General features: G+C 48.0%; 5 protein-coding genes across 5 annotated transcripts; 2 read left to right on the forward strand and 3 right to left on the reverse strand.

Annotated features, from left to right (window-relative positions):
• Positions 1 to 1687: 1687 nt before the first annotated feature.
• Positions 1688 to 2649, forward strand: LOC102457055 (olfactory receptor 51G2-like). The gene has a single exon (XM_006132526.3). The coding sequence runs from the start codon at positions 1714 to 1716 to the stop codon at positions 2647 to 2649; it is 936 nt and encodes a 311-aa protein (XP_006132588.2). The 5' UTR covers positions 1688 to 1713.
• An 8309-nt stretch (positions 2650 to 10958) lies between these two features.
• Positions 10959 to 11915, forward strand: LOC102456814 (olfactory receptor 51G2-like). Its single transcript, XM_075921493.2, has one exon. The coding sequence runs from the start codon at positions 10977 to 10979 to the stop codon at positions 11913 to 11915; it is 939 nt and encodes a 312-aa protein (XP_075777608.2). The 5' UTR covers positions 10959 to 10976.
• A 9632-nt stretch (positions 11916 to 21547) lies between these two features.
• On the reverse strand, positions 21548 to 22504 carry LOC102456566 (olfactory receptor 51G2-like). Its single transcript, XM_006132524.3, has one exon. It carries the CDS (start codon positions 22502 to 22504, stop codon positions 21548 to 21550), a length of 957 nt encoding a protein of 318 aa, XP_006132586.3.
• Positions 22505 to 29561: 7057 nt separating this feature from the next.
• LOC102456513 (olfactory receptor 51G2-like) lies at positions 29562 to 30515 on the reverse strand. Its single transcript, XM_006113353.3, has one exon. The coding sequence runs from the start codon at positions 30513 to 30515 to the stop codon at positions 29562 to 29564; it is 954 nt and encodes a 317-aa protein (XP_006113415.3).
• Positions 30516 to 68441: 37926 nt separating this feature from the next.
• Positions 68442 to 69413, reverse strand: LOC102447449 (olfactory receptor 52D1-like). Its single transcript, XM_075923410.2, has one exon. It carries the CDS (start codon positions 69411 to 69413, stop codon positions 68442 to 68444), a length of 972 nt encoding a protein of 323 aa, XP_075779525.2.
• Positions 69414 to 71347: the final 1934 nt, after the last annotated feature.

A 71347-nucleotide genomic window follows, 5' to 3' on the forward strand; every position in this document is an offset into this window, starting at 1 on the left:
GTGCCAAATTTCAAAATAAGCTATTTCGAAATAGATTCGAAATAAGATACCTAATTTGCATAGCGCAAATTGCGTATCTTATTTTGAGTTTAGGATGCTGCATAGACACACCCTAGCCTTCATATAAATACCCCCGATATTAACCCAATCTAGCTATATAGCAAAACATCCCATGAACTGGGTTTAATACGGGCATTTATAAAGGCAGCTCAGCTCCATGTCTGACACAGTGCCATTCCTGGGTGGGATGGATTGTAAGAATAGTATTGTATATCGATAGTTGGAGAGAGAGAACAGTAGGAAATGAAGTTCCATTTCCATGAGTTTGTGCAATTCACTCTTTGTTCAGTGCACAGTGGCATGACACCTGGTAACTTACGAGAAGCAGTTTCTAACACATTCAGAATCAGGAACACCAATGGGCTGCATTACTCATGCAAGACTGTCCAAAAAGTCAGGAGAGAACAGAATTACTGGTCTTTGCTTCAGGAGAGCGGTGGGGAGGTACAGGAAAGGGGAGTGTAAAAGTGGCTGTATGCAATAATTGCTCATCACCCATTGCATGAACAAGGCAGAAGTAATTTCCACATTCAAGTGGAGCATAGTGAAAACCTGGTATCTGCACGATTCACCTGTTTGTGACATCAAGACCTTCCCCACTTGGATATGTAACTATGTTAGCTTGCAACTTGCCAGATATCTATAGACCCTTGCATGGGCAGAGGAAGCAGGTCCTATGAAGATGAAGACAAGCCTGTAGGATGATCCACATCGCTAGATTCTGACATCATGAGCCAGGCAAAACATTTCAGCTTCCCCTGAAGAGATTCTTAGGGATCAGAGTGTATGATTGGGAGCATTTGGTAAAGGAAAGTGAATCAAGTGCAGTTCTGATTGAATTTACACATGCAAATCTGGAATGTTGCCATAGAAGTCAGTGGTATTGAATCAAGAACCTATCCCTAAGAATGTATCCCAGACACTGCAGAAAGACAGGAGCATAATTTTGATTCTCAGAAGTGAGAACATAGAAAAACCCATATCATAAGGCAAAGAAACATGCTTAGAAATAGCTTCAGTGCAGAGCAGATAAAAACGATGTGCATTTTCCCCATACAGCTGCTCTGTGTGTCCACACGTCATGCAGAAGTGAAGAGCTAGGAAGGTGTCTGTGGGAAGGACACAACTGTAACAACGCACAGTGCTCACATAAGCTGCAAAACTCCAGCCGTACGATATCCATGGGACCAGCTGTTTAGCAGGATTCAAAGAGGACCTGGATGTTTAAAAGGGTAACCAGTAAATGCAATGACAGAGGATTTAAAAAAAAATGTGTTGGAAAAAGCTCTCATCTTTCCTTATTTACGCCACAAAATATGACTGCTTATTTGGTGTTGGGGGAATCTTTCCTGTGTCCCGGTTGTCTCATATCTGCCTAATGCAGGGCTTCCTCCTCCTTCCTCTCCAATATCTGATACTAGCCCCTGGAAAGTGAGCTGGATGGGCTACAGGTCTGATCCAGACCGGCAGCACCTATGTTCCTTTCGGTGGGGTAAAGCCTAGACTATATTTTTGTTGATCTTCATTGAGCACCTGGGAATCTCTAGAATTGCACGAAAGGCAGAATGCTATCGACTTATGTATCATTAATCTACTCTTCTTTTTTGTCTTAGGAAGGAAAGTTCTGAACTCCTTAGATCTGCCCAGTACAATATGTCAGCTGGCAATGACACCAAATTCACACATGCAGTGTTTCTCCTCACTGGGATACTTGGCCATGAAGACACCCATCTCTGGATCTCTATTCCCTTCTGTTTAATGTATTTTATTTCAGTGTCAGGAAATTCCTTCATTCTGTTCATTATAAAAACAGACCCCAGCCTCCATGAGCCCATGTACATTTTCCTTTCCATGTTGGCTGTTGCAGACATTGGCTTATCGATAGCCACCGTGCCAACCACACTGGGCATATTCTTATTTAACTCCAGGGAGATCAGTCTCAATGCCTGTTTTGCCCAATTGTTCTTCATCCACTCCCTTCAATGCACTGAATCTTCTGTGCTCTTGTTGATGGCCTTTGACCGCTTCATTGCGATCTGTGATCCGCTGAGATACACTTCCATCTTAACGCTGATGAGAGTAGCCCAGATGGGACTGGTGTGTGTGGTAAGAGGGGTGGTTGTAATACTCCCACTCCCCCTTCTCCTGAAACGGTACCAATACTGTCGAGCCAACGTCCTCTCCCATTCCTACTGTATGCACCAGGACGTCATGAAAATGGCCTGTTCGGACATCAGTGTCAACAGCATCTATGGCTTGTTTACTACTCTCTTAACAGTCGGTTTGGACTCACTGCTCATCTGCCTCTCTTATGTGATGATTCTCAAAACAGCGCTGAGCGTCGCATCCCGCACGGAGACCCTCCGGGCCCTGAACACCTGCGTCTCCCACCTCTGCGCCGTCCTGCTCTTCTATACACCAATGCTCAGCCTGTCTGTGATACACAGATTTGGGAAGGGCTCTTCTCCCTTGCTCCAGATTCTCATGGCCTACGTCTACCTGCTGGTCCCACCTCTGATGAACCCGATCGTGTACAGCGTGAAAAGCAAACACCTTCGTGCGAGGATCATCAGGATGTTCACCAAGTGAAGGGTCTGTTCATCACCCAGATCCAGCGTGGGTGACACATGAAATAAAAATACATTCCATGGCCCCCTATTCCATACTCGATCTTTATATTTAGCACAACATGTGCTACCAATCTCCACTCAGTAGAGAGAAGTTCCCGAGTGCTCTAAGGTCTGCAGGAATGGAGGGTGGGGGGAAACTGATGAGAAAAAACAGTTCACTGGGGGAAGAAGACCAAGGCAGGGAGTAGGATTTACCAAGTGACTGTATTTGGGGTGAGCCATAGGACTACTCCATACAGAGCTATATCAGTGCCCGCACCAACCTCAGAATTCCTGTTGATCCAGAACATAACGAAGGGATGCGCCTGTTATTTCTCCTTCTCCATGTCCTGTCACTGTCCTGTCGTTGGTTAAATACCCATGGGCCATGAAAAAAACTGCTGTCACGTTACTGGAATTTGAGGGAAGCAGCCGGATCGTGGCTGCACCCATAGGTGGGGGTGCTGGCCCCAACAATGATATAGAAGGGGGCCATGTGGGGTATTGAATGGGAGCTTGTTGTGTGCTGATCCTGTGTACGCTATTTATGTGAGTGTATAATGTCTGTGTGAGTAAATAGGAATCTGTAATCTGTGTGGAAGCTGAATATTTCTCGGAATGTGATTGAGCATTGCTATGGACAGGCTGAGTAGTGAAGCCCTGTGGAACAATGGCCCTTGATGGGCCAGGGACACACCTAAAGCATGAGGGCGGAAACTCAAGAGCTGCCAGCAGAGAGAGGCTGAGGACCAGGTGACCAGCTGAGACCAGAAGAGGCCAGGAAGGGGGTATAAAGAGGCCATGTGGTCGATGCCATTTTGTTCTCAGCTCAGCACTTCATCCCAGAGGCAGCATTGCAGGGATCGAAGAGCCCAGAAGACCTGTGAACCCATCCTGACCCTAGGATGTGCAACAAGAACTTTTAAACCAGCAGCTGCAACATCTCTGCTAGAGCCTGCATCGAGGACTGGGAGATTCGGTGCATGTAACGTACTGTACTTTAATAACCTTACTCTCATGCTTTTCTTTATTGTAATAATAAACCTTTAGATATAGATGCTAAAGGATTGGCCCAGCGTGATTTGTGGGTAGGATCCAGAGGGTAAATTGACCAGGGATCTGAGGCTGGTTTCTTGGAACCGGACAGAACTTGTTCGGGGTAGGTGGGATTGGGTGCTAGGACCCCCCACCTGTGTATGAGGCCCGGGGCCATCTGAGCACGGATATTGCTGGGGTGTCAGAGGGGTTTTGCTCAGGAGGCTTCAGGCAGGCAGCTGAAGCGCTCTGTGGGACTGGTTTGTGGCCTGTTTGGAGAGGTCACCAGTCTGGGGGCTGTAAGGAGCCCCAGATTTGAGCAATTCACCCTGAGCGGACGCCCTCAGTTGTGCCCAGACACGGCCCGGCCTGTCACAACTGCCACGCTCCAACGCAGTCACACTGGGGGTCCTGACTGAGCATGCTGGGTGCTGTGTGGTCCGAATTGCACCAGGTATGAACAGGGGCTGTTTGAGGGGCACAGACTCATACTCTTCCCCTACACCCTCAGCCAGGGCCGTGTGAGGAGGTTCTGTCAGAGACAGGAGTACCAGAGGAGAGCCAGGGGGAGCCAGTCAGGCATTCCCTCCCCCCGCACTGAGGCAGGTCAGCGCTGTGTGTACGAGCAAGGCTCTGGCACCCTGGAGTCCTGGGAAGAGACTCGCATCCTTATTCCCCCACCCTACTCTCCTCTTGTGCTGCCCCAGCAACGCCAAGGGGTGGAAATGGGCCTCAACTCCCCCACAGAGGCACGTCTAGCTCCTCTCCCAGCCCAGCCCGGTCAGTGTTGGGTGGCTCCCTTCTCCCAAAAGGAAAAGAGGGATCCATGCTGGAGCCCTGCCCCCTTTGTGGCCCCTCCCCTTCTCTTCCCGCTGGAGTCCCTACCCTCTGCTCCTCTTCTTCCTCCAACGCTTCTCTCCCCCCCCTCCTTCACCGAGCCCTCCCCCCTCTGCAGCCCAGGAGCTAGAGCCAGGCTGTGGTTAGAATTCTCCAGGGACCCATAGCCACAGAGAAGCACCCCAGAGCCTCCACATGCCCTTGCAAGGACACTGGGAGGGAGGGGCATGAAAAAAGCTCCCACCCTGTGTCCCTGCCCCTGAGGATGCATCTCTCAGGGAAGGTGGCGAGTTCAGGGCCACAGCAGCCTGAGTTCTCAGGGCAGCTCTTACCACAACCCAGCTCTGCCCTGGCCTGGGTCAGAACCTCAGGAGAAGTGGAGGAGCTGAGGGAAGGCCTAGTGGGAAGAGATGAGGCAAGTGTGAACCATTGCTGCAAAACACACACACCCCGGCAAGGAGATTGGTGGAGGGGTAGAGCAGAAGGGTGGAAGAGCCTCTGTTTTAGAGGAACCTGACAATATAGCCCCAGAAAGAGGGTTCATGTTTTATATATCGTCCACAGTCTACACTGTGGAGCTGTTTTGGGGTACGGAAGTATCCCAAAATAGCTACTCCGCGTCTATTGAAGCAGCCTGTTATTTCGAAATAGATGTTGAAATAATGGGTGCCTTATTCCGACATCCCGGTAAGCCACCCGGAATTTCAGAATATTCAATTATTTTGAAATTTGGTGCTGTCTAGACATTACCACATTATGAAATAAGGTATTTGGAAATAGCATCGAAATAAGCTACGCAAGTCACATAGCGCAAATTGCGTAGCTTATTTCGAGCTAAGGGTGCTGTGTAAATGCACCCTAACAGAATTAGATTTGTTTATATTTACAGGAGATAATGCTGCCTCTTTCACTTCAAAATAAGACCAGGAGTTTGCATGGCACTTTTGTAGCTCACATTTCAAGGCGTTTACGTGTCAGAAACGCTAAATATTTGCATGCCCTTTGTGCTTTGGCCAGCTGACGATGTTAATTAAAAATGTAATGCATTAATTCAATTTATTTCCAAACTCCTTGCAGCAGAATTGTATGTTTCCTGCGGTTTTACCCACATTCGGCCATATATTTCATGTCAGAACAGTCTCAGCTGATGACCCAGAACATGCTGTTTGTTTTAAGAATACTTTCACTGCACACTTGACAAAATGTAAGGAATGTACCAATATGAGACATCTAACGATAAGTATAGCATTCTATCCAACAGTTAGGAATCTGCTATTGACACCTGACTCAGATAAGGAAAATGAACATGCCTTGGTCTATGCTGTTTTGAATTGTTATCTAACAGAACCCACAATCAGCATGGATGCATGCCCATTGGAAAAGTGGTTGAATCCTGAGAGGACAAACAAATCATTTGCATATTTGGCATGTAAATATATTTTGTGATGCCAGTTATAAAAGTGTCACACCAATACCTGTTCTCACTTTCAGGTCACATTGTAATCAAGAAGCTGGCAGCATTATCTCCTACAAGTGTAAACAACCTAGTTTGTCTGAGCAATTGGCTACACAAGAAGTAGGACTGAGTGGACTTTGTAGGCACCAAACCTTTACACTGTTTTATTTTGGAATGGATATTAATATGTATATAATTTCCGTTTATTAATTTCCTTTTCCTGATAAAGAGATTGAACTATATTATTTGTACTAGGCAAATTGAAAAATGCTATTTCTTCTGTGATTTAAATTGCAAAACGTTTAAAATAAAAATAAATATGAAATGAACACTGCACAGTCCATATTCTGTGTTGTAAATGAAATCAATAGTTTTGGAAAATATTGAAAAAAATCCCTCAAATATGTAAATGAATCATTTTCTTTCATTCTTTAATAGCCTGATTCATCACAACAAATGATAAATCATAATTATAATCACTTGACAGACTCGTTTTTGTCCTTTCTCTGCAGTGAATTTTTAAAGCAAATGGACCATTTTTCTCTGAAAACTTAGTGGCCATGCTGCTGCCCAGCTTCAGCTGCCTGGATCTACAAAATTAATGGGAGGCTTTGCATCTGCCTCTTCCTTGTATCATAAATGAAGGTGGCTCGGATAATCTCTGGCTTCACTCTGGGTATGGAAAGGTCCAAATCTCCCTGACCAGTGTCTGGCTGGGGAATGGGACCCACCAAATACTCTCACCAGCCTTCCCATCTCTCTGCAGCCCCCTCTACTCTGTACAACCCCCTTTTGGAAGGTCCTATGGGCAGAGGTTGCTGGGACAGGGCCTGGTAGCACAGCTCTGATCAGCCTGTGCTAGCAGGGAGCGGGAGAGGGTGGCTGGGCCGAGCTACCAATGTATCACTGAGATCTGTGCCTAACTTTGGGGGTCCCTGGATCCTGGGTCCCCCTTTCCATTCCTCAGGGAGAAGGGAAAGGACCTTTCCTCCTGGTATAATCTGAGGGAGTTTTCCATGTAGGGAGCCTTGTAGAATCTCCCGTCTCTCTCTTGCACCCTGAGGTTGTAATGCAGGAAAGAAGGCTGCAGGGGAGAAATCCCTACAAGCTGCATGGAAACTTTGTAAAGACACCATAATAGAATCCCAACTTAAATGTATACCCCAAATTAAAAAATATAGCATGAGACCTTAAAAAGAGTCACCGTGGCTTAACCACCATGTAAAAGAAGCAGCAAGGGACAAAAAGTCATCTTGTAAGAAGTGGAAGTCCAATCCTAGTGAAATAAATAGAAAGGAACATAAACACTGTCCAATCGCTTGATCATTGTCTTCGGTCCACCCTCTCTGGGGCACCTGGTGCTGGCCAATGTCGGCAGACAGGATTCTGGGCTAGATGGACCTTTGGTCTGACCCAGTACGGCCGTTCTTATGTTCTAAATCTGGTCCTATCTCCTGTCATGTCATGTCAACACGATGACAGCAGTGACAGCATCATTGTTAACACTCAGCAGCCCCCAGTTGGAAACCATACAAGCAATGGTGACAAGCCCAGATTACAGCCCAGAGCCTGCAGCAGGGCTGACAAGGCAGCCCAATTAGCCAGGATCACGGTGCAGCCTCTGTGATTTGGCCTCCTGCACTGTGCCACTGTCTGCGACAGGAGTTCAGTTTATTGCACATGAAGCCAAGCAGCTGAGGTTCCCTGATGGCCAAGTGGCCCCAAGGGAAGGTACAAACATGCTGCATAAAGGCAGCTGCCTCCCTGTCTGAACACACACTGCCTGCTGCCCGAGCAACCTCTCCGATGACTCCTTGTGCTTCAGGGTGAAGACCTCTGGTGCCAGCAACTCCCTTCTAGCAGGAACTGGGTACGTTGGCAGGTTTCACTGTCTGTAACATGCCAAGTGCAGGGCAAAGGCTGCAGGCTGTTTGCATTGGCAGCTGTGCTGTGCAGCGGCAGAGGACTCAGCTGGGCTGTTGGGGTGACTCAGCGACAGGGTTTGAGGGCAGTGCTGGGTAGCTTGGGAACCCTCCTGCTCCACGTGGCCATGTGGCGCGATGGGTTATTCAAGCTACACAGAACTCTGAGATTGTCATGAGCTTGGAGTGGGACTTCTCCAGGGGTCGCATTTCAAGATGACCCCGTGCTCAGCGCCTGACCCTGCCAGACAGTGAGTGAGAGGAGACCACCCAGAATATCGGTGCCTGGCTCCCAGATCGTCTCAGTGTTATTTGCTCCTGGAAATGTCTTGATCATTTTCATCCTCCAGGGCTGTATTCTCTGGCTGCATTGTGAAGGCAGGAATTCGGAGCGGCCTTTCTCTGTGGTTACAAGTCTGATAGGACAGGCCCGTCCTTACCTAGATGCTGAATACGCTGCTGTGCAGGGCACCCCCAAATTGGGGTCTTAATGTTCACCCACCTGCCGCTTCTTATCCCTGGTCTGTGGCTCTGTTTCCTCTGGAGAGGACCTAGGTAACCTGAAAGAGAAAAAGCCACCAGAGCTACTAACAGGACCACTGACCATGGGAAAGAGCCATTCAGGTGGTAGCGAAGCCATTTTGCAGTCATTGGTCGACCCCAGGTATATGCTATCAGTTTCTGAACTTACTTTGTCAGTCCACAGGACCTTAGTTTAAAATGGGCTTTAAAAATATTTCCTTAGTGTGTTGCTGAAGATTGCAAAAATCGCATTTCTAAAAAAATTATTATCCCCCCCAGCTGCCCTCGGGAATAGGGACACCAGTTTAATAATAGGGTTCCTAAAATCCTAAGGACAGCCCTGCAATAAGACATATTTTGGGTTTCCTTGTAGTCTGAAAGTACCAGAACTTCTGTCCTGTAGATACCCCTCAGCACTACAGGGCTACTGGCATCTCTGCCCGCTCTCTGGTCTTTAAGGGTATGCCTAGATTACACCTTTTTTTCCGGGATACAAGAGGTATCCTGGAAGAACTGTTCCATGTCCAGGGAATGTGTTTGCTCTTCTGCTTTTTTTGCGCAAGAGCAAACATGCTCTTTCAGAAACCCCTGTATGCTTCGTTCCATGAGGAATAAGGGGGCTTCTGAAAGATGGTTTTTTCCAACATTTGGCCCAGTCTAGATGGGCCAAATGTTGGAAAAGTCTCTTCCGACAAAAGAATCGGAAAAAGCTATGCAAAATGTGCTCCACACTACACTCCAGAGGAAGATCAAAGCTGCTGCTGTCGATCTTCCAGGGTTCGAATTAGCGGATCTAGTTAAGACAATTCAGACTGAGAGGTGCACTCCAGTCGATGCTGGTAGCCCTGCTTTCACGAGGAGTAAGGCAAGTCGAAGGGAGCGGGTGCCCCTTGGACTTCCTGCAGTGTGCAATGCTGTTACGCTGATTATTTTCAGGAATAACGGCATGGCGCAAGAGGGTTTTTCTTGCGCAAGAAGGGGCAGTGTAGATAGCTCCTTCTGGTGCAAGAGCATCTTCTGCAAAAATGACGGCTCATTAGGTATGCAAATGAGGCTCAGCAATATTCTGCGCTTAGCCTCATTTGCATACTTCTGGCGCAAGATCGCACCAGTGTAGACATAGCCCTAGTGCGGTTACCATGCAGTGGCACTTAGACCACAGCAACAATTAAGACCAAGAGACCTCTACAGCATGAGTTGGGAGCCAGTTGGCTTTTAGCTCAGAGGATGGAGGCTCCTATACTCTGCTTCAGAGGTTCTAGGTTCAAATCTGCCCAGTGGCGGTTACACTTGCAAAGGGTTTGTGGAACAGCAGGATAATATTGTCTCCTGGTCACTGACCAGAGGCTATGTGTGATGCATTCAGGGGTATGACAAAATACTTCTGCTGTACTGGAGCTAGACGTTCAGAAAGTCCTAAAACACAGGACCATTGTTCTGTCCTGCAGCAAAGAGTAGAGCTGAGGTGCAGGAAAGGGAAGTGTAATAGTGGCTGTGTATAATGTATGAGCATTGCCTCTTAAATAAGCATGGCTGAAGTATCTTACATACTTGACTTAATATTAGTGCAGATCTAGCGTTTGTACTATTCATCTATGCCTGAAACCAACCCTTCCCTGCCCAGAAGTGTTCAGTATAGGCTGAGCGCTTGAGTGGCCACCCAGGAAAGAGTCAAATGCTACCCAGTAGATTAGCAGAATGCCCAGAGTGGGCAGCATGTGTTTCTACTGGTGGTGCACTTTCATACATGAACTGGTGCATATAACAACATTTATTCCACATGTGGATGATCATCCAAATGAACTAACTCTTTTTTCCTTGTAACTTCTCAGATGTCTACAGACCCTTAAGGGGGAGAGGATGCAGGTCCTGTGAGGCTGAAGAGAAGCCTGTAGGATGATCGAACTCTCTGGAGCCAGTCAGCGCTGGCCAGGCAAAGCCCTTCAGCCTGTCTTGGAGGGATTCGCTGGGGTCAGAGTGTGTCACCGGGAGCATCTGGTAAGGAAAAATGGATAGAGCTTTGTTCTGATGCACCAGGTAAATCTGGTGTCACACAACTGAAATTATTATAATTAAATTGGGCTGTGGAACTCCTAGCCACAAGATATCAATGGGGCCAAAAGTTTAGTAGGATTCCAAGAAGGACTGGATATTTATAAGGGTAACCAGGAAATCCAACTGCAGTAGGGAAGATTGTTCTAAAAAGTCCTTAAGTCCTCAAAGGGCTAAAAGCCTTCCTGAATTACACCACAAACTATGCTTAACCGGTGGGCTGCAGGACAAAACCTTCCATGGGAGGAGATTATTTCAATCTGTGGCATTTGGAACTGGATGCTGGGTGAGATGGACTGCAGGTTTGATCCAGTCTAGCAGTGCCAATCTTCCTATCAGTGATATAAATCCAAGACTATGTTTTGCTGAGTTTTCTAGTTTTGCACTGAGAGGAAGAAGATGTCTCATTAAATATCATCTATTTTCTGCTATGTTTTTTCTTTCAGGAAGTAAAGTTCATTAATCCTCAGACCTGCCCTGTACATGATGTCAGCTGTCAATGACACCAAACTCAACTCAGCAGTGTTTTGTCTCACTGGGATACCTGGACATGAACACGTCCATCTCTGGGTCTCCATCCCCTTTTGCTTAATGTATGTTATTTCAATAATAGGCAATTCAGTCATTCTATTCATTATAAAAACAGACCCAAGCCTGCACGAGCCCATGTACATTTTCCTTTCCATGTTGGCCATCACAGACCTTGGCTTATCGATATCCACCATGCCGACAATCCTGGGCATATTCTGGTTTAACGCTAGGGAGATCAGCTTCAGTGCCTGTTTTGCCCAGCTGTTCTTCATCCACTCACTTTCATTCATTGAATCCTCTGTCCTCCTGTTGATGGCCTTTGACCGCTTTGTCGCCATCCGTAACCCGCTGAGATACGCCTCCGTCTTAACCCTGCCGAGAATAGCCAAGATGGGATTGGTGTCCGTGCTAAGAGCGGTGGTCCTAATATTACCACTCCCCATTCTCCTGAAGCAGTTCCGATACTGTCAAAACAACGTCCTCTCCCACTCCTACTGCTTGCACCAGGAGGTCATGAAGATGGCTTGTTCGGATATCAGAGTCAACAGCATCTATGGCTTGTTCATAATAGTCTCCACGGTGGGGTTGGACTCCTTGCTTATCCTCCTCTCTTATGTGATGATCCTCAAAACAGTGCTGAGCATAGCGTCCCAAGCGGAGCGCCTCAGGGCCCTGAACACCTGCGTCTCCCACCTCTGTGCCGTCCTGCTCTTCTATACACCAATGATCGGCCTGTCTGTGATACACAGATTCGGGAATGACTCTTCTCACTCGCTTCAGATACTCATTGGCTATGTCTACCTGCTGGTCCCGCCCCTGATGAACCCCATCGTGTACAGCGTGAAAAGCAAACACCTGCGCGCCAGGATCATCCGGGTGTTCGTCAAGTGAAGGTTCCATTCGTCACCTGGCTCCGGCAGTGTTGACACGAGGGACACATATTTCATGGTGGACCTGTACATCCAAACAGCAGGAGCTGCTGATCTCCACTCCATAGGAAGAGGTTCAGATGGGGGTCTAATATCTAGTGCAATGTCTTTCTCTACCCACTGGTGAACGGGCACAGGACACTGGGGGAAGGACAGCAAGTCAGCCAGAACCATTTAGAAAAGTGACTGTGTTCGTGGAGAGACAGGGAGCTGGAGGGACACTGGCTTTTAAAGAACCACATTGGTGGCTGCTCTGACCTCAGAATTCCTGTCAGTACAGTCAATACAGAGAAGAGAGGTGGCTGTTGTTTCCCATGACCCCAGGCCTGTCACTGTCCTGTCGCTGCTTAAACACCAAGGGACCATGAAAAAAGCTGCAGGGCTGTTCTGCAGTCACAGTCCTGGCCCTTCCTGACCACTCAGGGTGCTGCGTGATCCATGGGCTGTGCCAGCTGTGGCCAGCGGCTATCAGAGAGGCACAGACACCTGCCCTCAGCCAGGTACTTGTGACTGAGTCGTATCAGAAAGAGGATTAATGCAGGAGCCTCAGGAGAAGCCAGTCAGACAGTCCCGTTGATGCCACACACCTGCTGGGTCCACTCCCCACTGAGGTGGAGCAGAGCTGTGTGTATGAGGGAGGGTCTGACACACAGGAATGGGCAACTGATTCAGCCCCCCCCCCCCTATTCCCCACTAGGGGTCCCATCCATTTCTGCTGCCCCGGCAACGCAAAGGGATGGAAATGGGCCTTAGCTCCCCCACTGAGGCACAGCCAGCTCCTTTCCCAACCCATCCCGGGTAGGGTCCTAAACCTAATGTCCAACCCATACTGCCTTTTCTGCAGTTCACCCCCATTGCTTTAGAGGTGTCAGAGAAAAAAATTTCCCTCCTCCTCCTCACCACGTTTTATATATTTGTTTGGGAACAACAGGAGGCATTTGGAGCAGAGCGTGGGTCCCACCCCTTTTTATTTGGAATGTGCTGGGCCTTGTTTATCTAGTTGTGTGCATGCCTGAACCAGGCGAAGGACACCCTGCAAGCTGTGCCTGAGGTACCTGGTGACCCTGTCATGGTTAAGTCCAGCTGTCTGTGGTGTAACCCTGCTCCTTACCATCAGAGGCTCAGTAGCCGAGGGCAGTGTGACTACAAATGTCCACTAACTAACCCTCCGTGCTTTTGTTTGTGGGTGCTCGGCTCCAGCTCCTGGGATTTTATTGGGAGTCTCGCACTATTTCCTCTCTCTGAAAGTCCCAACTTCTGGGATCCTGACCTTGTGTGGAATCTCAGTGTTCAATTTTGTTTAAAAGAGCTTATTTTTAAAAATGAGTTGCAGAAAAATTAGACATAGGTGACCCCAAAGGCTCAGACATGGCCAAAGCAACGTGAAAACGAACCACACATTAGTAAATTTTAAAATCTCATCGTTTTAAACCAATCTTATGACTTTTTGAAGGGGGGAGTGACTCATATTTGTTTAATTTGGCTGGGCAGCAGTTGGCACCTAGTTCAATGATATTCTCTAGTTCAGCCACAAGGTGCAGGATTCAACACTAGAATTGCTGAGGGAAATTCTCTGGTCTGTGCTTTGCAGATACATGACAGCAGTTTACCTCTCTGGCCCCAATAGCTATGGCTACAGGTCCCCAATGTCAAGTTAAGGAAGTATGGAATGGATAAACGGTCTTTAAGGTGGATAGAAAGCTGGCTAGATTGTTTGGCCCAATGAGTAGTGATCAACAGCTCGATGTCAGGTTGGCGATCGGTTTCAAGTGAAGTCTCCCAAGGATTGGTTCTAGGGCCAGTTTTGTTCAACATCTTTATTAATGACCTGGATGAGGGGATGGATTGCACCCTCAGCAAGTTTGCGGATGACACTAAACTAGGGGGAGAGATAAGTACATTGGAGGCAGAGATAGGGTCCAGCGTGACCTAGACAGATTTGAAGATTGGGCCAAAAAAATCTGATGAGGTTCAACAAGGACAAGTTTAGAGCCCTGCACTTGGGACGGAAGAATCCCAAACATTGTTACAGGCTGGGGACCGACTGGCTAAGTAGCAGTTCTGCAGAAAAGGACCTGGGGATTACAGTGGATGAGAAGCTGGTTATGAGTCAACAATGTGCCCTTGTATCCAAGAAGGCGAATGGCATATTAGGTTGCATTAAGAGGAGCATTGCCAGCAGATCTAGAGAAGTGATTATTCCCCTTTATTCAGCACTGGTGAGGCCACATCTGGAGTATTGTGTCCAGTTCTGGGCCCCCCACTATAGAAAGGATGTGGATGCATTGGAGAGGGTCCAGCGGAGGGCAACCAAAATGATTAGGGGGCTGGAGCACATGACCTATGAGGAGAGGCTGAGGGTTTTGGGTTTATTTAGTCTGCAGAAGAGAAGAGTGAGGGGGGATTTGATAGCAGCCTTCAACTTCCTGAAGGGAGGTTCCAAAGATGATGGAGAGACGCTGTTTCTCAGTAGTGACGGATGGCAGAACAAGGAGCAATGGTCTCAAGTTTCAGTGGGGGAGGTCTAGGTTGGATATTAGGAAAAACTATTTCCCTAGGAGGGTGGGGAAGCACTGGGATGGGTTCCCTAGGGAGGGGGTGGAATCTCCTTCCCTAGAGGTTTTTAAGTCTTGGCTTGACAAAACCCTGGCTGGGATGATTTAGTTGGGATTGGTCCTGCTTTGGGCGAGGAGTTGGACTCCATGATCTCCTGAGGTCCCTTCCAGCCCTAGGATTCTATGATCCTAATGTCCGACATGTCCCCGGATGACTGGACAATGGAAAACATTTTCCTTGGCCCCTAAGTCTCAGATTTCCCCTTTGTAATAAATCCCATATTTTCCTTGACAGTGACACGCCAGACTTCAATGTACCAATCCCCCAACGAGTTCTTGCAAGCTATAAGCCAGTCACCGGATGTTCCCATGTGAGTGCTGACAGCCACTGGGACTGGGGAATAAGGGACTGGTTCTCATAACCATCAACATTTTTATTCCTGGGTTATGTAAAGGTGGGTGGACAATAGAAACATGCCCCACCCTTGTCAGCTCCCACCAATAGCAATGTCAACACTTCCGCCATCACCTTGATTGGAATCCCCGGGCTGGCTTTCCTTCTCGGCACATTGCAGCTGTTCGCCATGCTGGTTGTGATTCGCTGAGTGACGGCCCTATCAAAAATCTGAGTAAATAAATCGTGTGCCCCTGTGTTCAGCATTTTTACATGGAAGTTTGATCTTTGATACTGAACTGCCTTTGAGGGACAGCCCAGGGTGAATGACTCCTTTTTGATCACATGGCACTGCAAGGGGAAAAGAAGGGGGAAGATTTTATTTTTCCAAGGGAAGGACAACGATGGAAAAGCAGACCCACCTAGGGAATTCCCAGCTGTGTCCTTTCACAGCCCCCATCACTGTGTTGCCTGATTGCCAGGGGAGACGGCACTGTCACCCCATTGGGCTAGGAGTGGACACTGGTGATGAGGATGTGAGTGATTTGAAGATTGTTTTTCTCAAACCTGATAATCATAGAGAGACTGATCATCGGGATGTAGAACATCAAGACAAATCAGATATGGGAGTGTCATGGGGCGGTCCTCTCTTCTCTTTCCCAAGGGGTAGGATCCTGTGTCCCTGGGCTGTCTGAGTCTGTGACCCACCCCGCACGACCAGTAAAACACCTGTGGGTAGGCCCCTCTCCTCGGGGCCTGATAGCCTAATGGCCAGAGTCAATGCATGGCTCTTTGAAGCAGGGTAGGAAGGCCTACTAAGGCAAAGTCAGTACATCAGAGTCAGAGCCTGGCCCTTTAACATCGGGCTATTGGACAGCCCAATAGCCAGAGTCAGTGCCTTAAAGTCCAGGGCTGGACCTTTAACACCAGGCTGGTCGGCACACTGGCCCAATTCAGGCAATCAAAGTCAAAGGCTGGCCCTTTAAGGCAGGGCTTGATGGCCCAATGGCTGGAGTCAGTAAGGGTGTGACTAGAATACATTTTTTTTTTTTAAAGTGGTCTTTTTTTAAAAAAAAAACTTCCCCTGCATCTAGACTGCTGCTGCGTTCTTTCGAAAGTAAATCGAAAGAACACAGCAGTTTTTTCGACCGTGGACAACCTCGTTTTACGAGGAAGGACGCCTTTTTTCGAAAGTGTTCTTTCGAAAAATGGCGCTATGTAATGCAAACTGTGCTTTTTCGAAAGAGAGCACCCACGCAGTTTGGATGCTCTCTTTCGAAAAAGCGGCTTGCTTTTTCGAAAGTGCTGGTTGTAGTCTAGATGCTCTTTTTCGAAAGAGGCTTTTTTGAAAGTATCTTTCGAAAAAGCCTCTTTCGAAAGAGGCTTGCAGTCTAGACGTAGCCTAAGTTAAAGTCAAAGCCTGGCCCTTTAAGGTGGGGCTAGACCAAGGTCATGGGGGAGGGGCTGGGTCCCAACTGGGTCCCAACCCAGGGCCTGGTGAGTGTCAGAACGGTCCACCACCCCTTCGGCGGGGAATCCAACTGCAACACGCTGAGAATCTCGGGGTGGGAGAGGACGCTCCTGCACCCTCCCTGGGCCAGTTCCTACCAGATCTGCCGGGTCGGCGTCCCATGTAGCAGCTGGGTCCTCTGGCTTCTCGGGGGCCACGTATCCCTGGGAATCTGCGGGGGTTGCGACTCAGCTGTCATCAGGGCCTCAGCCTCTCTTGACTCGAATGGCTAGCAGCTGCTGCTCAGGAGTTACAAACAGATGTCCTTCTCCTCCGACCACCAGTCCATACTGAGCCTCTCCCCTGGCTTTTATACCTGGGCTAGAGTCAGAGCATGCCCGGATTGCCTGACTAAATGCTGCTCGTTCAGTGCAGGGTTGGTACACCCCGCCACCGGGAGATACCGGTGTTCAGATGCTCTTCCTTTGAGGCAATACTCAATACAGTCCTAAGGGTCATAACATAAGACAAGTAACAATGAGTCCAGAACCACCGAGGAAAGAACAAGGAATAAGTCATAAATACTAGTGACTCTCCTGTCTGACTGTGCCACATTGATTATATCTTGCTGCAAACACAAGGAGCCCACAGCCTACAGACCACAGCCCATATTGTGACCCCAACCCTATCTTTTCAATCACGGAGGGCGCTAAGATGGATGCGTATCTCAGGAGGTTACGGATGGTAATGAAGTAACCAAACACCATGGCCAGCAGCACAACAGGTTCAATGGTGGAAAAGGTGTGGATGATATTCATCTGGGCTGTGTCTAGACTGCATCCCTTTTCCGTAAAAGGGATGCAAATTAGACACATCGCAATTGCTAATGAAGCAGGGATTTAAATCCCCCCCACTTCATTTGCATAAAAATGGCTGCCGCTTTTTTCCAGCTCGGAGCTTTTCCAGAAAAAAGCGCCAGTCTAGACGGGGATCTTTTGGAAAATAAAGCCTTGTCCAAAAGATCCCTTATTCCTTATTTTAAGAGGAATAAGGGATCTTTTGGAAAAGGCTTTATTTTCCGAAAGATCTGCGTCTGGACTGGAGCTTTTTGCCGGCAAAGCTCTGAGCTGGAAAAAAGCTGCAGCCATTTTTATGCAAATGAAGTGTGGGGGATTTAAATCCCCACTTCATTTGCAATTGCGATGTGTCTAATTTGCATCCCTTTTACGGAAAAGGGATGCAGTCTAGACACAGCCCTGGAGCAGACACATGTCAAAGCAGATTGCTCAGATATTGAACCAAAGGACACTCAGCACAGTAGGCAAGGTGGCAGAAGACTAGCCCAGATCTGAGAGTGGGTTCATGGAGACTCTGTTCAGTCTTGACAACAGATAGGAGGGTGCATTTCTCTCCAGTCACAGTGAGACACATGGAACCCCATAAAGTAACTGTAGATAGGTCTATAGGCACCCCAGCTGCCAAATACGTGGATACTAATCAGAACTCTCAGGAGTACAGATGAGTCACTTGACTGTCAACCAAACAGTGATCAGAAGCTGTGACGGACCGGGCCAGGTCTGGGCACCGCTGAGAGCTTCCACTCAGGGCAAATTGCTCAAAATCAGGGCTCCTTACAGCCCCAGACTGGAGGCCTTTCCCAACTAGGCCACAAACCAGTCACACCGAGCGCTTCAGCTGCCAGTCCAGCCAGCAGGGAGCCTCAAGAGCAAAACCCCTCAGACATCGCAGCTCTCCCTGTGCTACAATCAGCCCCGGGCCTAACACAGGTGTGGGTGTGTATAGAATCCAATCTCACCTACCCCGAACGGGTTCTCCCGGTCCCAAAGAACCAGCCACAGTTCCCAGTCAATTTACACTTTGGATCTTACCCACAAAATCCCACTGGGCCAATCCTTTAGAATCTAAAATCTAAAGGTTTATTAATAAAAGAAAGAAAAGGTGGAGAGCAAAGATGTTAAAGAAAATGCATCACATGCACCAATCACCGAGTTCTTGATGCAGGCTCTCAGCAGAGATGTTACAAACTACTGGCTTAAAAGTTTCTGGTGTGCATCCTATGTCAGGATGGGTCCACAATTCTTCCTGACTTTCTGTCCCTCACAAGGCTGCACCTGGGATCAGGAGCAGAATTGAAGACAAGATGGAGTCTGCCTCATGGCCTTATATATTTCTCGTGGTGTCCTCCTGGCCAGAGCAGGTCACATGGGCGAGTGACCGATCTCTGATTCACATGCTGGCAGCCATTAAGCCCTGGATGGTTTGCAGCTTTCCAGATACATTCTGACTGAACAATTGCTCTTCATAACAGGCCATCCAGAGCCCATTGCTCTGTGTGAGGCAGAGAACATTCCCAGTAAAAGCAGAGTCTATATTCATAACTCCGCATACAGACATCACACAAGTACGTGAATAGCATACATAGCATCAGTAGAACGTAAGCTTTCATTTGACACTGCAAATGGCCCCCTTTGCGCAGACTTTGGGGCAAACCCCCCATCCCCGTTGGGTGCAGCAGTGATCTGGCTGCTCCCCTTAAAATCCAGTAATGTGACAGAAGCTAAGTCACATGGGCCCATTTGACTAATCATACACCCAATCCTATTGGCTAACAAATAGACTTTGCTGTGGGTTTGCAAGAAGGAAAAGAACTAAGTAATATTTGCAACTAGTCACTCCCCTAGCTTTGCAGAAATGGGATCTGAGTGGAAAGATTCGGATCCAAAATTTTCTGGGTGACGGAGGAAATCTATAAAAGACCACGGCAATGAACATATGACAGTGGTGACGTCTGTGGCTCTTTCTAACAAATCCATTATATTTAAACCCCAAGTTTTGGGGCTTGAGACACCAATTTCAAAGCAAAATTCTGTGGCATGTTACAAAGGAGGTGATGTTAGATCATTATGTTGCTTCTAGTTTTAAAATCTATGAAGATGAGAACTTACAGAAGGCTTCTTGGCACAGAGGGGAAGGGTCTATTAAGAAGTATTAAAGAAGGGCCTATTAAGGAAGTAACAAATCAGTAACTATGAATAACAATTATTTACAATAAAGAGCAATGTAATAATGCTAGAAAATTACCTTTTATTTGGACATAGTCATCAGTAGCAAAGCCATGATTAAAAGTATATCAAGTTTTGCCCTTAGAGTAGGGATTCGACCTCTGTATGCGTGAAAAATATGGTGTATCCTCAGCCAAAACAGCAACACTTAATCTCCAAATACAGAATTAGCAAGTCAATTTGCTAGTTAGTTTAGAAATGACTGAATGTAGTGTTCCTCTAATAAAACTCCTTCTTCCTCATATGAATTCCATTGAACACACCTGAGTGGTATACCGAGAATAATAATTTCTCATAATTCAATTCATCTAATCAGTAGCTTCTGCCTGGGAACCAAAAAGTCAAAATACATTTCCCATTAAGCAACGCAGCCTTTGTCTCCCTGCCATCCTGCCAGACAAGTCTATAGAGTGAGGGTTATTTAAAATCTTACTCATCAGAACTAGACTCAAAAGATCCAATCTATTGCCCAATGGGTCATGGCATATTTTTTCCAAATTCATGCTCACAGCCATTTCTCATTAATTAATAAAAGATATATTTTAAAAAGAAAAGAGAGTTACTGTGGTTACAAGATCAATATACCTAAAGATCTGAATCAAGTTCTTAGGTCAGTTTCATACCAGAGATTGCAACATTGTTTATTCATAGAAATCCTTCTGGAATTCATGTAAAAAGTCATAGACCAAGGGGAAGCCCATATGTAGATTTTCTTCAAATTCTTCCATGAGAATTGCAAATTCTTCCATGAGACTAGACCTGGAGATATCCTTGACTGCCCTTGACATAAACAAGTAAAGATCAGGCCCCAAAAGTACTTTTACAACTGAAGTTCAGCTGATAAGTCTCGTGTTGGAAAATGATCACAGCAGAGACTCTGTGGGAGTACATCTACATTTGCTCCCTAGTCCGAGTGAAGGATGCAAATTTAGGTAACCAAAATTGCTAATGAAGCGGATATTTAAATATCCCATGCTTCATTAGCATAATCTCGCCCGCTCGTTACTCCACTGAACATCTGATTCGAACCAGGAAGTGCGCTCCAGGACGCGGTTGTTTGAACCAAACCTCTTGGTTTTGAGGAGTAATGTTAGTTCGAACCAAGAGGTTTGGTTTGAACAACCGCGTCCCGGAATTTACTTCCTGGTTTGAATCAGTTGTTGAGCTAAGTAACGCACGGGCGAGTCATTCCTCTACTCTACTCTGTGCTGATTAGGCCTCGGTTGGAGTATTGTGTCCAATTCTGGGCACCACATTTCATGAAAGATGTGGAGAAACACGAGAAGGTCCAGAGAAGAGCAACAAAAATGATTAAAGGTCTAGAAAGCATGAGCTATGAGGAAAGACTGAAAGAATTGGACTTGTTTAATTTAGAAAAGGGAAGACTGAGAGATGACGTGATAGCTGTTTTAAAGTATCTAAAAGGCTGTTACAAGGAACAGGGAGAAAAGTTGTTCTCCTTGGCCTGTGATGACAGGACAAGAAGCAATGAGATTAAATTGCAGCAAGAGAGGTTTAGGTTGGACATTAGGAAAAACTTCCGACCTGTCGGGGTGGCCAACACTGGAATAAATTGTCTAGGGAGGTTGTGGAATCTACATCATTAGAGATATTAAGAGCAGGTTGGATAGACATCTGCCAGGGATGGTGGGGTACTGGGTCCTGCCATGAGGGCAAGGGACTGGACTTTATGACATCTTGAGGTCCCTTTCATTTCCAGTATTCCATGATTCTATTATACCACAACTTTCATCTCAATGTTAATAATGCCTTTTGATATCTGAATCAATAGACTATGATTATGAAACATTACAGACAGGAAACAAAAATTACAATATGCAAGTTACATTGATCATATTGTTGACATAGGTAAACACAAACTAATACAATTTCTAACTACTTCTGATTCGCTCACAATACAGACATACATTCAAAATTTATTTTATACCAAGTATTCCCAATACTTATCTATAATGTTCTTAAATGTTGTGTTTAGTTCAATGAGCTGGCTGGATGCTTAGCCCTCACTGGCTCAGAATAACAGCATCTCTTGAATATAATGGACTGTGTAGGTCCCTATGTAAACAGATGAGACAAACCAATTCAGTGCCCCTATTGGAATCTCTTAGTGGAATAGCTCTGAACAACCTTTGTGATCTGTTTACGAATCTCTTTGGTTTTTATGCTGTACACAATGGGATTGAGCACAGGGGGGAAGATGAGGTGGAGATATGTACTAAGAATTTGACTCAGAGGAAAGGCATTTTTCATGAACCTGTGAATCATCGTCAAACTGACCAGTGGGATGTAGAACAGCAGGGTGACACAGATGTGGGAGATGCAGGTGTTCAGGGCCTTGAGACGCTCACGCCAGGACGTGAAACTCAGCACTGTCTTAAGGATCATAACATAAGACAAGATAATGAGCACAGAATCCAAACCCAGAGTAGAAAGCACTGTAAATAAACCAAAGAAATTATTGGGTGTAGTGTCTGCGCAGGCCACCTTCATCACATCTGGATGCAAACAATAGGAATAGGAGAGAGGTTGAATCCTGCTGTACGGCAACCTCTTGAGAAGAAGGACAGTTGGGATGTGCAGACCACAAGCCCTGATTATTGTCGCCAGCCCAATGTTTCCTATCCTGGCACTGGTTAAAATCGAAGCATATCTCAGTGGGTGGCATATGGCAACAAAGCGGTCAAAGGCCATGGCGAGTAGTACAGCGGATTCTATGTTGGAGAAAGTGTGAATGAAGAAAAGTTGGACTAGACAGAGATCAATGTCAATTTCTCTGGTGTTAAACAGGAAGACGCTGAGCACCGTGGGCAAGGTGGAAGCAGATAAACCAAGGTCGGTGACGGACAACATACAAAGGAATAAGTACATGGGCTGATGGAGGGTCTTCCGTGTCTTTATCACAAGCAGAATGAGACCATTTCCTAAAATTGACATGACATACATGCAGCAGAATGGGATGGAGATCCAGGGGCCAACAGCTTCCAGCCCAGGGAAGCCTTCCAGGAGGAAAATTGTACGACTGATGTTGGTTTCATTGCAGGTTGGCATGATGCCCTGGGCAGGTTCTGCTTAGTTCCCACACGCTCTGCAATGAAAACCATTATCAAGACACATGTGACATCCTGAGAGACAATATGGCCCTCCCTGCCACTGCTCTCCAGACAGGGTAGAGTCAGTACTTCGATGAAAAATCCTTGCGGGACTTCCAGATTCTCAGCTCAACTGGCCTAAGTGAGCTAGCAAACCCCACATTGGAATTCAGTGTTGCTGGAGCAAAGACAAAGTGCTCAAACGTCCCACTTAGGGTACCTGGCAGGCAGAAGTGTGACACAGCAACACAAGCATCATGTCCCCGGTAACTACAGGGCTGCGTCTAGACTGGCAAGTTTTTCCGCAAAAGCAACTGCTTTTGCAGAAAAACTTTCCAGCTGTCTACACTGGCTGCTTGAATTTCCGCAAGAACACTGACGATCTCATGTAAGATTGTCAGTGTTCTTGTGGAAATACTATGGTGCTCCCGTTCAGGCAAAAGCCCTCTTGCACAAATGCTTTCGCGCAAGAGGGCCAGTGTAGACAACGTGGTATTGTTTTGCGCAAAAAAGCCCCAATGATGAAAATGGTGATCAGGGCTTTCTTGCGCAAAACTGCATCTAGATTGGCATGGACGCTTTTCCACAAAAAGTGCTTTTGCGGAAAAGCGTCCGTGCCAATCTAGAGGCTCTTTTCCGCAAATGTTTTTAACGGGAAAACTTTTCTGTTAAAAGCATTTGCGGAAAATCGTGCTAGTCTAGACGTAGCCCAGGAGTTCCAGGTAAGGACTGTCAACTTTCAATGCGTACAGCAACCCCTGCCATGGGCTATAAACTACCAATAGGCTATTCAGTGCCGGCTTTTCCAGGGTAACTGGCACCTTTCCTGTCCAGCGTGTGAGGCTAGGGACTGTCAGTGAAGTTATCGGTGTTGACAGACCAGAGTTCAGATGTGGCCTGGCCATTCCTAGGCTCCTTGTTCCCACACACAGCCCCCGGCAAGTCAATGGCACTCTCAGAAAAGTGCCGCAGGGAGTAGAGGACACAAGGCGACTTGCACTGGGGTTTGTGTCCCTCACTCATGGAAAATCCCATCCCACATACACAACATTTGCAACCCCTGCACTCAGAGAGCAGGAACCTGGCGTCCTAAGGCATTGGGAGACTTCACAAAATAAGTGAGACTGTCGATGAGAATAAAATGAGCAGCTCCCATGGTTCACACATGAAACATTTCAAGCCGCTGAGATTGCCTATTACTGTAAGTGAAATCGATGCAATTGGAGCAGGGCACTTACCACAGCCATTAACACAGAATCTGGAGAGCCGCCACCCTCTGACCCCGCTGAGCCAAGCTGGAATGCTCTGGGTGGGGACAGTCCCTGTGTCTGTCAGACAGGCTGTGGCAGTGTTTATAGCGCCTGGGGAAAGCTCCTGAGAATCAGTGAATCGAATGGAAATCCCTGTTGTGTATACTGTTGCCAGGTAGCGCCAGCAGCGGCCAGGGCCTGGTTGAATATCTTGGGGTTCCTTTCCATCCATCCCACTCCGAACTGGCTCAAGTCCCCACCCAGTAACCTGGGAAATTCACGCACACTCGCAAACACAGAGTCTGAGCGCAGAAAGAGACTTTTAATAAAAGAGGGTGGGAAGCAACGTGTCATTAACTTGAGAACAGCACAGACCGAGTTCATAACCAAACCACAAGTCAACCTCCCTCTTCAAGCAAATTGGGCCATGTCCTTTGCTCTCAGGCTCACAAGTTCAGTAATGTAAGTGATATCATAAATGGGTATCACATGCCCAACCCTTCTCTGCACCCCACTCACAGTTGCTGCCCTTGGTCAGGTCAGACCTGAGTTCAGAGGTTATATGCGGAGCTCCCTTCCCATCCTGAATGGGTGAATAGTAGGCGGCATCTCATCAACTCTGCTGGTCACTCAGGGTATGTCTACACTACCCCGCTAGTTCGAACTAGCGGGGTAATGTAGGCATACCGCACTTGCAAATGAAGCCCGAGTTTTGAATTTCCCGGGCTTCATTTGCATAAGCCGGCTGGCGCCATTTTTAAATGCCGGCTTGTTCTAACCCCATGCCGCGGGCTACACGCGGCACGGGCTAGATAGTTCGAACTAGCAAGCCATTCCGAACTATCTGTACACCTCATTCCACGAGGCGTACAGATAGTTCGGAATGGCTTGCTAGTTCGAACTATCTAGCCCGTGTCGCGTGTAGCCGCGCGGCACGGGGTTAGAACAAGCCAGCATTTAAAAATGGTGCCGGCCGACTTATGCAAATGAAGCCCGGGAAATTCAAATCCCGGGCTTCATTTGCAAGTGTGGTATGCCTACATTACCACCCTAGTTCGAACTAGGGTCGTAGTGTAGACATACCCTCACTATCCACCTCCCTGCTGTTCTCTGGTGCCACTTTGCTGGCCACCTGCTGCCGCTCCTGCCACCCGGCCACTTGTAATGGATTTGGCACCTGATGATTTCATCTCTCTGTGATGTTAGTGTCTCAGCGCTTTCAGCTCTTGGCCCGCAGCACAGCCTGGCCAAAAGATTCCAGCATCCACCGACTCCTTATGGAGTCTGTTTTTGTTCTGTCGTTAGAACAAGGATGCGGGGGGAGGGGGAAAGAAGAGAAACAGGTTGTACCAGTCTTACCGCTCATGTTTGGAGGGCCTGTAGCCTGCTGGTTCAGAGCTCTGTCCTTCCCTCCAATTGACTTCACAGAGTTTGGAAGAGAAAGCCTTGTCCAGCAGAGATATTTTACAATGACAGTGTCTTTCCTTTGACCTGAGTTAAACACAGTCTGCTTTTCTGCATTCCCAATAACTGCAAGCACTGGTGGTCATATTCTACAGTTCCGACTTTAGTGCTAACATGGTGCTGCCACTCCAGCCTCCAGTTCTCCTTCTCATGGTCCTTTCCATCTCCTCCCCTTCCAATTTCACCCTCCTCCCCCTGCCCCATCTTTCCCACAGAGCTCTCTGACCAGCTCCCTTCCACTTCCCTTCAGCCACATCCCCCAGCCCATTTCACACAATCAGCCCCCCAAAACACCTCCCCAGAAGAGAAAAGGCGGCCACTCCCCCACCCTGCCCCTCACACCATTCTCCCCGCCGTGCCTCTAGGACTTAGTGTGTGGGGCTGCTGCCTCAGGCTAGCCGAGGTCTGTGCTTAAAGGGACCAGACTCCCCATCCCGGACAGACAGTTCTCAGGTTTCTTTGCTTGCTGATCTACCTCGCTGAGGGACAGCAAAGCATTTGTGTCTCGGAGTGCTCTGCCTGCCCTCACTCGGGTACCACGGCACTCTGCAACATGGAACCAGACCTGTCCCTGGGGACTCTGCTGCATCTCGTGGACACGTTGCCGGCTGCCTGGCTGCACTGTCTGCAGACTGCCATCTGGGAGGACCATTGAGGGGATGTCAGGATCCAGGGAGAGCTTCCACCCTGGGAGTGCTACCAGTCTCCCCGGTCTGCCCCACTGGGGGATTGTGCTCCATTCCTCCCTCTCGTCCTTCTACTTACCCTTTCCTACCCCCTCTTCCTAATGTCAAATAAAATGCACATATTTTCAAAAATAACAACTCTCTTTATTCAACATAACTGGGGAGAGATGGGGGAAAGGAGGCGGGAGAGGGCAGAAGAGAGGGTGGGAGAGGGGAGGGGGAAAACTCGGAGGAATGAGCTGGAAGGGGGAAGCAAGGGGAAGAAGGGAGAGGGGAAGCTCAGGGATCGGGGTGGGGGGTCTCACTGGGCCAACCGCCTCCCAGCACGGCGAGGGAGGGGGCCTTGGCATCCCCGGGGGAATGGGGTGGAGGGTGCGGAGGTTGAGGTGGGGGGTGTGGACATTGAGGAGGAGGGTGTGGAGGTTGAGGAGGAAGAGATGGGAGGGGGGAAAGAGTGGGAGGAGGGACAGTTGTTGGGGGGGCAGCAGGCACAGGACCAGCACGGGGCAGCATGCTCTGCAGCAGGGCCTACAGGTGACAGTTCCTCACTCGGTCCCGGCAGAGCTGCAGGTCTTCCCGCATCCAGGCTTCGACGGTGCAGTGCAGGGCTCACAGGACCCCCAGGCACTGGTCCCAGTGCTCCTGCCACATGCTGGTGGTCCAGAGCAGGCCACGGATGCCGGAGCATGTCCCAGGCAGGGTGGTGCGCCCTGCACAAGCAGTTGGTGCAGCTGTAGATAAAGAAGTGAAGTGGTCAGTTCTCCCTGGAGACACAGGGGATGATGCCCAGCCCCCACCCTGTGACGTGAGGGTGACCATGCCCTGCACCATCAGAGCAGTTGTGCTTGCACAGAGGCCATGGTCAGGATGTCTGGCTCTCCCCGGGACTGGGCGCTGCCCCAAGACCACACCCATGTCCCTGTGCCGTGTGTAGTGTGGCTGGGACGGGCGGGGGGGGGGGAGGCGGGGGAGATGTCCGCTGCCTCTGTGTAGAGGGGGTGTGTGAAGGGAGGGCATCCTGCTGGGTCCCGCCCCTGGGTCAGGAGCATTCCAGGTCTCTTCACACATGCTGTGCCTATTGGGCCACGGCCCCTGGGTGTCACGCAGCTGCAGCCACTTGCCCAAGGGTGTCATAGCACATGCTCGCACTTGCACAGGTGGCACGTGATCCGTGGGAGGCATGGCCCACGTGCGCAGTCCCTGGTCTCCCTCCCTGCCTCCCCTCTGGATAGGGGACAGTGCTGGCACTTACCCAGTATGGCCTCCCTGGCCAACCCTGCTGACTCTGGTGCCAGAACAGCTGGCGGTGGCCTCTCCTCTGCACCTGGGTCAGGGCCCTCTGGTCCCAGCTTGCTGCAGGGAAGTAGGGGCAGGTGGCAGCCCCTGCTGTGGCGGCACCCCTGGTGGCCCTGGCATACACCTGCCACAGCTCTTTGACTTTCAGGCACACCTGCTCCTGGGTGCGCCTGTGTCCCTTTCGGGCCATGGTGGCTGGTATGCGGCCATAGACAGCCGCGTTCCTCCTCCTAATGCGGAGATCATGGAAGTTGGGGGCCTGCCCCCAAACCTCAATGAGGTCCATGACCTCCTCACTAGTCCAGAAGGATGTGCACTGTCTATGGTCCCTGGCTGGCCCCTGGGTGCTGAGGGACTGGGCGGGGGGCAGCTGGCTGTCACTGGCTGCCTGGCTCATCCTGGAGCCATGAAGTCAGGGGCAGAGACTGCTGGCAGGGCTGGCCAGAGTCTTCCCCTTTAAGGGCCCTAGGGCCGGGGGAGAGGATAGGAGTTTTCCTGGTTTGGCCCAGAGTGGCCACCAGGGCAACCTGGGAATGGCTAGCCTCCAACTAATTCGAATTAAGTGACTACACAGCCCTTAATTCGAACTACTTAATTCAAACTAGGCATTACTCCACGTAGAATGAGGTTTACCTAGTTCAAGTCGAGCGCTCCACTTTTTCGAATTAAATTCGAAATAGCAGTTTGCATGCATAGCCGCTATTAAAGTTAATTCAAACCAATGGCTGTTAGTTCGAATTAACTTTGTAGTGTAGAGATACCGATAGAGATTTTGACACTGTTGATTTGTAGAAATCATAGAATCATAGAATCATAGGACTGGAAGAGACCTCGTGAGGTCATCAAGTCCAGCCCCCTGCCCAAAGCAGGACCAACCCCAACTGAATCAACCCAGCCAGGATTTGTCAATCCAGGATTTAAAAACCTCTAGGGATGGAGATTCTATAAACTCCCTAGGGAACCCATCCCAGTGCTTCACCACCCTCCTATGGAAATAGATTTTCCTAATATCCAACCTATACCTCCTGCACTGTAACTTGAGACCATTGTGCCTTATTCTGCCATCCGTCACTACTGAGAACAGCCTCTCTCCATCCTCTTTGGAACCTCCCTTCACGTAGTTATATGCTGCTAACAAATCCCCCCTCTATATTCTCTTCTGTAGACTAAGTAAACTCAAATCCCTCAGCCGTTCCTCATAGGTTATGTGCTCCAGCCCCGTAATCATTTCGATTGCCCTCCACTAGACTCTCTCCAATTCACCCTCATCCTTTCTGTAGTGGGGGCACGAGAACTGAATGCAATACGCCTGATGTGGCCTCAACAGTACTCAACGAAGTGGAATACAGTGAACCCTCGTTTATCGCGGTAGATAGGTTACAAACCCGACCGCGATAGTTGAAAATCCGCGAAGTAGGGACATGTATATTTAACATGTATACAGCGAGCCCTCGCTACTTCGCGGTTCGACCATCGCGAATTCACGTATATACATAATGTAATGAAAAAAGTCCGCGAAGTCGTGAATCCGCGATGGTCGAACCGCGAAGTAGCGAGGGCTCACTGTAACCATTTCTCTAGAAATGCAGGAAATACTCCTGCTAATGCACCCTAATATGCCATTAGCCTTCTTGGCCACAAGGGCACACTCTTGACTCATATCCAGCTTCTCATCCACTGTAACCCCCGGTTCCTTTTCTGGAAATCCTTCTGGAATCCATGTAAAATGTCATAGATCAATGGGCTGTCCCTGTGTAGAGTTTGTGAAACTTCTTCCATGAGACTAGACCTGGAAATGTCAATCTCTTGACTTGACTGCTTCTGACATAAGTAAGTATGAGAAAATAATGCCCAGGCCACAAGTTCCCTTTATAAATGAAGTTCAGAAGATTCGCCTGATTTTGGCAAATGTCAAATATCAACAAGAAATAAAAAAAATGATACTATTATACAACAACTTTCATCTCAAGGGTTATAACCCCTTTTAAAAACTGAATTAATAGAATATGATTATGAAACATTACAGACAGGAACCAAAACTTATAATATGCAAGTTACATTGATCACATTGTTGACATAGCTAAACACAGACTAATACAAATACTCTTTCTCCTTTTCTCACAATACAGACATACATTTGAAAATTAATCTGGTTACCAAGTATTGCCAATATTTCTATAATATGTCATTGAATGTTGGGTTAGTACAATCAGTTGCCTGGACGCTTACCATTGCTGGCTCAGAGTCACAGCAACAGTTAGATATTATGAGCTACGGAGGCACAAAGAGAACAGATTCGACAAATCAACTCAGTGCCCCATCAGAGCCTCTTAGTGGAATACTTTTGAAAGAACTTCGTGATCTGTTTACGAATCTCTTTGGTTTTTACGCTGTACACAATGGGGTTGAGTACAGGTGGGAAGAGGAGGTGGAGATATGTACTAAGAATTTGACTCAAAGGAAGGGCATTTTTCATGAACCTGCTGATCATAGACAAACAGACCAGTGGGATATAGAACAGCAGTGTTACAGAGATGTGGGAGACACAGGTGTTCAGGGCCTTGAGACGCTCACGCCAGGATGTGAGACTCAGCACTGTCTTAAGGATCATGACATAAGACAAGACAATGAGCACAGAGTCCAAGCCCACAGTAGAAAGAACAATAAACAAGCCATAGTAGCTATTGGGCGTAGTGTCTGCACAAGCCATCTTCATCATATCTGGATGCAAACAATAGGAATAGGAGAGAGGTTGAATCTTGCTGTATGGCAACCTCTTGAGAAGAAGGACAACTGGGATGTGCAGACCAATACCCCTGATTATTGTCGCCAGCCCAATGTTTCCTATCCTGGCACTGGTTAAAATCGAAGCATATCTCAGCGGGTGGCGTATGGCAACAAAGCGGTCAAAGGCCATGGCGAGTAGAACAGAGGATTCTGTGATGGTGAAAGTGTGAATAAAGAAAAGTTGGGCCAGACAGAGATCCATGTCAATTTCCCTGGTGTTAAACAGGAAGACGCTGAGCACTGTGGGCAAGGTGGAAGCAGATAAACCAAGGTCGGTGACACACAACATGGAAAGGAACAAGTACATGGGCTGATGGAGACTCTTCTGTGTCTTTATCACGAGCAGAATGAGACCGTTTCCTAAAATTGCCACGAGGTAGATAGAGCAGAACGGGATGGAGATCCAGGGGCCGAAATCTTCCAGCCCAGGGATGCCTGCCAGGAGGAAGGTTGTACGACTGATGTTGGTTTCATTGCAGGTTGACATGATGCCCTAGACAGATTCTGTTGAGTTTACTAAACCACATTCCCTGCAATGAAAAACAACATTATCAAGACGCAAGTGACACCCTGAGAGACAATATGGCCATTCCTGCCATGGATCTACAGACAAGGTGGAATCGGTACTTTGATGAAAAACCCTTGTGGGACTCCCAGATGCTCAACTTAGCAGGCATAAGTATTCCTGACTCAGGCAAACCCCACATTGAAATTCAGTTCTATTGGAACAAAGACAAAGAGCACTAATGTCCCACATAGGGTACCTGGCAGGCAGACACTCTGAAAGGTTCTACACGCCATACAAGCCCCATTTCTCCACAAACTACAGGAGCCCCAGGTAAGGCCTGTCATTCTTTCAGTGGTTAAAGCAGCCTCTGCCATGGGCTACAAACTACAGGCAGGCTATTCAGTGCTGGCTTTTCCATGGTAATTGGCATCCTTCCTGTCCAGCATGTGAGGCTAGGGACTGTCAGTGAGGTTATCGGTGTTGCCAGACCAGAGTTCAGGTGTGGCAAGGCTCCAGGCTCCTTAATCCCACACACAGTCCCAGCAAGTCAGTGGCACTCACAGAAAAGTGCCACAGGCAGTTGAGGACACAAGCCAGGTTTCATTGGGGTTTGTATCCCTGACTCATGGAAAATTCCACTCCACGTACATAATGTTTGCACCACCGAGCGCTTGTCGAGTAAACACCACAAGGCAGGGACCTGTCATCATAGGGCAATGGGAGACTTCACAAAATAAGGGATAATGTCGCTGAGAATAAAATGAGCAGCTCTTTGTTCACAGATGAAATGACTCCCACCACTGAGACTGCCTGTTACTATAAGTGAAATCGATGCAATTTGAGCAGGGCACTTACCAAAACCACCAACACAAGAGCTGGAGATCGGCCACCACAAGCCCCGAGAAGCTGAGCGGGAACACTCAGGGTAGAGACATTCCCTGTGTCTGCCAGACAGGCCGTGGCAGTGTTTATAGAGCCTGGGGGAAAGCACCTGAGGATCAGTGAGTCTATTGGGAATCCCTGTTGTTTGTACTGTTATCCTTCTTCCAGATAGCATGGGCAATGGCCAGGGCCATGTTCAACATCTAGAGCTTCCTTTCCATCCATCCCACACAGAACTGGCTCAAGCCCCCACCCTGTAGCCTGAAAAATTCACACACACCCCTGTGTGCCTCCGAGGGGCAATGCTTCCCCAAGCGCAAACACAGCGTCTGAGCATAGAAAAGAAACTTTTAATGAAAGAGGGAGAGATGTGATGTGACATTAACTTGGGAAAACTCCACAGACAGAGTTCATAACCAATCCACTAGTGAATGTCTCCACTCAAGGATGTTGGGACATGTTCTTTGCCTCTCAGGCTCACAAGTCCAGCAATGTAAGTGTCCCATTCACATGCCCAACCCTTCCTTGCACCCCACTCACAGTTGCTGCCCTTGTTCAGATCAGACCAGAGTTCAGAGGTAGTTTCTGAAATTTAGCTCCGATTCGGAGTGTGTGTGAGGTGGGGGTGGGGGTTAAGAGGCATCTCACCCACTCCTCTGGTCACTCACCATCCATCTGCTTACTGCTCTCTGGTGACGCTTTGCTGGCCACCTGCTGCCGTTCCTGCCAGCCGGCCACATGTGATGGATTTGGCTCTAGGCCAAACCTGGTGATTTCAGCTCTCTGTGATGTCAGTGTCTCCGTGATTTCAGCTCTTGGCCCACAACACAGTCCAGCCAAAAGATTCCAACATCCACTGGAATAACATTTTAAAATGAAAAATCGACTCATGACTTGGAGGCCATGTCTGGTTGACATCCAAGGGCTGTTTGGAACCGTCTCTATGAGCACGGCCAAGGGGAGAGGAACATTGGCTGACACAGGAGTGATTTGGCCTGTGGCAAAGTGGAAGTTGGTCCCTGTAAACCCTGGGCTGTGCAGGAGGTGCAGCTTGAGCTTTTCAGGTTGATTCACAGACCCAAATCCCTGAACATGTCTATTGAATTCTGGGCACATCCCAGCAGGCCCCATGGAAGCAGTGGGCTCTGAAGTAGGATCATAGTCCTTTGGGTGTGTAGGGAAGCGACCCTTACTGAGCTTCCTCTCAAAACAATCCACAGAGTGGCATGCAAAGGTGTCTCATTTGGCACCCCTTTGGGCATCTCTCAGGGCCATGTCCTGTTGCTTGTGAGTACAACACGGCCTGCCACACAGTGAGGCCTGGACCCATTGCTAGACACGCTCCATGGAAACCCCAGTGGGAAATAAGCTTTGCCATATTTTCAGCTGCTGCATTTGGCTGGGACTTCCCCTGCCGCCCTCCCTGCAGCTGGCGTATGCGGGTCTCCCTGTGTCACAGCTGCTCCCGTTTCTCTGGGAAGCCATCTCTCACACTCAGCGCGCTGCTGATAATCGTTTGAAATTCCTTTTACAATACTGGGAGGAAAAAGCACAGCATGGTGGCCTGGGTCTAGCCTATAGCCCTGCTGTGCCCCTTGTAGCTTTTTTTTCCATGGTCACCCCAGACTCCTTCTCTCACCCCATGGTGGCTGAAGTCTGGGCTTTCCCCTTTACTCCCCTCACCTCTTGGGTGTACATGGCCCTTCCGCAGGATCTTCAGCTGCCTGGATTGACAAATGAGGCACCCAGTTAGCATCTCCCTTCACACATTCTCACACCTCACCTGGGCAGCGTGCCCCATTGTTGGAGAACTGCTGCTCCGCACAGAATCGAATGCAAGCCCCTGCCCAGGAGAAGCCTGAGAAATGTCTGTGGGGATTGATTTGAGCACCTGGACACAGATCCTGGGCTGCATGAAGCATTGTTGGCTGAATGACGCTGATGTGATCAGCACCTGCCTGTAAACTCTGACAGGGACTTGGAATCAAGGAATGTATTATATCAAGACACCTGTAAAACGTGCAGTTGGAAAAAGTCTCAGCAAGTCCTCGGATGGCAGCAGTTTTGAAATTGCATTTACCATTTCCAGGAGCTTTCTCTGGAGCACGGTGCTTAAAACAAATTCTCCATTTATTTCGTTCATGCACAAGGCGCATAAATTTCATTGGGATTTTTGCTGAGGGGAGTTCTGTCTGTGCAGGCCTTCATTGCAGCTAATTATCAAACTCTGCCAGGAAGGAGAGATCCCTATTGGTGGTGGATCAATGGCGCAGTAAGTTGCTCGAACAACTTTCCATTTGTTATGAAATATGCTGAAAAGGCCAAATAAACAATGACAAGGTGAATGCTCTTAGCCCATAATGAACTAGTACAGGAAAAAATGTTGCTACCACACCAGTCTCTGGGAAGGTGTCTCATGCAGTGATGTGACATTTTCTTGATCCAGACAGTCTGCTCTTTACATTTACGCGTTCTCAACATGAAGCCCACGAGCTCGACCCCTGATCTTGTCATGGTCGCTCAGAAGAGGTGTTATAGTGTTCCCCACCCCACCGCAGACTCTCTCCATCCTGGCCACGTCCCTAACCCGCTCTGACTGTTACATAGTCGTTCCAAGTACAGTCAATGTATGAAATCGCAGCTGAAGGAGAACAAAAGGGGAAAAGGGAGAAGGGGAAAGGGACAAGGAACTCGCCCTGTGGGCATGGGGCACCCCCAGAAATGTTCACAGGCTGCTCCTCACACGCCCCAGGCCCGGGGGCAATGAATTCTTCCTAAAAGTGGGAGGGCCACAAGGCCTTGGCCTTCCATGGCCCTGCCCCTTCCTCTTCTTCCTCCCATAACCCCCACTGGCTAAGCTGGAACCTGGCCCGTTGGGGTGGGGGCACCTGAGAGCAGCCCCAGGCCCACATTCACTCCACCCCCTGGGCAGATGGAGGGACTGTGGCTGCCCAGAGTTGCTCACGGGGTTCTCATCCTGAATGAGCTCAGGGACTAACGAGCTGCAGCGGGGCCATGGTAAGAGCTGCCTGGGCACATGTGTGAAGCCAAAGATGCTCTCTCTGCCCTGGGTGTGAGCTCCAGTGGGGTGGCTGTTCCACTGCCTCAGCCTTGTACTGGGCCCTCTGCCCATGGCCCCATTTTGCTCTCCCCAGAATCAAATTTTGCCCTTGGAGCAGGAATTTGACTTCGGTATGTGTAAAAGATATGGCGCGTGCTCAGCCAAAACAGCAACACTTAATCCCTGAGTACAGAATTTGCAAGGCTGATTACCAATTAGTTCAGAATTGACAGCAAGTAGTGTTCCTCCATTGAACTCCTTCTTCCTCATGTGAATTCCACTGAACCCCCCTGAGTGCTATATGGAGAATAACAATTTCTCATAACTAGAGTCACTGAATCTGGAGCTTCTGCATGATCTTACTTGTAGCCGAGAAATCGAAATACACTTCCCTTTAAGCAACGCAGCCTTTGTCTCCTTACCATCCTGCCCGACAAGTCTATAGAATGAGGGTTATTTAAAATCTGATATACCAGATACAAAGTTCTGCCAATCCCGAGGGATCAAACACACTGCTCACTGGGCCAATGCATATTTCTTTCCCAAATACAAGCTTACAGCCAATAATTATTTACTAATCAAAGATTTATTTTAAAGGGAAAGAGAGTTGCTGTGGTTAAAAATCAATATGCCTAAAAATCTGAATCAAGTCCTTAGATCAGTTTCATAGCTTCTGTATTATCTTACTAGTGACCAAGAAGTCAAAATACACAGCCCTTTAAGCAACGCAGCCTTTGTCTCCCTGCCATCCTGCCCAACAAGTCTATAGAATGAGGGTTATTTAAAATCTGATATATTAGATACAAAGTTCTGCCAATCTCAAGAGAACAGTCCCACTGCTCGTTGGGTAAATGCATATTTCTTTGCCAAAGGCAAGCTTACAGCCAATTCTGATTAATTCACAAAAGATTTATTTTAAAAGGAAACAAAGAGAGTTGCTGTATTTAAAAATAAATGTACCTAAAAATCTGAATCAAGTTCTTAGATCAGTTTCATGACAGAGACTGTAACACTGTTGATTTCTAGAAACCCTTCTGGAATTCATTTAAAAATTCATAGAGCAAAGGACAGTCCATGTGTTGAGTTGGTTCAAATTCTTCCATGAGAATTGCCAATTCTTTCACAAGACTAGACCTGGAAACCTCAGTCTTCTGACTTGACTGCCTCTAACATAACTAAATCTGAGACAGTAAGGACCGGGCCTCAAAATCTCTTTATAACTGATGCTCAGCTGATTAACCTCATGTTGGCAAATGATCACAGCAGGGATTCCATGGGTGAAGAACAGGTAATGTGCGTTGTTGGTTTAAAGTAAAACTTTATTTCCTAAGCATAAACCAATAACTAGTTGCATTTCTTAGCATAAGATAATTAACCACTCAACTGGTTCATAGGTAGTGTAGTGCAAATTTTAACAAGAAATAGACAGTGATATCATTATACCACAACGTTAATCTCAATAGTAATAACCCCTTTTGATATCTGAATTGATAGAATATAATTTTTAAACATTACAGACAGGAACCAAATTTACCATGTAGAAGTTACATTACTCCAAATGTTGACATAGGTAAACACAGACAAATACAATGACTCTTTCTCATTCTCTCACAATACAGACTAACATTTCAAAATTGGTCTATTTACTAAGTATTGCCAATAGTTATCTAACATGCTGTTGAATGTTCCGTTTAATTCAATCAGTTGACCAGATGCTGTCTCAGAGTCACAGCAATTCTTGGCGGTTCGTAAATTAAGAGATGAGAGAAACCAACTTAGTGCCGGAATCTCTTAGTGGAATAGTTCTGAAAGATCTTCATGATCTGTTTACGAATCTCTTTGGTTTTTATGCTGTACACAATGGGGTTTAGCACTGGAGGGAGGAGGAGATGGAGATACGTACTAAGATTTTGACTCAGAGGAAGGGCATTTTTCATGAACCTGTGAATCATTGTCATACTGAGCAGTGGAATGTAGAACAGCAGGGTGACACAGATGTGGGAGACGCACGTGTTCAGGGCCTTGAGGCGCTCATGCCAAGATCTGAGACTCAGCACTGTGTTAAGGATTGTGATGTAAGACAAGACAATGAGCAACGAGTCCAAGGCCAGAGTAGAAAGAACAATAAACAAGCCATAGTAGCTACTGGGCGTAGCGTCTGCACAGGCCACCTTCATCACATCTGGATGCAAACAATAGGAATAGGAGAGAGGTTGAATCCTGTTGTACGGCAACCTCTTGAGAAGAATGGGGCATGGGATATTCAGACCGCTACCCCTGATTATTGTCGCCAGCCCAATCTTTCCTACCTTGGCACTGGTTAAAATCGAAGCATATCTCAGCGGGTGGCATATGGCCACAAAGCGATCAAAGGCCATAGCTAGTAGTACAGCAGATTCTGTGTTAGAAAAAGTGTGAACAAAGAAAAGTTGGACCAAACAGAGATCGGCATCAATTTCCCTGGTGTTAAACAGGAAGACGCTGAGCACTGTGGGCAAGGTGGAAGCACATAAGCCGAGGTCAGTGATGGACAACATGGAAAGGAACAAGTACATGGGCTGATGGAGACTCTTCCGTGTCTTTATCGCGAGCAGAATGAGACCATTTCCTAAAAATGCCATGAGGTACATGGAGCAGAACAGGATGGAGATCCAGGGGCCGAAAGCTTCCAGCCCGGGGATGCCTGACAAGAGGAAGATTGTACGACTGGTGTTGGTTTCATTGCAGGTTGGCATGATGCCCTCGGGAGGTTCTGCTAAGTTTACCAAACCACATTCCCTGCAATGAAAAACGACATTAGCAAGACACGAATGACACCCTGACAGATAATATGGCCCTTCCTGCTATGGCCCTGCAAACAGGGTGGAGTCAGTATCTTATTGAAAAATCCTTGTGGAGCTCACAGATCCTCAGCCCAGCTGACCTAAGTATTCCTGACCCAGGCAAACCCCCCCCCCCCCTGAAATTCAGTGTTGTGGGAGCAAAGACAAAGAGCTCAAATGTCCCACGTAGTGTCCCCAGCAGGCAGACACCCTGAGAGGTGCTACACACCACACAAGTCCCATGTCCCCGGAAACTGCAGGAGGCTCAGATAGGACCTGTCATTCTTTCAGTGGTTACAACAACCTCTGCCATGGGCTATAAGCTACTGGTAGGCTATTCAGTGCTGGGTTTTCCAAGATTACTGGTGCCCTTCCTGTCCAGCGTGTGAGGCTAGGGACTGTCAGTGAGGTTATCGGTGTTGACAGACCAGAGTTCAGATGTGGCCTGGCCATTCCTAGGCTCCTTATTCCCACACACAACCCCAACAAGTCAGTGGCCCTCGCAGAAAAGTGCCAAAGTGAGTAGAGGACACAAGGCGGCTTTCACTGGGGTTTGTGTCCCTTGCTTATGGAAAAGTCCACCCACATACACAATGTTTGCACCACCGAGCGCTTGTCGAGCAAACATCACAGGGCGGGGACCTGTCGTCCTAGGGCGTTGGGAGACTTCACAAAATAAGTGATAATGTCGTTGAGAATAAAATGAGCAGCTCGTTGTTCACAGATGAAATGACTCCCACCACTGAGACTGCCTGTTACTATAAGTGAAATCAATGCAATTTGAGCAGGGCACTTACCAAAGCCACTAACACAAGAGCTGGAGATCGGCCACCATCTGTCCCCGAGTAAGCTGAGCTGGAATGCTCTGTGCGGGAACATAGCCTGTGTCTGTCAGACAGGCTGTGGCAGTGTTTATAGCACCTGGGGAAAGCTCGTGAGGATCAGTGAATCAACTGGGAATCCCTGTCGTTTGCACGGTTGCACGGTTTATCTCTGCCGGCACAAATGGGAAATGCCTGGTAGACATGGACTATTTCTATAGGGACTCCGTTTACGCTGGTGCAGCATCTGGGATGAACGGTTAATCCGATCCCCCTGATGAGTTGGAAGATGCTGCAATCATCCATCTCAGAGCTGCTGTAAATGGGGTCACTGCGGTGAGTCAGGGGTCGGCACTCACGCTGGGTCAGGGTGGAACCTAAGTTGATGTTCCCAAGGAGAATTTCACTCTTGTGAGAGGTGCTCGCTGACAGGCCAGGAGGTGTCTGTGCTTCAGTGAGCCAAAGTGCCACATGTCCTGGTACAGAGCCATACCGACGGTGCACTGTACAGCACACGGGTGACTGGGTTTGGAAACTTTCCATTAGCTGGATTTGGAACCGTTTATTGTAGAGTGGATCTTACACAAAGCAGCCACGGGGAATCTCCCCTAGCTCTCTGGGGTGTTTGGTTGTCACAGCAACCATCCTCCTAGGAACCCCCAGTGTAAGCTGCGCATCCATCCCTTCTCCTGCATGCTCCTTACAGCCCCCTCTGCCCATGAACTCATGGGCTGTGTCTACACTGGGCCACTTATTCCGGAAAATCAGCCGTTTTTCCGGAATAAGCTGCGAGCTGTCTACACTGGCCCTTGAATTTCCGGAAAAGCAACGATGCTCTACTGTACAAAATCAGCTGCTATTCCGGAAAAACTATTCTGCTCCCACTCGGGCATAAGTCCTTATTCCGGAACACTGTTCCGGAAAAGGGCCAGTGTAGATAGCCCAGTAGTCTTTTCCGGAAAAGCACGTCTACATTGGCCACAGATGCTTTTCCAGAAAAGGGGCTTTTCCGGAAAAGCAGCCTGCCAATGTAGACGCTCCTTTTCTGGAAAAACTGAAAACGGAATATTATTCTGTTTTAAGCATTTCCGGAAATTCATGCCAGTGTAGACACAGCCATGGTGTAGCCCCCTTTCCAGCCCAGCAAACCTCTCTCCCCACACATGCCATTCCTCCCCACAGGATCCCCACCTCACCCTGTCAGCCATTTCTGCCCTCCATGCCCCAAAGCCTGCAACCTGCCCTTTCACCTCCTCGGTTCGGTCCTGCAGCCCAGGGTCCTGCTTTATCTCCATATTATCATGCTCCCTTCTGCTGCCATTCCAGCCTCCAGTTTTCCTCCTGCCCTCTTCCACCTCCTTCCCTTCCAGAAGAAAACACGACTCTGGGAGGCATTAACAGGAGTGTTGTGAGCATGACATGAGAAGTCATTCCTCCACTCTACTCTACTGATTAGTGTTCAGTTGGAGTATTGTGGAATAAGTTGCCTAGGGAGGTTGTGGAATCTCCATCACCAGAGATACTCAAGAGCAGGTTAGACAGACACCTGTCAGGGATGATCTAGACGGTGCTTGGTCCTGCTGTGCGGGCAGGGGACTGGACATGATGACTTCTCAAGGTCCCTTCTAGTTCTAGCATTCTGTGATTCTATGGAGATTGACCCTCCTCCCCCACCTCACCTTTTCTATGACCTGCTCCCCTCAACTTCCCTTTAGCCACATCCCCAGCCCATTCCACATAATCTGAAGGGAAAAGGGGGCTGCTCCCCCACCCTGCCCTTCACAAACCATTCGCCCCTCTGTGCCTCTAGCTCTGAGGAGACAAGGGGGCCTGTGTTATGTCCTGCCATTCACAGGCCTTCGGCTCCTCCATATCACCCACCCACAGACCCTCCAACCTCACAGGGTGCTAGAGCCCAGTCTCCAACCCAAGCCTGAGCTGCCACACCACAATGACATGACTCCTGAGCCTCAGCCCCGCAAGCCAGCGTCAGCTGACAGAGACCAGCCACAGGTGTCTAACGGGGTGTTTCTGCACTACAGATTTTTGTTAAGAGGCTAGTAGAGCCAGTCCGTAAAACACACAGGCTGCATCTAGACTGGCATGATTTTGCGCAAAATCAGCTGCTTTTGTGCAAAATCTTGCCGCTTGTCTACACTGGCTGCAAGTATTTGCACAAGCACACTGACTTTGTAATGTACAAAATCAGTGGTTCTTGCACAAATACTTTGACGCTCCCACTCAGGGATAAGCCCTCTTGCACAAGTATTCTTGAGTAAGAGAGCCAGTGTAGACAGCCATGTTAATTTCTTGTGCAAGAAAGCCCAATGGTTAAAATGGCCATCGGAGCTTTCTTGTGCAAGAGAGCATTTACACGGGCACGGTTGCTTTTGCACAAAAGCACATTCCAGTATAGACGCTCTCTTGCACAAATACTTTTAACGGAAAAACTTTTCAGTTAAAAGTATTTGCGCGAAATCATGCCAGTCTAGATGCAGCCACACAGTTTGTTGAGTGATACCGTAATACATGTACACGGCAGAACAAATACGTTCTGATGGTTTAGCATTGTTGTAGCGCTGTTCTCGCTACTGGGCACACTCCAGATCACATTCCAGAACTTCTGGAAAATAATAAAGTGATACATATTGGACAGCATGGATTTATAAAGAACCAATCCTGCCAAACCAATCACATTTCTTTGATAGGATAACAAATCTTGTTGATGGGAGGGGACGTGGTACCTAGACTTAAGTAAGGATTTGATAAGGTCTTGCATGAGCTTCTTATCAATAAATGAGACAAATACTATTGGGCTGGGCTGGTGGTAAGGAGCGCAGCCAAAGCAGGCATTACTCTGGCACATGCTCTTTCCCTTCGTTTTGCAGCCTAGGAAAGCACGTAGCTGCCCTACCTTGCTGTGTCTTTTGCTTATCCTCATTGACGCTGTATAAAATATCTTCAGGGTTAAAACCCTTGTAATCTCTGTAACCTTTTAGTTTGTACCATAGGAATGTGCTGATTGAATTAGAAATTCTGTAAATACTTGTTAGGGGAGGATATAATTGTATTCATAATTTGCTTATTAATATTCATTTTAGGGGAGTTAACTTTACCAAATAAGGTTTTAGGAAAAGTAGTGATAGATACTGAAAAAGATACTAGGGTCTGACTAATGCCAGGGTGTGGCCACTTGTACATTGTGTTAATGTCCGAGGTAAACGTGCGTAGGCAATAAAGCAGTTCCATTTAGCCCAATCGCTCCCGGGTTGCCTGTTTCTTCTCTAACAAATACAACTTAGAAGGGGCTACTCTAAGGTGGGTGCATAACTGTCTGGATAAGCAGTCTCAGGGTATGTCTACACTACCCTCCTAGTTCGAACTAGGAGGGTAATGTAGGCATACCGCACTTGCAAATGAAGCCCGGGATTTGAATTTCCAGGGCTTCATTTGCATAAGCGTGGAGCCGCCATTTTTAAATCCCCGCTGGTTCGAACCCCGTGCAGCGCGGCTACACGGGGCTCGAACTAGGTAGTTCGGACTAGGATGCATAGCACGGAGGTCATTTTTATTTTTATTTAAATAATCCCCACTTCATTGACTATGTCGGGTAAACTAGTTTGCCAGACGGAGCCATGTAGTCTAGACATATACCAAAAGGCAAATTTCCATCTTCACTCTCTTCATCAGAAGTAGAACGTATCAGCTGCTGGTCATACATAAGCGCTGACAAGTTCAATCATTTCTTCCATTGGTGCAAATTTTTCACAAGAGTATTTTTGGGCTTGCATCAGCTCCCAGACACAAAGAATGTGGCCCATTGATGCATCGTTTTGTTGTTATCTAGTGCAGGGTTGCTAACAGATAGCGATAGAAAAGAAAGAGTGACTGGGAAATGATCATTATAGTCTTCTCCCCAGCATCATGCAAGATACGATTGACAACTTAAACCCAACACAGTTCTGTTTCATTGTTCTAAGTGTGAGGCACGTCAGGCACAGGCAAACCTCTCCACGGCTGCTCCAAGTGTCCAAGGTCTCCACCAAACCATGACAAAAGGGAGATACCAGACAACCTTCATCCTCAAGGCCAGAGCACAGCAGAAGGACTGAGCACGGCATGTGATTCAATCATTTAGATATGTGATGGCAATAGAGATTTCATTTGTTTCACCACCTCCAGCATGAAATCTCAGTATCTGCTTTGAACATCGGTGACCATGGACATGGCTAGTGTGCTCTGAGAAACATCACCCTAAAAGCAACCTGAAAATTGACTGTGCAAGGCGGAAAGTTACTTGATTCAAAAGCGGTGGTGACACAAAGCACTCTGGTTCTCACAACTCTCACCAAAAAGCTCGAGTAGAATGGCATCAATGCCTGCACTACCTTCCCTGCCTCAGCCCTTTCCACCTCAAACCGTTAGTTTATCCTCCAGGCTTACTGAAGGATTCCATTTTGAAAAATCAGGCAAATTTTGTTCCAGGATGACTGGAGGTATGACCGAAACAAAAAAAGGACTGTGTAGCACTTTAAAGACTAACAAGATGGTTTATTAGGTGATGAGCTTTCGTGGGCCAGACCCACTTCCTCAGATCAAATAGTGGAAAAAAATTGGCACAACCATATATACCAAAGGATGCAATTAAAAAAATGAACACATATGAAAAGGACAAATCAAATTTCAGAACAGAAGAGGGAATGGCGGGGGGAAGTAAATGTCTGTGAGATAATGATATTAGAGGTGATAATTGGGGAAGCTATCTTTGAAATGGGTAAGATAATTAATGTCTTTGTTTTCTAATTCCTTTTTTGAAGACCATAAGAATGGCCATACTCTGTCAGACCAAAGGTCCGTCTAGCCCAGTGTCCTGTCTACTGACAGTGGCCAATACCAGAAGTTCCAGAGGGAGGGAACACAACAGGAAATCATTACCTGATCCTTCCCCTGTCACCCACCCTCAGAGAAACAGAGGCTAGGGTCAACATTCCTACTCATTCTGGCTAATAGCCATTGATGGACCTAATCTCCATGAATCTATCTAGCTCTTTTTTGACCTCTGTTAAAATCCTAGTCTTCACCACATCCTCTGGCAAAGAGTTCCAAAGGTTGACAGTGTGCGGAGTGAAGATAAATTTATTTTTGTTTCTTTTAAACCTGCTGCCTATTAATTTCATTTAGTGACCCCTAGTTCTTATATTGTGGGAATAAGTAAATAACTTTTCCTTATTCACTTTTTCCACACCAGTCATAATTTGATAGACCTCCATCATATCCCCTCTTAGTATCCTTTTTTCTAATTTGAAAAATCCAAGTCTTTTTAAGCTCTCTTCAGATGGGACACATTTCAAACCTCAAATCATTTTGGTTTCAGTGGGTCTCTGAAAGTGTAGCTTCGACTAGGACCCATGGAAAGTCACTTTCTGTCAGAAAACTAGTGTCTTCTAGTAGCCTGGAAGTCACAGAAATGCTAAGTACCAAAGTGTGTTGAGGAGAGGGCTTATGGGTAATGCTATTGATCAGAAAGAGACAACTGAGCAATGGACTCACAGAATGCTAAGACCTTGGGTATGAGGAACATCTGAGACTCTGAAGATTGTGGCAGAGCAAAATAGTTTAATGAGGAGGTCTCCTTCCCCCTTCTTGTTATGCAGGTTTAGAGTCAGTAGTCCCAGGCGATTGCCTTCTGCAGATGTATTTACTCACTTTGGCACGAAGCTCTTTGGTTTTGACCCCATAGATGATGGGGTTGAACATGGAAGGGACAAGGACATAGACATTGGCAATAATGACTTGTGCTGGGGAAGGGATGCTCTGGCCGAACCTTTGTGTCAGGGAGGAGAAGAGGCAGGAAGAGTAAGACACCAGGATCACACAAAGGTGGGTTGTGCAGGTGTTGAGGGCTTTCTGGTGGGCTGTCTTGGAGGAGACTTTGAGGACAGCTCTGATGATCAGTCCATAGGACAGAGCAATGAGCGTCAGATCTAACCCAGAGACTGATAATATCACCCCCAATCCATACGTCTGACTGACTGTGATGTCCCCACAGGAGATCTTTGCCACAGACATGTGGTCACAGTATGTGTGGCGGATAGTGCGGTTGGCACAGAATGGCAGCCTGCTCAGGCGCAGAGGAATGGGCAAAATCAAGAGGACAGCCCTTAACAAACCCACTAGCCCTAGCTTAGCTATGCGCGCATTCGTGAGAATGGTTGCGTATCTCAGAGGGTTGCATATGGCAACGTAGCGATCGAAGGCCATAGTGCTGAGAACGCCTGAGTGCATCACAATAACCATGTGCAGGAAGAAGACCTGGGTGAGGCAACCTCCCATAGTAATGTCTTTCAGATTGAACCACAAAATGCACAGAGTCTTTGGCACAACAGAGGAAGACATGCCGATGTCGGTGAGCGCCAGGAAGCAGATCAACAGGTACATTGGCTTGTGCAGGCTCTGCTCTTTGCCTACAATAAAGAGAACCATGAAATTTGCCAACAGGCCAATCGTGTAGCACACAGAGAAGGGGATGGCAATCCAGATGTGGGCTGCTTCCAGGCCAGGGATGCCCATTAGGATGAAAACAGAAGAGTCAGAAGAGGTGAGGTTGAAATTAGACATGAGGTGGCCGATGTGTGGATTGGACTCCTCCAGGTACCTGGGAAGGGAGAGACACACAGTGCGGGGTTTACACATTTCATAGAAAATGGTACCGTTGATATTTTCTAGCTATTACCAGTCTACAAAAGGGGCTGAGCACGGAGGTGGTGACATTGGCAGGTGTCTCCAGGTTCTTTAGCTCAGAGTCAGAAGTCCTCAGAGGGAGCTGAGCAGCCAGGAGAGTGGGTGGCAGATGGGAGAGGAACCGCAGTGTCGATCACTATAACACAAGTGCCCATTGGAGGAAAACAATCAAACTCCTCAAACACTCAGCAAGGTTCTAATTGAACTGTATGAACTCAGAGAGGGACCTGGGCGTCATGGAGCACGGCTGTGGAAAACCCTGTGCACGGTGCTTGTATGGGCAGAAACTGCACAAAACATTGGGGACCCGGACAAGAGGGATGATGGGGACCCTACAGAAAACACAACATCACAAGATGCGTCAGTCAATGCTTCACCCTCCTCTGGATATCCCTTTGCAGTGTTGGGCACCCTTCCCACCCAGTGTATTGCAGAGAATGACCAAAGGCCTAGGGAACGCTTCTGTGGAGAGGGGTTGGAAAGACGTGGGATTGTTACCTCACAAAGGGGATGGAAAAGAGAGGACATGAGACAATTTCTAGCCTTGCCACGTAGTGATACCTCCCACCCACAGCACCAAAATCAGGTGTCAGACCCGACAGTAACAGCCCACAGAAATATCTCCTCAGACAACATTACACTCAGTGTCTGCCAGCAGTGGGGAAATGGGGAGTTCAGTCTGATCTGCCTGTCTGATTGGCAGCTCAGCCTGTGCAGGGGAGGGGAGAGGGACAGGCCCAGCGGGAGGAAGAGAGGACATGGGGACCTCAAAGAGACAAAGGACTTTCCTTCAAAAGACACAAAGCTTTACCGTATCGCAGCCCATTCTAAACCCAGACAGACCTTCCTCAGGCTGCTCCTCTGTGTTGGCAATTGCAGACGTGACGACAAAGCTGTAGTGGGGTTGCTCAAGTGAGGAGGAAGGGTCTGGGTAGGGGAAGGTGTCAGGGATATTCTGCTGCCGTGTGCTCTGTGATACAGCACTGCCCAAGACACCACATGCCCCAGGAGGGCTCGTGTCACCTCTTTGGACCGTGAATGGGTCAGGCTGCTCATGCCCAGTTCAGTGGTGCTCAACCTTTTTTCATTGGAGACCCCTGGAGCTGGGAACATTTTTGTTGAGTAAAAAATTTTTAAAAAGCCACTCTCCCCATCCCTGCCGTGTGTGCACCGTGCACCAGGCTGGGAAAAGAAAATACCAGTGGGCCAGTATCAAAGTGCTGCGACCCCCAGGAAGACAGCTGCTACCCCCATGGGGTTGTGCACCGCTGCCCTAGTTCACTTGATTTCAGGATCCCACCCCACTGTGATCTGTATACTGCATGTGCCCCTCTGCTCCCCCCACTCTGTGCATTCCTGGACCTACCCCAGAAAGATTTCTACAAGCATCTGATTTCCTCTGAGCCAGGCACGTGCTGTTATTTTTACAGTCTCTTCGTGTGTCTCGTCCTCTCCACGCCCAAAGATGCAGAGGAGGGGCAGGGCAGATTCCTCTCCCTTAACACAAAAAAATGTTAGCATGACTGTTATGAAACTCTAAGCCGGTGAGTTTGAGGTTTCTGGATCCCTCCTGGCATTTCTTCTGTGCTCCCCACAAGCTCACCCAGAGTTAGAGTCCCCAGGGTGACTCCAGTTGAAGTCACTGACAGTTAACAGGATTTTTATTTAAGTCTCTATTCGTGGAGTTAGGGGGAACTCATGGTCTGTTTGGGAGTTTTACCACTGATCTCATTGGGACCAGACTCCTCCGCAGTGGTTGGCTTTTGGATCCCAGCTTCAGAAAGCACAGTTTGGGATCCTGCTACAGTGAGCACTATTCTGCAAGATGCTGAAAGCATCTGAAAGAAACCCCAGTTTCTCTGGCACTAGGATCGATCAGGATTCCAAAACTCCAGGATCCACATTGTGCTCTCATGGAGGCCAGAGTCAATCTGGAGTGACCCACTGTGGGCAGAAGGGAGGAGCAGAATCTGACCAGTCACACAGACACCCTCTCGTCTCACAGACACCCAAGGTAGAGCCTTTGGCTGCACTCCCTAGCAGAGTGCTGACATGTCTAAACTGGGGAACATGAGTGAGCCAAAGGAATCTCCTCATGCACCAGAAAAGGGAAGCTACCAAGACAGAGGGAAGGACACAGGGAGAGACAAGGAACTCATCTGAAACACAAATCTTTGTCTAAATGATTTCTAATAATTTTTTACCTCCAGTTTTCCCAGGTAAATTGACTGTTGTTTCTGACAACACTAAACAGCTCAAGTCTTTGTGCTAGCGACTTCCTCTCCTGATTGTTCTTGCCTTGAAAACTGGAAATCTTCCTCATGTCTTAGCACTGACATTATTGCAGAAACAGGCAATTCACTGAAGTCCTTCTTAGCAGAGAGATGAAATCTTCCAGCGTGTCAGGGAGGCTGAGCCCTGAGCACCAGCGTAGGAATCTCACATGTCTGACTCTCCGTGTGCTGCAGAGCGACCTTTATGGTTGTAGTGCAGTCCCTGAGGAAACTCGCATTGTCCTGGGCAATTCTCTGGGCCCTGTGAGCAGGGGAAGAGGAGAAAGCAGAACCGGGCATATTCAGCCTCTGAGCGTCTCCTGGGAGGGAAGAAATTATTCACTAACATCAGGTACTCAGACTGTCAGGGGAAATGGCTTTGCCTTGCAGACTGGGCAGAGGGATCTGGAGCTACTGTAACCCTGGAGAGACGAGGAAGAGCCAAGGCTGAGATGTGCTCATGTGCGTATCAGCACTTCTGGGCTGCTGCCCATCCCCCTCGAGAGGGAGCGTCCCTTCCTCCTCTCTTGGTTGAGACTGCGACCCTGGGACTGCGACCTGCAATGGAGCTGCTCTTCTATGCCCTTGTTCCGAGCACTGAATGACAGCCACTCCCCTCGGACGGCCTCTTTCTGACTGAAGGCAGCACAATGGGCCCCTGCTACGTCATTGCCCTCCTAGTGCAATATTGTGCCATGGGCAAGAGCAGCCTCCTGACCCCTTCACTGGTCAGCATGTCCCCTGAGTCCTGTGGACTGCACCGTCCATATTTAGGACAGGGAAGGTGGAGGGAGAAGTTCAGAGGCACAGACTTGATGTAGGTGTCCCATACCCATCTGCATTCATTGTGCAAACAGCACCAAATTTCGAAACAGTGTATTTCAAAATGAACTCGAAATAAGCTACACAATTTGCGTAGTGCAAATTGCGTATCCTATTTCAAGTTGCGAGTGAAGTGTACACATAGCCTCAATGAACTGAATTGGCAACAAGTTTAAAGCAGGGAAAAGGAAACACTTCTTCCCAATATGCACAGTCAAACTGTGGAACTCTGCCGAGGGATATTGTGAAGCTAGGTCCATCAATATGTGTTAGCAAAGATGTTCCGGGACACATTATGCTTTGGGTATTCTAGCCTCTGACAGCCAGAACCTGGAAATGGATAACAGGAGATGGATCCCTCGATAATTGCCTTGTTCTGTTCTTTCCCTCTGAAACACCTGCCAGAAGACAGGATTCTAGACTCAACAGACTATTGCTCAGATCCAATGTGGCCAGTCTTCTGTTCTTCTCTGAGGCTATGTCTAGACTGCAGGCTTCTTTCAAAAGAGGCTCTTTCGAAAGCATCTTTCGAAAGAGCCTCTTTCGAAAGATCGTGTCTAGACTGCAGGCGGATCTTTCGAAAGAGAAATCCGCTTTTTCGAAAGAGAGCACCCAGTGAGTCCGGATGCTCTCTTTCGAAGACGGCCTTTTTACATTGAAGAACGCCTTCTTTTGAAAGAGGGACTTTTGAAAGAAGGCGTTCTTCCTCGTAAATTTAGGTTTACTGCCATCGAAAGAAAAGCCGCGTTCTTTCGAAATAATTTCGAAAGAACGCGGCTTGAGTCTGGACGCAGGGGAAGTTTTTTCGGGAAAAGGCTACTTTTCCCGAAAAAACCCCTGAGTCTGGACACGGCCTGAGTCTCCTTTGTCTTCTCTGGGTCTATGTCTAGACTGCATGCCTTTTTCTGGCAAAAAAGAGCATCTAGACTATGACCAGTTCTGTCGAAAAAGCAAGCCACTTGTTCGAAAGAGAGTATAGACACTCTCTTTTGAAAAAGCAGTTTGCATGCAATAGCGCCTTTTTTGACGGAACTCTGTTGAAAAATGGCGTAATTCCTCATAAAATGAGGTTTACCGCCATTGACAAACTGCTGCGTTCTGTCGACTTACTGTTGACAGAACACAGCAGTAGTGTAGACACAGGTATAGTTTTGTCAACAAAAGTCCACTTTTGTCGACAAAAACCTATAGTCTAGACACACCCTCGCTACGTCTAGACTGGCAAGATTTTCAGGAAATGCTTTTAACGGAAAAGTTTTCTGTTAAAAGCACTTTCGGAAAAGAGCATCTAGATTGGCACGGACGCTTTTCCGCAAAAGCACTTTTTGCAGAAAAGCGTCTGTGCCAATCTAGACGCACTTTTCTGCAAAAAAGCCCCGATCGCCATTTTTGCGATCAGGGCTTTTTTGTGGAAAACAAATCTGAGCTGTCTACACTGGCCCTTTTGTGCAAAAGTTTTGCGCAAAAGGACTTTTGCCTGAATGGGAGCAGCATAGTATTTCCGCAAGAAGCACTGAGTTCTTACAGTAGGAAGTCAGTGCTTTTGCAGAAATTCAAGCAGCCAGTGTAGACAGCTGGCAAGTTTTTCCAGAAAAGCAGCTGATTTTCTGGAAAAACTGGCCAGTCTAGACACAACCTGGGTGCTGGACCTCATAGTCAATGGTGCCCACAAGGATCACTACATCAAATGGTCTCTGTCATCAATGCAGCAGTTTGAACTTCATGTGGGGTAGTAACAATGGCACTCAATCACACAGCACTCCTGTGGCATCTTAGGGTACGTCTAGACTACATGCCTCTGGCAACAGAGGCATGTAAATTAGACTACTCGACATAGTCAGTGAAGCGTGGATTCAAATAAACCTCACTTCAGTAAAATAAAAATGGCTGCTGTGCTGTGCTGGCTCAGCTGATTGTCGGTGCAGTGCGGCTGTCAAGATGCAGATCGGTCGGCAGGGAAAGCCTTTGCCGACCAATCCTGTAAACCTCCCTGCCCCACTACAGCAGCTTTATTCCAGCCTCTTTGACTGCCCAAGCAGTAATTCTGAGACAAGGACTCATGTCACCAGCCAGGTCTGCATGGAGCTCAGTCTGAGAACGAGAGCCCCAGGAGAAAACTCTAGTTCTGTTTAAATGTAAATAGCCAGAGCAACTTGCCTCAGATCTGTTTGGTCCTCACACCGTAGATGATGGGATTTAGCATGAGGAGCAGCATGACACACACATTGGCAATGAGAACATGGAAATGCGGGGGCACATTGTGGCCCAGCCGATACATGAGGGAGGAGAAGATGCCTGGGATGTAAAAGGCTACATTGGCACAGAGGCGGGAGCTGCAGGTTCCAAAATTCATACACCGAGCATCCTTTGTAGGGAGGCTGAGGATGGCCTTGAGGATCTGGACCTAGAACATGGTGATCAAAAACACATTGAGACCCATCACACAAAAGAGCAAAAAGAGGCCATAATAAGTACCGACCCGGATGTGAGCACAGGCCAGCTTCACCACAGCTATGTGCACACAGTACGGTTGGAGGATGACATTTGTTCTGCAATATGGCCACTGCCTCATCAGGAAAGGATAAGGCAATGCCAGGATGCCACCATGCAGAAGAACGACCAGGCCAATTTTGGCCACCAGAGCATTTGTTAGGATGGTGGAATGTCTCAGAGGATGGCAGTTGGCCATGTAGCAATCCAAAGCCATGGCCACCAAGACCCCAGACTCTACTATGGTGAAGCCATGAAAGAAGTACAGTTGGGTGAGGCAGGCACTGAACTCAATCTCCCTGGCATTGAACCAGAGGATGGCTAGCATTTTGGGCAGGATCGAGATGCACAGAACCAGGTCTGTGATGGCCAGCACGCAGTGGAAATAATTCATGAGCCCATGAAGGCTTGGTACCTTCTTCACAATGAAGAGGATGGTGAAGTTCCCCACAAGGGCTATGGCATATATGGTTCAGAAGGGGATGGAGATCCAGCCATGGGCTCCCTCCAGGCCAGGAATGACCAGCAGGATGAAGGTGGAAGGGTTGGTGAAGTCAGTTGTGTTAGAACCTGATTTGGTGTAGGGGAGAAGCTGTCCAACTCTGAGACAGAACGGTCTCTCGTGCATATTTCGTACATTCCATTGAATTCCAATATGTGCCCAGAGTCCGGGGTGATGGTCACAGTACAAATGCCTGGAGGGAGAGACAATGTTAGTTTTAGACATGACATGAACTCCTAGAGGCTGCTGTCATGGGAGAAGCGGATTGGTCATGCATCTCACACTGAAAAATGATATTTCCCAACTACAAAAGACCCGCTGGTCACTGATAATACATTCTATAGAAACAACTGTCTAATCAAAGAGCACATTTGGATAACTAATTAAAGGGGTGGAGACTAACCTGCTCTGGACATGTTCTCAGGTTTGGTCATCCGGTCTCTCTAAAGGATGTAGCAGATTAAAAGGGGTATTTCTGACACAGTCTACAAGAATGAGGGAGGCTTCCATACAAGGACACTCTGGGACTATTTTGTTTAGAGAAGAGACATAGAAGTGGGCAATTTACAGAGGAAAGCTAAATAAAGATGGAAACTGAATACTCTCAAATGGACAGAGAACAGCTCCCAACTAGTAATGTCTATAGATACTCAGTGCTTCAAAGGGCTAATTCCCCAAAACACAGGGAAAGTATCAGCAAAACGGATTGAAGGGGAAAAATAGACAGAAAAATGAGAATGGCGCTTGATCATTCTTCCAGAAAAGATTATTAGACAGCAAAATGTCCATGCTTCCACAGTCAAGACAAAGGAAAATGTTGGACCAAAAAAGAAGAAGCCTTCATTCAGTTGCAAAGTGGAGGTAGCAATTATAGGGGAAATACAGTATCAAACAAATGGGAAAAAGTGAAAATGAATAGCAAATAATGCCAATTGGAAGTTACAAATATGGATAAGGGATGTTAAAATCAGGGCACATCCATGATTGGCAGGGCTAAGGATCTGAATCAGGAGGTTATTAAGTATATTCCTACCAAAAATTTGGAAATGTCTGCATTTGGAAAGAAGCAGAATAAGGTGCTCATGTCACCTATGGGGTTGAAACACTTTGCAGTCCCTTAGCAGTCAAAGAGACTATTCAAGAGCACAGAATCATAGAATACTAGAACTTGAGAGGTCCTTCATGGAAAGACCATCTACAGTACAACCATATATGAGTTCCGCAGAGTTCCTCATCAAGAGGTGGGTTCCTGTGAATTCTGAGACGAAAGTATCTTTCCTGGGAATCCCTCTCAGGAAGTCAAGTCCTGCACGCTCTCTCCTCAATGTCTGCAGCCACATCCCTCACCGAGAGCGACAGAGAGGAGTCCATCATTTATAATACAGCTCTGGGCATTCCCAGTGGGGTGCCTTCAGCCCCTGGAGGAGAAACATCATCAAGTGTAAACAGGCGGGAGATGAGCCTGTCTGAGCATCCTTGTTCCTTATCCAGCTTTGGGAGTAAACAGTAATGGTAAGTGGCTTTCCCAAAGGGAGAGGGAAATTCTTGTGTTCTGTGCAGGAACTGGCTGCTCTGTGAAATTGGGGATGTTTTAGCATTACAGTTGATTAGGGAAAAAAATTAGGGATAATGCCTTGCTCTCCATAGGTCTGATACCCTGTAAATCATAGAATCATACAATACTAGAAATGGAAGGGACATTGAGAGGTTATCAAGTCCAGTCTCCTGACCTCACAGCAGGACCAAGCACCATCTAGATCATCCCTGATAGAAGTCTGCTGTTAAATATCTCCAGTGATGGAGATTGCATGACCTCCTTAGGCAATTTATTCCAGTGTTTAACCACTCTGACAGGTAGGAAGTTTTTCCTAATATCCAACCTAAAGCTTCCTCGCTGTAATTTAAGGCCATTGCTTCTTGTGATACCATCAGACGTCAAGGAGAACAATTTTTCTCCCTCCTCCTTGTGCCACCCTTTTTAAGTAACTGAAAACTGCTAGCATGTCCCCTCTTAGTCTTCTCTGGAATGCCCAGAAGGGACAGATAGATGGTAGAGAGACAGATCTGGAGAAAGTTGACTGAGGGGATACACTTTCTCCTCACACCTGGGCCAGTCGCTAAGGGATCTATTAGTCCTTTGGGCTCCTAATGGAGCATAGGGCCTCCACAGTCATTTTCCATCTCTTGCAATCTTTAGTGATAGTCTTAATTTGATCCCATGTTAAGCCAGATGCTTTTATTTCATCCAGGTAACTTCGTTGCCATCTCAGGAGGTATGCTGCCTGCTGGGAGCCAGTATCCAAGACATTACGGAGGCATTGTTGAGGATTATCCAGCCCTCTGACTACTACCCCATGCTACTCATCCATGTGGGCACTAATGATACTGCCAGGTGTGACATTGAGCAGATCAAGAGTGACTACAGGGCTCTGGGAGTATGGGTAAAGGAGTTTGGAGGACAGGTGGTATTCTTTTCGATCCTTTCCATCAAAGGTAGGGGCCCGGGCAGAGACAGGTGCATCCTGGAGGTGAATGCCTGGCTGCGAAGATGGTGTCACAAGGAGGGCTTTGGCTTTCTCAACTATGGGATGCTATTCCAGAAAGGACTGCTGAGCAGGGATGGCGCTCACCTTTCAAGGAAGGGGAAGTCCATATTTGGATACTGAGGAGGGATTTAAACTAGGTTCGACGGGGACAGGTGATCAAAGCCCATAGGTAAATGAAGAACATGGAGACTTGGGAGATGGGTCAGAAATGGGAGGGATTGTGGGCTATAATATCAGAGAGAAAGGAGGGACAAGACAGAACTGGGAAGCAAGATCAAATCAGTATCTTAGATGCCTATATACAAATGCAAGAGATATGGGTAATAAGCAGGAAGAACTGGAAGTGCTAATAAATAAATACAACTATGACATCACAGAGACTTGATGGAATAATACACAAGATTGGAATATTGGAATAGAAGGGTACAGCTTACTTGGAAGGACAGGTGGGGAAAAAAGGGAGGAGGTGTTGCCTTATATATTAAAAATATACACACCTGGACTGAAGTGGAGATGGACATAGGAGACAGATATGTTGAGAGTCCCTGGGTTAGGCTAAAAGGGGTAAAAACAAGAGCGATGTCAGGCTAAGGGTCAACTACAGGCCACCTACCCAGGTGGAAGAGGCAGATGAGACTTTTTTTAAACAACTAACAAAATCATCCAAAGCTCAGGATTTGGTGGTGATGGGGGACTTCAACTATCCAGATATATGCTGGGAAACTAACACAGCAGGGCACAGACTATCCAATAATTTTTTATTCCACAAGGTTGAAAAAGCTACCGGGGGGAAGCTGTTCTAGACTTGATCCTAGCAAATAGGGAGGAACTGGTCGAGAATTTGAAAGTGGAAGGCAGCTTGGGTGAAAGTGATCATGAAATCAGAGAGTTCACAATTCTAAGGAAGGGTAGAAGGGAGAACAGAAAACTAGAGACAATGGATTTCAGGAAGGCAGATTTTGGTAAGCTCAGAGAGCTGGTAGGTAAGGGCCCATGGGAAGCAAGACTGAGGGGAAAAACAACTGAAGAGATTTAGCAGTTTTTCAAAGGGACATTATTAAGGGCCCAAAAGCAAGCTATTCCACTGCGTAAGAAAGATAGAAAATATGGCAAAAGACCACCTTGGCTCAACCAGGAGATCCTGCATGATCTAAAAATAAAAAAGGAGTCATAAAAAAATGGAAAGTAGGACAAATTGTAAAGGATGAATATAGGCAAACAATACAGGGGCAAGAGTAGAAAGGCAAAGGCACAAGATGAGCTCAAACTAGCTACAGGCATAAAGGGAAACAAGAAGACTTTCTATAAATACATTAGAAGCAAGAGGAAGACCAAGGACAGGGTAGGCCTATGGCTCAGTGAGGAGGGAGAAACAGTAACAGGAAACTTGGAAATGGGAGAGATGATTAATGACTTCTTAATTTTGGTCTTCACCTAGAAGTCTGATGAAGGAATTCCCTAACACAGTGAATGCCAGTGGGAAGGGGGTAGGTTTAGAAGATAAAATAAAAAAAACAAGTTAAAAATCACTTAGGGTACGTCTATACTAGCCCTCTAGTTCAAAATAGGAGGCCAATGAGGGCGACCGAAGTTGCAAATGAAGCGCGGGATTTAAATATCCCGCACTTCATTAGCATGTTCCCGGGAGGTCGCCATTTTGGAAACTCTCTAGTCCGGAATAACTGCCCGCATCTACACGCGGCAGTGAAACGGGAGTTTGAAGTAAACCCCTTAACTCGAATTAGCTGTTAAACCTCATTCCACAAGGAGTAACAGCTAATTTGAGTTCAGGGTTTACTTTGAACTCCCATTTCACTGCCATGTGTAGATGCGGGCTAGTCAGTTTCCAGAATGGAGACTGCCCAGGAACATGCTAATGAAGCGTGGGATATTTAAATCCCGCGCTTCATTTGCGATTTCAGTCACCCTCATTAGCCTCCCTAGTTCAAACTAGGGGGCTAGTGTAGACGTACCCTTAGAAAAGTTAGATGTGTTCAAGTCACCAGGGCGTGATGAAATGCATCCTAGAATACTCAAGGAGCTGATAAAGGAGGTATCTCAGCCTTTAGCTATCATCTTTGGAAAATCATGGAAGACGGGAGAGATTCCAGAAGACTGGAAAAGGGCAAATATTGTGCCCATCTATAAAAAGGGGAATAAGAACAACCCAGGAAACTACAGACCGGTCAGTTTAACGTCTGTCCCAGGGAAGATAATGGAGAAGGTAATTAAGGAAATCATATGCAAACACTTGGAAGGTAATAAAGTGATAGGGAATAGCCAGCATGGGTTTGTGAAGAACAAGTCATGCCAAACTAATCTGATAGCTTTCTTTGATAGGATAACGAGCCTTGTGGATAAGGGAGAAGCGGTGGATGTCATATACCTAGACTTTAGTAAGGCATTTGATACGGTCTCGCATGATATTCTTATTGATAAATAGGCAAATATAACTTAGATAGGGCCACGATAAGGTGGGTGCAACAGAGAGTTGTTGTTAACAGTGCTAAATCCTGCTGGAAAGGGATAACAAGTGGAGTTCCGCAAGGGTCTGTTTTGGGACCCGTACTGTTCAATATCTTCATCAATGATGTAGATATTGGGATAGAAAGTACACTTATTAAGTTTGCAGATGATACCAAACTGGGTGGGGTTTCAACTTCTTTGGAGGATAGGGACATAATTCAAAATGACCTTAGCAAGTTAGAGAAATGGTCAGAGGTAAACAGGATGAGGTTTAATAAAGAGAAATGCAAAGTGCTCCACTTAGGAAGGAACAATCAGTTCCATACATACAAGATGGGAAGCGACTGTCTGGGAAGGAGCATGGCAGAAAGGGATCTAGGGGTCATAGTGGACCACATGTTGAATATGAGTCAACAGTGTGACTCTGCTGCAAAAAAAGCAAATATGATTCTAGGTTGTATCAACAGGTGTGTTGTAAGCAAAACTCGTGAAGTCATTCTGCCACTCTACTCTGCACTAGTTAGGCCTCAGCTGGAGTACTGTGTCCAGTTCTGGGCGCCACATTTCAAGAAAGATGTGGAGAAATTGGAAAGGGTACAGAGAAGAGTGAGAAGAATGATTAAAGGTTTAGAGAACATGACCTATGAAGCCAGGCTTCATGAACTGGGCTTGTTTAGTTTGGATAAAAGAAGATTAAGGGGGGACATGATAGCGGTTTTCAAATATCTAAAAGGGTGTCACAAGGAGGAAGGAGAAAATTTGTTCCTCTTGGTTTCTGAGGACAGGACAAGGAGTAATGGGCTTAACGTGCAGCAGGGGAGGTTTAGATTGGACATTAGGAAAAAATTCCTAACTGTCAGGGTAGTCAAATATTGGAATAAATTGCCAAGGGAGGTGGTGGAATCTCCCTCTCTGGACATTAGGAAAAAATTCCTAACTGTCAGGGTGGTCAAATATTGGAATAAATTGCCAAGGGAGGTGGTGGAATCTCCCTCTCTGGAGATATTTAAGAACAGGTTAGATAGACATCTGTCAGGGATGGTGTAGACGGAGCTTGGTCCTGCCTTGAGGGCGGAGGGCTGGACTCGATGACCTCTCGAGGTCCCTTCCAGTCCTATTATTCTATGATTCTATGACACTATCAGTTTAGGATTTAACAAAGAGTGTGTGGCTATGTCTAGACTGGCATGATTTTCCGCAAATGCTTTTAACGGAAAAGTTTTTCCATTAAAAGCATTTGCGGAAAAGAGCGTCTAGATTGGCACGGACGCTTTTGTGCAAAAGCACTTTTTGCGGAAAAGCGTCCGTGCCAATCTATACGCGGTTTTGCGCAAGAAAGCCCTGATCGCCATTTTTGCCATCGGGGCTTTTTTGAGAAAAACACTTTTTAGCCGTCTACACTCGCCCTCTTGCACAAATACATTTGCACAAGAGGGCTTTTTTCCCGAACAGGAGCAGCATATTATTTGCGCAAAACCACTGACAATCTTACATGAGATCGTCAGTGTTCTTGCGCAAACTCAAGCGGCCAGTGTAGACAGCTGGAAAGTTTTTCTGCTTTTGCGGAAAAACTTGCCAGTCTAGACGCAGCCTGTATATCTAGCCAACTACAAAAGCAGTTTCTCTTCTCTTTGTGTTCACACTTCCACATCAGCTGCTGAAAGTGGGCCCCATCCTCCCTGACTGAATTGACCTCATTATCTCTAGCTTTACTCTTGATTAGTACGTTTTTCATGTGCCTGTATATTTATACCTGCCTCTGGAATTTCCACTACATGCATCTGACTAAGTGGATCTTTGCCCATGAAAGCTTATGCTCCAATAAATCTCTTAGTCTATAAGATGCCACAGGACTTCTCATTGTCCATCACTGGAGATATTTAAGAGCAAGTTAGATAGACCTACCAGAGATGACCTAGATGGTGCTTGGTCCTGCCATGAGAGCAGGGGACTGGAGTCAATGACGTCTCAAGGTCCCTTTTATTTCTAGTAATGTTTGATTCTATCATTCTGAGACTAGGGGTCTCTGGCTTTCTACCATTCAGTGTCTGAGGATGAAACCAGATCCCCTCTTTATCCTGCCTCTACTCGCTAAGGAAAGCAACTACCTTCGCAACCTGAACCAAATCTGGGACACTGCATGACACAAAACACTGCCTGGCATCATGTCCATGCCCATAGAATCATAGAACACTAGGACTGGAAGGGACCTCGAGAGGTCATCGAGTCCAATCCCCTGCCCTCATGGCAGGACCCAGTACTGTCTAGACCAGGGGTGTCCAAACTTTTTTCAAAGAGGGCCAGATTTGAAGAAGTGATCATGCGTGAGGGCCGACCATTTTGCCTGACATTCTTTGAACCATTAAAATTAAATGCAAATTAACTATTTTATGCAAAGTTTATTGCAAACGGCATACTTTTCATTTCGTCACATGGATGACAAATCTAAACAGGTGTTAAATCACTCTGCCTTTCATATCTGAAGGCCAGATGAAAAAAAAATCCAGGAAGCTGAAATATATGTCAGGAACATTGCAAAGTACATTACATATTATCAACTTTTAAGTTCAAAAAATATGAACAGGAACATAACACCAACTATACATGTTGTGTCCAAATATATTTATAACTGATTTAGACCAACTGACATTAACTGAGATTTTACAATGTATTCATCTCAATTGAAAAAAAAACTTGCCTACACTAATGTGAAGGGTGAAACTGAGATCTGGACTGCAGCACATAGGCTAGGTCTGGTTCAAAGGCAGTGGTTTTGATGCGCAAAATGTCACGCAGGTGAGAGTCACTTAGTCTTGTCCTCACGCGGTTCTTGTTAAAGTTCATAGCAGAGAATGTCTTCTCACACATATATGTTGAGCCAAACAAGCTCAGCATTTTCTTAGCCAATGTTCGAATCTCTTGAAACCGGCTCTTATCCAGTTGGCGGTAAAAGTTCACAAGAGAGAGCTGTTGGTGACGACTGCGTAACTCGCTGTCACAATGCAGCTCAATGAGCTCGAGCTGCAGCTGATCTGGAGCATCATCGGGGTCAACAGAGAATGGAGAGGAGAAAAGGCTGATCTCCTTTTCAATAGCTGCAAAATCCTGAAAGCGCCGTTTAAACTCCCCAGCCAGAGATGCAATGTCTGCTGCATACCTGCTCGTTTGCGCACTGATATTGTCCTGTGGAAAACTGTTCATTATTTCCTGCAACGCTGAAAAATGTATGGTATTGGGCTGTGTTTGTGACAACTGCCTTATGAAAAGTTGCAGCTTTGTCCCAAAGGCTTTGAGGTGTGAATAAAGCTGGTTCACCGCTGCATCTTTCCCCGAAGACTCGTGTTCAGTACATTCAGATGCTTTGTTATGTCAACTAGAAACCCCAAATCAGTCAGCCAAATAGGATCAGATAGTTCTCGCATTGGTTGTCCCTTTGTTTCCAAGAATTCTCCGATTTCCTTTCTGAGAGAGTAGAAACGCTGCAGTGCAGACCCCCGACTGAGCCATCTTACATCGTTGTGATATAAAACATCTTCGTATTCAGCCTGGATGTCCAGTAGAAACTGTTTAAACTGGCGGTGGCACAGGGCTTTAGAGCGAATAAAATTAATAGTCTTTAGCACCGGTTTCATAACATGATCATATTTGAGATGTTTAGCACAGAGAACTTGTTGATGAATGATACAATGGAGTTTAATAGCTTTGCCTCCTTCTTCGATCACCTTGTTACAGATTAGGGTTGATAATCCACTTCGTTCACCAACCATGGCAGGTGCCCCATCAGTAATAATCCCAGTAACTTTGTTCCAAGGCAGTTTCATGTCATCTATGGCGGAACTAACAGAAACAAATAAATCTTTTCCTCTTGTTTGGTCCGTAAGGCTTTGGAGGTCAAGTAGCTCTTCAGTCACATTCATTTCATCGTCCACCCCTCTCATAAAAATCAGCAACTGAGCTGTGTCAGATAGGTCCGTGCTTTCATCACAGGCTATTGAAAAGAAGTCAAAATCCACTCCTTTGGATGTCAACTGTCTCTTAATATCTGATGAAATCTCTTCAATTCTCCGTGCTACAGTGTTACGAGCCAGGCAAATGTTGGCAAACTCTTGCTTCTTCTCGGGACAGATATTCTCAACCATTTTCATAACGCATTCTTTGATAAAGTCACCCTCAGCAAAAGATTTGCAATTTTTAGCAATTAATGTTGCCACCTCATAGCTCACCCTTGTGGCATTTTCATTTGACTCACGGGATCTTATGAAAAATTGCTGTTGTGACATTAAAACAGCTTCAAGTTGCTTCAACTTTTCACTGCGGTCGCGCCCTGTTAGCTTGTCGTATGTGCTATGTCTCGACTGGTAGTGTCTCTTGACATTAAATTCCTTATAAACAGCCACAGTCTCTTGGCATATCAGACAAACACAGTGATTCTGTATTTCAGTGAAGAAATATTCCACTTTCCACCTGTCCTGGAAGCGGTGGCCCTCACTGTCAACTGTCCTTCTCTTATTTACAGTCGCCATTTTTTTAAATTGGCCAGAATGGGAAGGGATCATGTGAGCGCAGTGCCAGAGGTTTAATACACTGCCCAAGTAATACACTGCACTAATACACTGCCCAACAAGAATTTTCTTGCCTTTGTGGCTGTTTGTGGTGAAGTGTCTAATGATGAGCTCGGGCGTGTTCACAGCTCCACGTGCCTGAGCCCGCCAGGAAGCTGACAGTGCGCAGGGCCAATCACAGATACTGAGATATTTCCTGATCTCAGCAGCTGCGGAGTCCGTCCCCGCACTCTCAGCCCCAAGGCAGAGGGCCCGCAGGGTCGGAGGTGGGCGGAGAGCGCAGGGCACGCTGGCCTCACGGCGGCACGGGGGCAGGGAGAACCCGCAGCCAAGCGGGGGAGCGGGGCTGTGGACGTGCCCTACATGGCAGGCTTTAGGACCGCAGCGGCCGCCATGGACGGCGGCGGCGCGGCCGGAAGCGGCGCGCTGTGCGCGCCAGTTCACAGGAGCACTGGGGAGCCAGGAGAGGGGGAGGAAGCGGGGGCTGTCCCCGCACTCTCAGCCCCAAAGCGGAGGGCCCGCGGGGTCGGAGAGCGCAGGGCACGCTGGCCTCACGGCGGCCCGGGGGCAGGGCGAACCCGCAGCCAAGTGGGGGAGCGGGGCTGCGGACGTGCCCTACAGGGCAGGGACTAGGACTGCGGCGGTGGCGGCGGCGGCGGCAGCACGGCCCGAAGCGGCGCGCTGCGCGCGCCAGTTGAAAGGAGCACCGGGGAGCCGGGAGAAGCGGGGGCCGTATTAAATCCGACCGCGGGCCGCAATTGGCCCGCGGGCCGGACTTTGGACATGCCTGGTCTAGACCATCCCTGATAGGTGTCTATCTAACCTGCTTTTAAATATCTCCAGAGATGGAGATTCCACAACCTCCCTAAGCAATTTATTCCAGTGTTTAACCCCCTGACAGGTAGGAAGTTTTTACTAATGTCCAACTTAAACTTCCCTCACTGCAGTGTAAGCCCATTGCTTCTTGTCCTATCCTCAGAGGCTAAGGAGAATAATTTTTCTCTCTCCTCCTTGTAACACCCATTTAGATACTTGAAAATTGCTATCATGTCCCCTCTCAATTCTCTTTTCTAAACTAAACAAGCCCAGTTTTTTGAGTCTTCCCCTAATAGCTCCTGTTTTCTAGACATCTAATCATTCGTGTTGCTCTTCCCTGACCTTCTCCAATTTCTCCACATCTTCCTTGAAATGTGGTGCCCAGAACTGGACACAATACTCCAACTGAGGCCTAATCAGCGCAGAGGAGAGCAGAAGAATGACTTCTAGAGTCTTGCTCACAACACGCCTATTAATGCATCTGAGAATCATGTTTGCTTTTTTTGCAACAGTGTCACACTGTTGACTCATATTTAGCTTATGGTCCACTATGACCCCTAGAACACTTTCTGCCGTACTCCTTCCTAGACAGTCACTCCCCAGTCTGTATGGCTGTGTCTAGACTACAGAGTTTTGTCGACAAAAGTGGGCTTTTGTCGACAAAACTATACCTGCGTCCACACTACCGCTGAGTTCTGTCGACATAACGTTGACAGAACTCAGCAGTTTTGTCGACGTATGTAAACCTCATTCTACGAGGAATAACGCCTTTGTCTACGTAGTTCTGTCGACAAAACAGCAGTGTGGACGCAGGGGAAAAGTTATGTCGACATAAAAGGCCTCCAGGGAGAACCCCTGGTGGACACTCCTGCCACAGCTTGCAACTCTATTGTTCCTGCCGGTAGCCATCTTTAAAAGGCACAGGCACCCAGGAGCAGCACTCTGGCAGCAAGCGAGCTCCAGAGCAGACCAGGGCTGTACTGCTCAGTTCAGGTCAAGCTATGTCACAGGGACAAGCCCCCGCAACACCCTCGGCCCTTCCAGGGAATCATCCCCCCGGGAACCCCGGGGCTCGAAGCGCCGGGCACCCTCCTGGTCAGGGCCGGAGATAAAAGCCCTCCTGGGCCTCTGGGCTGAGGAGGAGTCCCTCCAGGCCATGCAGTGCAGCAAGAGATGGAATGCCGACATCTTTGCCAGAATGGCAGAAGAGCTGGCCAAACAAGGCCACCATCCCCGCACACTGGAGCAGGTTAGGGCGAAAGTGAAGGAGCTGAGGCAGGGGTATGTCCGGGCCCGTGAGCAGAGCTCCCGCTCTGGGGAAAAGCCGTACTCCAGTGACTATTACAAGGACCTGGACAGGATCCTGGGGGCAGGGGATCCTCTGCCTCCTGAGAGACTGCTGGAGTCTGGGCTCGAGACCCCCGTTGTCCAGCAGCGGAACACCTGCTGGGGGACCAGGAGCTCCAGGAGGAGGCAGACGAGGAGGAGGACGGCACCCAGAGCACACAGGAGCCAGGCCTCGAGACACAGGAGGCCTCCCAGACCACCTCGGACCCTGGGGAGGGAACATCAGGTGAGTGCTGTGAGGGTCCAACACACACAGGGCAGGGCAGGGCAGGGCAGGCGGGAGCAAAGGGGACGGTGCAGTGCTCTAACATGTCATGCTGAGCAAGGCCCGGGGGGAGGGAGAGGGCACACCCATGGCTGCCCTCAGGGAGGACCGTGCTACCCCCCTACATCCACATGGCTGCTAGGCACCGCTTGTTCCTGCAGGCAGGGATGCCACATGCAGGCATGGGCTGGAGACGCTGGGACAGCCTCACAGCTGCAGGCCTCTCAGCACTCTGTGGGAACCCCGACCATGGCCTGACACTCATCCGTGTTGCTCAGCCATGGGGGATGCATGGGGATGGGGGGGGGTATGACGGTGGCCTGCACACCGCCTGGGCCAGGCCGCACCATGCCTTACTGAGACACACATGAGCAGCCTCTGACCCTAGCACAGGCACTGCCTGCCTCTCAGGGAAAGGGTGAGCATGCATGACTGACGACTTTTCCCTCTTGTCCTCCACAGCCGGACCAGCTGACCAGGAGGGGGGCGCCCCACCTGACCAACAACCCAGACGGCCGCAGGGCACCCGTAGGCACTGGCGCACCTATCTAGAGCTGGCGCGCCAGCACGTTGGAGTCCTTTACGAGATGAAGGACTCCATGGAAAGGAGGCTGGAGGCAGATGCCGAGTGGCGCCGGCAGTTGCTGCTAGAATTTCAGCAGCAGCGCAGGGACATCTGCGCTGCCATCCAGGGGGCCATGGCCTTCCCCGGTCCTTTGCCTGCTCCTGCCCCTCCTCCTCAGCCTGCCCCCTCCTCTGCCCCTGTCCCCTTCTCAGCCCGAGCCCCAGCCCCACCTCCTGCTCAGCCCCCTTCTGTGGCATCCCGCACGCGCAGCCGGGCGCGACAAGGCCACCAGAGCCAAAAGAGGAGGAACTCGGCCTCCAGGCAGCCCCCTCAGCCATGAGCCTCCCTCCCCCATTCCAAGTTCACATTCCCCCTTCCCACCAGTGACACAAACTGAGGGAAGCATTTTTTTAAGCACTTTATTTTCTAAAGCAAACATTTTTATTTTGTCTCTGAGTCGAAGAGTTATTTATTTTCAATTGTTACAAAAAAACAGTTAAATAAAGTGTACTGTATTTTTCAACATCACCTGTCTCCATTCTCAGTGAGTGGGGACTGAGTAGAATGGGTGAATGTGGGGCAGGGAGGGGTTGCATGGAGGAAGGCACCGGGGGCATGGGGCAATCCCACATGTGGAAGTCCCTGGGGACAATCAGGGGCCTCCCTGTGAGAATTGCTCCCTCAGGGCTTCCCGAATGCGCAGGCCCAGCTTGTGGGCTTGCCGGGTGGCAGCTGTCCGGGGCTGCCCAAACTGCCTCCCCTCCATCTCCATCTGTGTCCTCCACGCAGGGAGGAAGGCCTCCCCCTTCCTCTCTACGAGGTTGTGCAGCACACAGCATGCTGCAACCACATCAGGGATGTTGTGTTCTCCCATGTCCAGCCGCGTCAGCAGGCACCTAAACCTGCCCTTCAAACGGCCGAAGGCGCACTCCACCTGGAAGCGAGCCCTATTCAGGCGGGAGTTGAACATTTCCCTGCTCGCGTCCAGGTGGCCGGTGTAGGGCTTCATGAGCCAGGGCATGAGAGGGTAGGCCGCATCGGCCACAATGCACGTAGGCATCTGCACATCCCCGACAGCCAGGTTCCTCTCTGGGAAGAATGCCCCAGTCTGCAGCCTGCGGTACAGGTAGGAGTTCCTGAACACACGGGCATCGTGTGCACGGCCTGACCACCCGACTCAAACATCCGTGAACTGTCCTCTGTGGTCGACCAGAGCCTGCAGCACCATAGAGAAGTAGCCCTTCCTATTGACGTACTGTGCCGCTCGATGGGGCGGGGCACGGATAGGGATGTGGGTCCCGTCCAGTGCTCCACCGCAGTTTGGGAACCCCAGCCCCGCAAATCCAGCCAGGATGTTCTGCAGGTCTCCGAGGCGAACGGTCCTGTGGAGCAGCTCTGCATTGATGGCCGTCACCACCTGCAGAACGGGAGAAATAGAAACACACAGCACAGGACTTTAGAGGGATTGGCTCACTTGATGAGGGGTTCCCATCTTTGTCCCCCAGACAATCCCTTCCCTGGCCCTGCACCATGGCAGGGGGAGGCTGAGAGGGCTTCTGCCTGTGCCACCCTATCCCCAATTCCCTGTGCCTGGTCCTGACTGCCCCCTGGACTGTCCCCTGAGAGTGACTTACCTCCATCAAGACGGCCCCAACGGTAGACTTCCCCACACCAAACTGATGCCCCACAGAGCGGTAGCTGTCGGGGGTGGCCAGCTTCCAGAGCGCAATGGCAACGCGCTTCTCCAGGGGGGATGGCAGGCCGCAAGTGGGTGTCCTGGTGTTGCAGGGCAGGGGCGAGCCAGGTACAGAGCTCCCGGAAGGTGGCCTTCCGCATCCGGAAGTTTCTGAGCCACTGATCGTCGTCCCACTGCTGCAGCACTAGCCGGTCCCACCAGTCCGAACTGGTGTCCAGCCTCCAAACCCGCCTCTCCAGGAAAAAGTTGGGGGGCAAGGGCAGCAGGGCTGCAGCTGGATTCTGAGCGAGGGGCTCAAAGCTGGCCTCAGGATCCAGCTCTTCTGCAAAGATCAGCATGCTCTCCTGAGCATGAAGCAGAGCTTCCAGCAGCATGGTGTGGGGCCATCGCCTGCCCAGGGGCAGCTCAGGTTCCATGCCCAAAGAAGCCAAAATAACACACAAACAAAAGACCAAAACAAACAAACACACAGAAGAACAAAAATACAAACAAACAAAAAAAACCCCAAAAGTCTAAACCCAAGCAAGCAAACACACACAGAAGCAAACAAACACACAAACACACAAACAAACAAACACACAAACACACAAACAAACACACACACACAAACAAACACACAAACACACAAACACAAACACACACACACACAAACAAACAGACAAACACACACACACAAACACACACACAAACACACACACACACAAACACACACACACAAACACACACACACACACACAAACACACAAACAAACAAACACACACACAAACACACACACACAAACACACAAACAAACAAACACACACACACAAACACACACACACACAAACAAACACACAAACACACAAACAAACACACAAACAATCACACACACACACAAACAAACAGACAAACCAGATAATACACAGCTGTGGTGTCCAACAAAGCAAGGCAACCAGAGCCAGGAAAACTGCAGCAGCTTTGCTTTCCCTGTAAAGGTTGGCAAGCTAGAAGCAGGAGCAGAGCAACGGCTATCCAGGAGTATCCCTTTAAGCACGCGTCTCTGCAGAGAGCATGCAGCAGTGCCAGGGCTTTATGGCTGCCCTTGTGACCTTTCAGAAGCACTTCCGGGTGCCTCCTTCTGTCGACAGAGCGTCCTGCAGTCTGGATGTAGTCTGGACGCTCTATGTCCAAAACTTCTGTCGACAGAAGCCTGTAGTCTAGACGTACCCTATGTGTGACACTGATGGTTCCGTCCTACGTGGAGTCCTTTGCGCTTGTCCTTATTAAACTTCATCATATTTACTTGCATGCTTTGGAGGTCATGCCTGGCTGATATCTGAGGGCTGTTTGTAACCGTGTCTCTGAGGGTATGTCTAGACTGCATCCCTCTGTCAGCAGAGGGATGCATATTAGGCAGGTCAACATTGTAAATGAAGCGGGCATTTAAATATCCCACTTCATTTGCATAAAAATGGCTGCCACTTTTTGCCAACGTGGCACTTTGTCGGCAAAAAGCAGCAGTCTAAAGAGGGATCTGTCGAGAAAGAACACCTTTTTTGACAGATCCCTTATGCCTCCTGCATCAAAGGCAGAGCACAGGAGAAGGACCGAGCACGGCACATAATTCAACCACTCGGATGTATGATGGCAACAGAGATTTAGTTTTTTTCACCAACTCCAGCATGAAATCTCAGCATCTACTTTTGACACTTGGGCATGTGTGTACTGAGAAACATCACCCTAAAAGCAACTCAAAAATTCAATGTATAAAGCAGAAAGTTATTTGATTTAAAGACTGTAATGATACGCAGCACTCCAATTCTCACAACTGTCACCAAAAAGCTCGAGTAGAACGTCATCAATTCCTGCAGCAGCTTTTCTGCCTGAACACTTTCTACCTCAAACCATTAGTTTATCCTCCAGGCTTACTGAAGGATTCCATTTTAAAAAATTGGGCAAATTTTGTTCCAGGATCACTGGAGATACGATAAAGACGTCCAGCATTATAGTTCATTTTTTTAAGAACGTAAGAACAGCCATACTGGGTCAGACCAAAGATCCATCTAGCTCAGTATCCTGTGTGCTGAAAGTGGCCAGTGCCAGGTACTCCACAGAGAGTGAACAGAACAGGTAATCCTCATGTGATCCCTCTCCTGTCACTCATTTCCTGAAAAACAGAGACTAGGCACACCATTCCTACACATCCTGGCTAACAGTCATTGATGGACCTAACCTCCATGAATCTACCTAGCTCTTTTTGACCCTGTTAAAGTCCTAGTCTTCACCACAGCCTCTGACAAAGAGTTCCAAAGACTGACTGTGTGGTGAGTGAAGAAAAACTTCCTTTTGTTTGTTTTAAACATAATGCCTATTAATTTCATTTGACGACCCCTTAATTCTTATATTGGGGGAATAAATAAATAACTTTTCCTTATTCACTTTTACCACAAGAGTCAAAATTTGATCCTATTCCCCCTTAGTCTCCTCTCTTGTAAGCTGAAAAGTCCAAGTCTTTTTAAGCTCTCTTCATATGGCAGCCGTTCCAAATCACTAATCATTTTTGTTCCCTTTTCTGAAACTTTTCCAATGCTAAGATATCATTTTTGAGAAGAGGCAACCACATCTGTGCACAATATTCAAGATGTGGGCGTACATAGTTTTATATAGAGGCAATAAGATAGTCTTTGTCTTAATTTCTATCCCTTTTTTAATGATTCCTAACTCCCACTTGAAGGGCTCTGCACCTGTGGCTAGAGTGAACCTCCGAAGGACACACTCAAACAACCACCTGGAGAGCCACATGAGCAATTGTGGGGGAGCCCATCTGACGTTCTTCTGCTCTCAGCTGGGCAGGAAGTCTAGGACATGGAGACACTGCCAGGGAATTCTGTCCGTCCCCTCCTTCACCCCACCATGTGGATACATTTAAAAACCCGTAATCATTGTTGTTGGTTCTCTGCAAATGCAGCTTCAATTAGGACTCATGGAAAGTCACTTTCAGTCAGGAAACTGCAGTATCTTCCAGTGGCCTTGAAGTCACAGAAATGCTACGTCCCAGGATTTGTTGAGGAGAGGGTATATGGGTAATGCTGTTGATCAGAAAGAGACAACTGAGCAACTGAGTCTCACAGTGCTAAGACCTTGGGTGTGAGGAACATCTGAAACTATGAATGTCCCCCATGCTGAGTTGAAGCCAAATTGGGGCAGAGCATAATTGTTTAATGAGGAGGTCTCCTTTACCCTTCTTGTTATGCAGGTTTAGGGTCGTTGGCCCCAGATGAGCACCTTCTGCAGATGTATTTACTCACTTTGGTGCGAAGTTCTTTGGTTTTGACCCCATATATGATGGGGTTGAACATGGAAGGGACAAGGAGATAGACGTTAGCGATAATGACATGTGCTTGAGAAGGGATGCTCTGGCCGAACCTTTGTGTCAGAGAGGAGAAGAGGCAGGAAGAGTAAGACACCAGAATCACACAGATGTGGGCTGTGCAGGTGTTGAGGGCTTTCTGGTGGGCTGTCTTGGAGGAGACTTTGAGGACAGCTCTGATGATCAGTCCATAGGACAGAGCAATGAGCATCAGATCTAACCCAGAGACTGATAATATCATCCCCAATCCATACATCCGACTGACTGTGATGTCCCCACAGGAGATCTTTGCCACAGACATGTGCTCGCAGTATGTGTGGCGGATAATGTGGTTGGCACAGAACGGCAGGCTGCTCAGGCGCAGAGGCATGGGCAAAACCAAGAGAACAGCTCTCACTAAACCCACTAGCCCTAGCTTAGCTATGCGTGCATTGGTGAGGATGGTGGCATATCTCAGAGGGTTGCATATGGCAACGTAGCGATCGAAGGCCATAGTGCTGAGAACGGCTGATTGCATCACAATAACCATGTGCAGGAAGAACATCTGGGTGAGGCAGCCTCCCATAGTAATGTCTTTCAGATTGAACCACAATATACACAGGGCTTTCGGCACAACAGAGGAAGATGTGCTGATGTCGGTGAGTGCCAGCATGCAGAGTAGCAGGTACATTGGTGTGTGCAGACTCTGCTCTTTGCCTACCACAAACAGAATCAGGAAATTTCCCAGAAGGCTGATAATGTAGCAAACACAGAAGGGGATGGCAATCCAGATGTGGGCTGCTTCCAGGTCAGGAATGCCCATTAGGATGAATACAGAAGAGTCAGAAGAGGTGAGGTTGAAGTTAGACATGAGATGGCCGATGTGTGGATTGGACTCAGAATCCTCCAGGTACCTGGGAAGAGAGACACACAAAATGTGGCAGTTACACACTTCATAAGAAACTGTACCGTTGATATTTTCTAGCTATTACCAGTCTACAAAAGGGGCTGAGTACGGAGGTGGAGACATTGGCAGGTGTCTCCAGGTTATTGAACTCTAAGTCAGAAGTCCTCAGAGGGAGTTGAGCAAGCCAGGGGAGTGGGCAGCAAATGGTAGAGGAACCACAGTGTTGATCACTGTAACACAAGTGCCCATTGAAGGAAAACAATCAAACTCCTCAAACACCCAGCAAGGTTCTAATTGAACTGAATACACTCAGAGAATGTCTACACTAGCTCATTAATTCAAGCTAGGTAGGCGAAGCAGGTGACCGGAGTTGGAAATGAAGCCTGGGATTTAAATATCCCGGGATTTATTTGCATTTTCCTATCCAGTCGCCATTTTGAAATTTCACTATCCCGAACTAACTGCCTCATGGCTACACTCGACAGTGAAATGTTAATTCGAAATAAGTCCTTAATTCGAATTAACTGTTACTCCTCATTCCATGAGCCTGCACGTGCCACTGTACCCCATTCCATGAGGAGTAACAGTTAATATTTAAATCCTGGGCTTCATTTGCAACTCCGGTCGCCTGATTTGCCTGCCTAGCTTGAATTAATGATTTAGTGTAGACATCGCCTCAGAGAGGGACCTGGGCATCATGGTGCACGGATCTGGGAAACCCCGCGCACAGTGCTTGTATGGCCAGAAACTGCACAAAACACTGGGGACCCTACAGAAAACACAACATCACAAGATGAGTCAGTCAGTGCTTCACCCTCCTCTGGATATCCCTGTGCAGTGTTGGGCACCCTTCCCACACAGCGTATTGCAGAATTATCAGGGGTCAGAGAATGACCAAAGGCCTAGGGAACGCTCCTGTGGAGAGGGGTTGAAAAGACGTGGGATTGTTACTCGACAAAGGGGATGAAAAAGAGGGGACATGAGAAAATTTTTAGTCCTGCCACACAGTGATACCCCCCCCCTCCACCCAGCACCAAAACCAGGTCTCAGACAGCAACAGCTCAGAGAAATATCTCCTCAGACAACATTACACTCAGTGTTTGCCGGCCCTGGGGAAATGGGGAGATCAGCTTGATCTGCCTGTCTGATTGGCAGCTCAGCCTGTGCAGGGGAGGAGAGAGGGACAGGCCCAGCGGGAGAGAGAGAGGACATGGGGACCTCAAAGAGACAAAAGAACTTTCCTTCAAAAGACACAAAGCTTTACCGTATCGCAGCCCATTCTAAACCCAGACAGACCTTCCTCAGGCTGCTCCTCTTTGTTGGCAATTGCTGATGTGGCGACAAAGCTGTAGTGGGGTTGCTCAAGGGAGGAGAGAGGGTCTGGGTAGGGGAAGGTGTCAGGGATATTCTGCTGCCGTGTGCTCTGTGATACAGCACTGCCCAAGACACCATATGCCCCAGAAGGGCTCATGTCACCTCTTTGGACCATGAATGGGTCAGGCTGCTCATTCCCTAGTTCAGTGGTGCTCAGCCGCTCTTTCATTGGAGACCCCTGGAGCTGGGAACATTTTTGTTAAGAAAAAAAAAGCCACTCTCCCCATCCCCACCGTGTGTGCACTGGGCACAGAGCTGGGAAAAGAAAATACCAGTGGGCCAGTATCAAAGTGCTGTGACCCCCCCAGGAAGACAGCTGCTACCCCCATGGGGTTGTGCACCGCTGCCCTAGTTCACTCAATTTCAGGATCCCACCCCACTGTGATCTGGATACTGCATGTGCCCCTCTGCCCTCCCCCCCCCACTCTGTGCATTCCTGGACCTACCCCAGATAGATCTCTACAAGCATCTGATTTCCTCTGAGCCAGGCATGTGCTGTTATTTTTACAGTCTCTTCGTGTGTC

Source organism: Pelodiscus sinensis, chromosome 1 (assembly GCF_052426305.1).
Source record: "Pelodiscus sinensis isolate ZL-2025 chromosome 1, ASM5242630v1, whole genome shotgun sequence".
NCBI lineage: Eukaryota > Metazoa > Chordata > Testudines > Trionychidae > Pelodiscus > Pelodiscus sinensis.

What these genes read in the sequence shown, in the direction of transcription:
- LOC102457055 (XM_006132526.3), top strand. Translation starts at nt 1,714, where the DNA reads ATGTCAGCTGGCAATGACACCAAATTCACACATGCAGTGTTTCTCCTC.
- LOC102456814 (XM_075921493.2), top strand. Translation starts at nt 10,977, where the DNA reads ATGATGTCAGCTGTCAATGACACCAAACTCAACTCAGCAGTGTTTTGT.
- LOC102456566 (XM_006132524.3), bottom strand. Translation starts at nt 22,504, where the DNA reads ATGCCAACCTGCAATGAAACCAACATCAGTCGTACAATTTTCCTCCTG.
- LOC102456513 (XM_006113353.3), bottom strand. Translation starts at nt 30,515, where the DNA reads ATGTCAACCTGCAATGAAACCAACATCAGTCGTACAACCTTCCTCCTG.
- LOC102447449 (XM_075923410.2), bottom strand. Translation starts at nt 69,413, where the DNA reads ATGTCTAACTTCAACCTCACCTCTTCTGACTCTTCTGTATTCATCCTA.